General features: G+C 34.3%; 3 protein-coding genes across 3 annotated transcripts in view; 2 read left to right on the forward strand and 1 right to left on the reverse strand.

Moving 5' to 3' along the window:
• The window catches only part of LOC123528141 (uncharacterized), a 5391-nt gene extending 4782 nt beyond the window's left edge, over positions 1-609 (forward strand). The window contains exon 2 of the mRNA XM_045307886.2: positions 1-609. This exon is cut by the window's left edge and continues 1667 nt beyond it. The gene's annotated coding sequence lies outside the window, so the exon portion shown is untranslated.
• Positions 610-22620: 22011 nt separating this feature from the next.
• On the reverse strand, positions 22621-35170 carry LOC123527166 (lipoma-preferred partner homolog). The gene is made up of 8 exons (XM_053522570.1): positions 34987-35170; positions 32876-33442; positions 31249-31350; positions 27367-27434; positions 26200-26247; positions 24474-24604; positions 23584-23704; positions 22621-22647 (listed from the first exon to the last, which is right to left on the reverse strand). The coding sequence occupies exons 1-8, from the start codon at positions 35153-35155 to the stop codon at positions 22621-22623; spliced, it is 1233 nt and encodes a 410-aa protein (XP_053378545.1). The 5' UTR covers positions 35156-35170.
• A 16514-nt stretch (positions 35171-51684) lies between these two features.
• Positions 51685-58370, forward strand: LOC128548426 (uncharacterized). The gene is made up of 2 exons (XM_053523166.1): positions 51685-52422; positions 54126-58370. The coding sequence occupies exons 1-2, from the start codon at positions 52036-52038 to the stop codon at positions 55044-55046; spliced, it is 1308 nt and encodes a 435-aa protein (XP_053379141.1). The 5' UTR covers positions 51685-52035; the 3' UTR covers positions 55047-58370.
• The last annotated feature ends 2578 nt before the right edge of the window (positions 58371-60948 follow it).

The following is a 60948-nucleotide window of genomic DNA, read 5'->3' on the forward strand; positions in this document are numbered from 1 at the left end:
TTTACATACTGATATTGCTGTTAGATAACATTTCTTCTAAAAGGATTACGCCGGAGGCTGGCGGCTATATAGATATATCTGTAGGTGAAATATTCAAATGATATTTGAAAAGGAAAAACAAGAAGTTGGTAAAACGATAAAGTTACAAGAAAGACATCATTTCTACAGAAACCCATGTAAATGCGTTTATTATAATGTAGACATGGCAGTAAGAATTCTAGGTAAAACGCTACGTGCGTGCTGAAGTAAAGAAATAAGCTTTGTAGGACCACATTCGTAACAGATCGCATTTGTAACACGTGTTACATATGCGATCGCATTTGTAACACCTGTTACAAATGAGATCGCATGTAACAGAAATCAAGCACATTTGTAACAATTTTTGAGACAAATGTGATCGATGCCGATTTTTGATGTAAAATCTGATCACATTTGTCACATGTCATTTTCAATCGGAAAAATGAACAAAAAAGTGCATTTTTACATCTGAAACACATTTGTAACATGTTTTAGCTTACTTGTACGAAGTAACAAAGTAAGCTATTGTGATCATCCTTTGTACGTCGTCCGTCGTCCGACCGTCCGTCCGTTCACATTTTTCTTGTGAATACGATAGAGACAACATTTATTATTTGATTTTGACAAAACTTGCACAGAACTTATATATATCTATGATATCTCGGTTTCTTTCGGAAACCAGCCATATCACGTTATTCGTCTTGAAGTTATGGCCCCAGAGATGGCAATAATTACTGATTTTAGCCTTGTGAACGAGATAGAGACCATATTTTTGTTTATTTTTACTAAACTTGCACACAACTTATATATCTATAAGATCTCGGTTCCTTTCAAAAACAACCGTATTGCACCATTTTACTTGGAGTTACGGCCCTTGAATTGGCTAAAAAAAAACAAGAAAAAAAAACAAAAAAACATGCTGATTTTATCCCTGTCAACACAATGGAGACTACATTTATTATTTGATTTATAACTTATAAAGGATCTCACTTCCTTTAAAAACAGCCATATCGCGCCATTTGTCTCGGAGAAATGGCTGAAATGGCAAAATTTGCTTATTTTAGTCTTGTGAACACAATAGAGACCATATTTATTATTTCATTTTGACCAAACTTGAATAGAAGTTATATATCTATACCATCTCGGTTCCTTGCGAAAACCAGCTATATAACACCATTTGTCCCGGAGTTATGGCCCCTAAAATAACAAAATTTGCTGACTTTAGCATTGTAAACATGACATAGATCACATTTCTTATTTGATTTTGACCAGACTTGCATTGAAATTATATATCATTAATATCTTGCTTTTTTTCCTCGAAGAGTAGCCACGTCACGCTATTTGTCTTAGAGTTATGGCCCCTGAAATGGCAAAAAAACGCAGATTTAATAACATGTTTAGTGTAGTATTAATCATGTTAGCGATAACTGGTCTGTTCATAGTAGCATGGTTATCGGTTTTGGTTTGTAAGATTAAATTTTTACTGAATGCAAGAATAAATGAACATGTATGATTAAAAGGAATGATGCACACCACATGCAATCCCTGTTCAACTTTTATAATCGGCAAATCGCTGGTTGTATCGCTTCAACAACAAATAAAATGCACTAAAAACAAGATCAAGGCAGTCTCAACTTACACAGAAAGTCTTGTAAAAGCTTGTTTCCGTAGAACACCGGGTATATGTACATTTATGTGTACTTTTAAATAGTGACTAGCTTGACTATTCGAAGACTGCTCAATGTTATTGTTCTGATCCTGATGTCGTCGGCGTGCGCGGGTTCGCTGCAAGATAGGTTTTTCGTTTTTGTTTTGTTTATCTATTTCAATTCGCATTGCTTTGAACATCAAAAATTTAAAAAAATATTTTATACTGACGACAATGGATACATCAAATGAAATATATCCTATTCAAAACCCTGACGTGAACTTTATTGGAATATATTTGCTAAGAGAGTTTTCTTACCTGGTCTGGTGTCTGCATTCGTATGGAAATACTCTTATTTTGTATCTCTATAGGAGGGGCAAAAGTAACTCCATCGGTGAGGGTGGTGCAGTGGATAGTTTTGCAGATTACAAAACCGGCGGAGCCTGTAGAATTCCCAGTCAGGGCCGGAATTTTCAGAGCTATTGTGTCTCTCATCCACCCAGTTAAGACTTTACGTGTTTCGGTGTGTTTTACCAGGCCCGTAAACGATTGTATGTGTGTAAACTCGTATATGAGCCAGGGTATAATTTCAGTTAATATTAATGGGAGGAACTAACCATCGACTAGTGTGTCGGGGGATATACGTTCGAGATCGGGTGATAACTACTCATATCTGTTGCGATTTTCGCCTATCGGTGCTGTTTCCAGCTGGGAAGTTGTCTGTTACTAACATAAAGATTCTGTTGTACTGATTTTAATATTTTTGTAATTTTTATCATCATTATCATCATCATCATCATCATCATCATCAAAATCATCATCATCATCTTGAACTGGTCCGTTGTGGGATCAATGGTAAGATTAACTGCCCTAAACTGTATTACCTAAATACTGTTGAAAACAGGCGCTCTGAATCCAACAAACAAACATAATATTCATCAGAACCATTCTACACGGTGCCAAAATTTGAGTCGTTTGCAGTAATATGTGTAATATGATCACTACAGATTGTCAATAAATGGTGGTTATTTGTACCAAAGTATTTGGAAATCTGACTAACGCGAGTTATGATCCGGACACAAACGTAAATATAACAGCAAAATAACAAAACAAATCTAAGTTCAAAGCTGTGACCTTGATCTTGGATATAGCAACATGGATCATGATCGCAACAAACCTTCTATCCATGCTGATCATTTGTACCAAATAATTTAGAAATCTAACAATGCATGGGCAAGTTATACCAAGGACAAGAACCTATATATAACTGCACGAACGCACAATTTCCGCTTTTTCACAGCGAGATTATAATAAACGAAGGCCTATTTCCTTACAAGCGAGCTCAGTGGGGTTAGGGTAATTAAAAACTAAGGTGTATTTTCTTAAAATCTCATAGACATAAATTCGCAGCATGCACAAGGTCGGGCCCTCCTAGACTTAATGCTAACGACTCCGTCCATGACAAGTTGCATATAATTTGTCCCAGGACATAGCAACTTCCTGTTTGTCACCCAGCTTGAGACAGCTCTGGATAACGAAAGATAGCTACAAATGTATGTCGCCACCGGGTTCGAACCAGTGACCTGAGCATGTGGGTCTACCTTTCAGCTAGTCGAGGTAACAGTAGAAGAAGGTGAAGTTGTAATCATATTATAGTGGTAGTGGCAGTGGGTGCAGAAATGATAATTAAAATTGAGCAAAATCACGGGAAAATTGGCATTCGAACATGTTCGTGAATTTCCGGAAACTATATTAAGGCTGACCTGTGCATTTATGCATCTGAATTAGGGTCAGAAAACTTCATATTCAGGTAGAATAAACCTTCTTTGAAATAACAGCGAACGGTGTGGGCTATGATCAGACTGCGCGGATGCACAGGCTGATCTGGGCTTACACTGGCTGCAAAGCCTCGAAAGCTCCCGAAGGCCCATTTTTTCATGATGCGGCTCAAATAATTTTATGACGTTATTGACGTCGACGACGACGACGCTAACTTGTGATGGTGCTTATGGCAGTCGTTTAATGATGTTGCGATGACAACCAACTGATAGAACATTTGCAGTATAAAACTCAACCTGATACATGTGTGCTTCTATTGTCAACCCCCGTGTTGGACAAACACATTCGTAACACATTTTACCTGTTACGAATGCGATCGCATACGTACGAAATCTGTTACAAATGCGATCTGTTACGAATGTGGTCCTACAAAGCTTATCAGACATAAAGAACTTAATAAAACGTAATTATCTAAAAAAGAAAATCATATTATAGTCTGTCCCACCTAATTTTGGACATCCGATAATTTATTTATACTGTACATAAAACTGTCAAAAATGACATCGTTAATACCAGACGGTTAATATCTTTAGGCACCTTTTTCATTTTTTTGTAAAAATGCAAAATGAAGTTAAAATTCAAGATTTTATGTTTTTCCCCATAGACTTGCATTGAACGCGACGTTCATTTCAAGATGGCGGCGTCCATACAAACGTCATTTGGGGGTTTGCTCACAGTTAGCGACGTCAGATATATTTATAGTTGAATAACAGACATGGAAAATTAAAACAAACTTTGTCCAAAACTCGTAGTATTTTCTTGTACGGAAGACCCTGAATTAACATTTTACTTCAAATTAAAGTTATTTCCGTTTCAGGTTGTCAGCTTTTTTTCTGAAAATGTGTTTGTACTTACTCGTTAGCATTGACTTAAGGACGTATGCTAGAATTTGGTGCGAAAATTTTCCCAATAACAGAATTTCTTCAAACTTTGGATATTGAAGGACAATCATCTAAGAAACAAAAAAATGCAATAAAAATCATAGGTCACCGGTATCGAAAAAGAGTTATCTGCCCTTGAAAACGGCATTTCCCCCAAAAATGACGTTTTAAGGGGCAGATAACTCTTTTTCGAATCCGGTGACCTATGATTTTTATTGCATTTTTTTGTTTCTTAGATGATTGTCCTTCAATATCCAAAGTTTAAAGAAATTCTGTTATTGGGAAAATTTTCGCCCATCTCATATACAGGGAATTCTAGCGTACGCCTTTAAAATAAATACATGTCTCAAGTGCGTGTCATTGATCATTGTTTCAGCCGTAGATATCGTAATAGAGTTGGGGACAGCGGAGGTGCGCGCAACCCATTTAACTCATTTTCATTATTGGTTACTGTTGTTTAATCGTATCAAAGGTTCGGATGATTACAGTCTGTTAAAAGGTTGTTTTTAAATAGCATGAATACATGTTTGTGTACTGACTGGTGCTCACTATTTTTAGTGACCGTTCGATCAAGGTAAAACATTATTCCTCAATGCAATTAATGATTTAAAATATACATATTTCAATTTGAGACAACCGCCTATATAAGGGACTACGTTAAACAAATTAATAATTGCCTTTTTTCTTTATAATAACATAATACCAGTTTTTCAATTCCATCCTCGCGTCTTTATTTCTCATGCTCGGCCGTTCAGTGAAATCCAAAGTGGCATGTTAAAACATTTTTGTGCTATTGATAGGCATGCATGGTAGACCTATCATGAGACAATATAATATATATGAGCCGCGCCATGAAAAATCCAACATAGTGCATTTGCGACCAGCATCCACGCAATCTGGTCAACTGCCTACCGCAATTAGAGAAACCGTTAGCGAACAGCATGGATCGTGACCAGATTGCGTGGATGTTGGTCGCAAATGCACCATATTGGTTTTCTTATGGCGCGGCTCATATGACCTTTTGAAGGGGTATTTTGTTCTTCAGCTAGATAAAAGAAGCATGTTCAAACGCGTCAGTTACTTTCATTTTCGATGTTATAAAACATGTGTTTTTGTGGGGTTTTTTCCACCAAGAAGTACGTATACGAAACATTTACTTCTATTACAAACGGGACAGTACATAGCTATATCGAAAATTCAACTAAAACACGTTGAACGCAAAACAACCAAAAAAAAAACACCAAAAACACACACACACACACACACAAAAAACAGTTATTCCTTTAAAAATGATTTGTAGCAATTCAAACTTTATATAGATATTCAGTCGAAAAATTCGTACTTGCAGGAACTTTACCGTACTGTGTATAACTAGCTTATTAAATACATCTACTCATCAAGTTCATAATTTGTTCCTGCAATTATCTTGTAAATGGTAAGGGTAGAAGTTCCTTGCAAGCATAAGGCACGACAAATACTGCCAGAGCCGCACATCGCCAAATAGGCCCGCCTTAAATGGAAACACAGACGCACACACGCATGCACGCACACAAACATACTGCGATGACAAAAGGAACACTGTTGGCACTGCCCAGGAACGGGCAATGGTAACACCTTCGACACTTTTCTTCAATCGAAATCATATATTGTTTACAAAAAAAAAAAAAAAAAAAAAAAAAAAAAAATTATTGATAAAAGCTGGTCCTATTGGCAACATTTCATTGAGTTTTTCCCCAGGTGCTCCTCCTTACATTATTTTATCATCCGGGTAGAACCAACGACATTCCGTAACCACTCGGCCATAGAGGTCCCAGGTAAAACATTTGTATTCAAGCAATTCAATGGAAAACAAAAATACTTGAGTCATCCGTGGTTCCAAGTAAAAAAAGCTTGCGCTTAATATAACATTTAACGTCAATATCGATGTGCAATTCAATAAATCAATCTACATTCAGATCAGGATACCGAAATACCAAAGCAATTTACGCAGTTTGAATTTTCGTTTGCAAAAATTGATGTTGTTTACGTTTTCTAGAAAACGCATTAAATTGTATCAAAAACCTGTCAAAATCGGATGTAGAAGTCATGCATGAAACTAAAGTTTAAACATTACGATGATTTCAAAAACGATAACAACAAAAATAGAATATCCTTACACAATCCAATCGAGACTCTCTCTCTCTCTCTCTCCCTCTCTCTCTCTCTCAACTACCCCATACTGGCAGCATCGCTGTTGGCTCATGGTTGTGCTGCTCGTCTATCTGGCGTACATTTAAAAATCATCCAGGTACGCCCCTGATTTAGGTCATAATGGCGACTTTCCAACAATCGTCTGTACACTTTACAGGTAAGAAGTCAAAATTTCAAATTTATAAATATAACGCACCTTCCGTAACCGGTAACGTCAAGGTTGTTTTTTTTTTTGTCGGTGATAGAAAAATCCCTTCTTACACGTTTTATTTTAAAGTAGCTGTATCGATATGTTAAATAAGGGAAACAAATTAATTTTTTTTTTTCCCTAAGTTTTTAGGCCCGGGGGCCTCAAACTTAAAACCAAAACCTGAACCTTTCCCGCCTTTAAACAAAATTTTTAAATCCACGTAGCCCAGACTGGCACAGTGGGGACGCTAATTTGCTTTACCCTTTTTGAATTGGGGGACTCATAAGCTTCAAAAATTTATTTAAATTTAAATTTTTTGCGGGGGTAGCTAGGGCGTAAGAGAGCCAACATGTCCCTTTTTCATTTTTTCAAATCAGCCCAAAGTTGAGGCCCCAAAATTTGGGTTTGGGCAGACTATATCATAAAATAAACAAAGCAGTCCCCCTTTAAATTAAAAAGTGAAAAAAAACGAACAGTTTTTGGGGCAACCCAAGAAGTGAAAACAAAATTTATACATTCTTGTAAACCCCTTTTTCAAGAAAAAACAAAAAAAACTTTTATTGCAAAATTTTAATTTCTAAATAGTTACGGGTTAAGCAACTGATAAAAAAACCCCAACAGAAAATGGGGTTTTTTTAACCTTTTAATTTTTTTAAATTTCTGCAATTTGTAACCCAATGGGGGTATAAAAAATAAAGCTTAACATCTGTTTGAAAATTTTACATAATTCAAATTTATTTTAAAAGTTAGCAAACTCACACAAGTGGGGCCCCGGGAAAAGGGGTTAGAAAAAGGGGACTTACGCAGGTTGACTGATGAAAAATTCGAAAATTTTTTGTAAATTTAAACAAAATTTTCTTCGTAGTTTTAAATTAAAACCCTTTCCCCCAAAAACTGCAACAGTCTTTTCCTATCAAGAAATAAAAAAGTGACCCAATGTCGGGCCCTTTTCATGTGGCGACAGTGACATGCGCAAAAAACACCCACTTCCCCCCAGAAATTTTTTGGATAAATCCTTTTATACAGAAAAATTGTAATTCTTTTAATTTATACAGAATTTTTAAACCAAATTTTTTTAAATTATTTACACCAGTTGGTTTTGAAAGGGGGAAAACGAAAAGATTGTGTTTTAAATTTTTAATAAATAACCGATTGTAATCGAATTTTTCCCCAAGGGGCCCCGATTTTAAATTCATCTGTCCGGGTTTTTTCATCAGTCCCCCCAGTATTCCTCTAAAACTAAAAAAATTAAATATTTTTGGGGCGACGAAATTCGAATCTGAAGTTTTGGGTACATATCGAAACAGTTAACGGTTTAGATTTAATATACAGTGAACTCGCCTTTTCCGAACCAGTTTGTAAATTGACTCATTTCCAAGCTTTTAAGCAGCAGCCCGCGCATACCCAAAAAAAAACCCGGGAAAACTATTTTTTTATTTTTATATTTTAACCCAAAAAAAAAAAATAACTCGTCCAAGTATTCTTACATAATCCTTATTTTGCAACATTGTCCCAAATGCTATTTTCTTTGTTTGTAAAAAATCTGACGAATGAAAACAAAAAAGTCAGTTTTTCAAGAACTTTTGCTTTAAAAATAATTTTTAACAAAATGAAACAAAAGGGGAAAGGTTAAAAAGAAAAAATTTTTAAACCCTTTTTCCATCATATTATGCCACAAAAAAACCCGAAAACTTGCCCTTTGAGATCCCCTAAAGAGGAAATAAAGATGCCCATATATTTTTTCCAAAATTCCGAAATCACACTTTTTCAGTTCTGTCCTGCGCATATTGTTAAAGATCGCAGAAAAAAGTCGAAAAAATTTGTGTCAAAAATTTTAAATTTTAAATTTATTATTTTTTCCCCAAGGCCAATGTTAAAGAAAAATGGGGAGGAATTTTAATCCCTTTGTTTCCCCTTTTTTTATTCACACAAGGCCCAAACCCCCCACTTTGACTTTTTAAAAAACAGTATATTTCAATAATGCCAAGAAGGATGTAAATGCCAAATCGTTTTAGCCCAAAAAATTTGGGCCCTTTAAAAGCGAAAAATTCAAATTCCTACCATAAAAAAATTTATTTTTCCCAAATTCAAATGGAATTTTATGTTTTTGGGTGGATAGTAAAAAGAAACCCATTTCAGCTCTTTGGGGTGTTTCCCGGAATAGGCGAGAAGGACCCGGATTACGCCCCAGTACCAGCCTGATAAAATTAAAGAAATCTGTTTCCCAAACAGGTTTTATTTCAAATTTTCTTTCACGCATTTTCATCGTAAATTAAAATTTTCCAGCTTTTTAAAATTTAAATTTAAATTTCAAATATAAATTTTGACGAAAAAAAACCCAAAAAAAATTTAAAAAACTGGAAGGGAAAAGGGGCAAGTTCGCTCAATTAAAAAAAATTTCCCAATGCACGCATGGTGATGTATCAATGTCAAAAAGGAATTGTAAGAGTTTATTTTTACCTTTTTTTGTCATTATAAATCAAAACCCGGTCGAACACGACAGAAACCGATAGTATACAATTTTTTTTTTAATAAAATTTATTAAAATTTAACACTTTAAATATTTTTTTTTCCACAAAAACCCCCTTTCCAAAACCACCCCTCCACAAAAATATCGTTTTTTTGTTTAGATTTCACCTGAATATGTTTAAAATTTTTGGGGTAAACGATTTTTGCGCTCTTTTTTTCTGCCTTCAACGCTTTTTATTTTCTTTATCCATAAAAACAGGGCCCAATCACGTGATCTTTCCCTACGTCTTTTTGGGAGCTGGGAAAGGGGAAAAGGGTAAAAAACAAATTAAAAACCCAAAGGGCTTTAAGTTTTTTAAATTCAATTTTTTGTGTTAATATCTTTCACATGTTTTCAAAACATTTTGAAAGTCCCAACCACGGAACAAATAAATTTCCCCACCGCCCCTTTCCCTCGTTTTAACGCTCATTGAGAAAGGGTCGATTGAACATGAATAGCTTTTAATGAGAATTTTTGGGGAAATCTGGAAAAATGTCACATAAACGTACGATCCCCCGGGTTTTTTTCCGGGGGTTTGGGCCGCCGTAAAAACAAACCCAAACAGGTGCCCGCAATCTTGGGCCCATAGGGGGTGCGCCCCCCTAAAAAAAAAAAAAATTAAAAAAACACTTTTAAAAAACCCTAAAACGAAAAAAAAATTTTTTGTTTTTCCCCCCCCTTAATAATTTCCCTTACATGAAAAAGGTGCAGTTTTTGTGTTTTTTCGTAACGCCGGGAGGTTTCCCAGAAAAAAGCTGTGGAACAACCAAAAGGGTCCATTTCAGTCCCAAATGCAAGCTACCCGCGAAAATTTTACATATCGGACATTTAGAAAACAGTAAAAAAAATTCTTTTCCCCAACCTATTTACAACTTAATATCTTACAAAAAAATTTAAAAAGACGCCAAGAAGGGAAAAAGGTTTTCTTCTTCGTTTTGAAACAAAATGGCCGAACGTCATTGTTTTTTTGCAAGTGACAAAAAAATTTGGTTTGGTTTTAAATTTTAAAAAGAAAGTTTTTTAAAGGCTTTTAACTAGGCAGAACAAAAATTTTTTCTTTTTTTATAAATGCATGATTTTAAATTTGCAAGAAACCTTTTACGTTATTTGAACTGAACATTTTGGGGTTCCCCCGCTTTTCCCTATTAAAACCCCTCCATATTTTTTCTTTTAAATTTTTTTTTTACGTTTTAGGAAAAAACATTTTTTTTTTAAACTTTTTTGAGGGGGGGGGGAGGGGGTTTCCCATAGGGGCCCCCAAGACGGGACGGGCCCCCGGGAACGAAACTACCGGGTTTTCATTTTAAAATTTGGAATTTTAAAAACTGGTAAAATTAATTCCCTCCTGAAAGATAATAGAAATTTGTATTCAGGTTTGACTGTATCATGCAAATGTCATTTCTCTAATTCAATAAAAACTAAAAACCCAAAGTAAAAAAGGGTAATCCCTTTAGAAAAAACGGTATTTCAAAAAAAAATTTGGGTATTCTGGAACAAGGTCAAAAATTTCCCGGTCGAAATTGGTTTCCCGGGGCAAAAGAAGCCAAAGTAAATAATCCTTTTTTTCCTTTTTTTGCGCAAAATCGGTAGAACGAGTGTTAAAATGCACTTTTCCCCTGCTAAAAATACATTATGAAGGAAAAGAGGGGGTTTTTCCCAGGGGTGGAAATTTTTGGGCCAGATGGGAACCGAAAGTAAAAGGAAAAATTGTGGGGACAAAACAAATTTTTTTTAGTGACTGGTAAAAAAAAAGTGACTGGAAATTTTACTGGGAACTATTCACCCCCCAAATATTCTTTTTCATTTTTCTCGAAAATAAAGAATATTTATAAAAGGGAAAGGGGGGCGAGGAAAAAGGGGGATGGATTCAAAAAAAGGTAGGGGGAAAGGAGGGGTTCCCCCTTTTCCTGAAAAGTTTTTTTCGGGTGTTTTAAATATGGGGAAACCGGGAAAGGGGGAAAGGGATTTAATTTCGGGAACCTTTTCAACCAAAAACTTTTAGATTTTTTTTTGGTTTTTCTTTTAGTGGGGGGGGGGTTTTTTTTTTTTTCACCCGCCAAACCCACCAAATTTTTTTTTTTTTAAAACATTTTGGTTTTAACCCCCCTTTTTTTTTTTTTTTTCCTTTTTTATAAGACCTTTTTTTACTTTTTACCCCGGGGTTTTCCCAAATTATTTGAAAATTTTAAAAATTTTTTTTTATTTGGGGGACATCCCCTTTTGATCGGAATTAAAAAAAAAAAAAGATTTTAAAAGAAAAATTAATTTTTGGGTAATTATTGATTTTTTGTTAAAAAAGAAATTAATAAAATTTTTTATTTTAAAAAACTAATTTGATATTTTTCATCGTCATCATCATCACCCAATCTTCCCATATCATCAAAAATTTTTTTATCATCAACATTTTTAATCTTTTATTAAATTATTGTTATTTTTTTTTGTTATCATTTTTTATTATTACATCATTATCTTTATCTTTATTTTTAAATTACTATTATTTTATAAATTTTAATTTTTTTTTTAAACATCATTTTTTTTTTATCTTTATTATTTTTATTTTTGTCATTTTATTATAAATGTTTGTGCCTGATAATGAAGGCAATTGAAATGTTAGTACGTATGATATTTGCAGTTTAGAAATATAAAACCTATTGTTTAGGGGTCCGCTTGAAAGAAAAAACAAAAAATGTTTAAAAAAAAATCCCAAAAAATCTTTAATCGGTAAAACAAAAGCTTTTTTAAACCCTATCTTTTGGGAACGACAACAAAACGAAAAAAAGGTATTTGTTTTTTTAATTAAAGCTTTCTTTTTTTGAAAACAAAAAAAAAATATGTGCGAAATCGAATAATTTTTTTTTTAAAATTGTATACGTAATCCGCCTCGAATTTTTTTTAATAACTTTAAAAAAGAAACATTTTATCAAGTATGTTATTTCTTTTGTATTCTACAACGGGCATCTGCAGTAAGGGTCAGTCCCGAAAAGCTCCTTGTCAGGTGCAGGTGCGAATACTCCGGAACCCTCTAAATCGAACGGCCTCGGGATCAGTAGAACAGTTCAACTTTCAGGAATTTCCGGTTAAGAGGATTCTTGACTAAAACAAGTGTTTTTCTTTGATATGTTTCGGTTTAGGGGGTTTCAACTGCACTACGTCAAACACTATATTAAGATCTAATGTGGAAAATATAATCATAATCCCGTGCGGTGCTAAACCCATGATCCAGGAGATTTCCAACGTTCAGTGCCCAAAAGAATTTTAAATTTAATTTTCCCAAACCCATTTTCTTCAAACAGCATGACTTTTAAGGGAAAGCTTGTGTTTTGGTTCAAATACACTTCACCGGAGAAATCATTTTTGGGTTTTTTGTATGAGTTTGTGTAACCAACGCCATCGTGGTTCAAAATCTGCTTTTTTATCGAACCCGGAGTCGAAATTAACTGATTTTTAAAAAGCCCTTTAAGGTAAAGGTCCATTTTTCAGAGAAAAAATTTTTGAACCCCATCACACCCAGGGAAAGAAAAAATTGGTTTTATTTGAAAATTTGACACAAAAAAAACCCTTTATTTTTATTCTAAAAAACCTTTATCAATTTACTGATACATGAAATTGAATTCGGGAAAAGGGACTGCATGAAGGGGCCACACTTCTGGACTTTTCGGGCCCCTTTTTAAAAACTCACCTTTTTTTTAAAAGCTTTTTTCAAAATTTTCTTTTTGATGCATTTCAGCATCGTGCAGTTTTTTAAACCCTTTAACAAAACTGGGAAAAAACCATCGTTTTTTGACAATTGTTTACATTTTTTTTTTACAAATGGCATTCTTTTTTAAAGGGGGGGAAACAACTCACTAAAAATTTTTTAAAGGGGAATTATACGCATTTTTCAAGAAAAAAAATCCAGCTGAAATAGATAGTTTGAAAAAAAGGGGAGGAAAATTATAGTTTTTTAACCCGATATACCAAACTCCCCTTTTTAACCAGAACGAATAATAACATTCCATATATGACTTTTTCTTTTTTTGACGGGGGCAGCCCCTTTAAAGAAAAGTCAAACGCACGCAGGATTTTTGTTTTCCCTTAAAACTTCCGAAATCTCCTACCTATAGGAAAGGGAAAACATTGCGTAAAAATTGAAGAAAAGACAAATTATTTTATTAGTCCGTTTTCCCTTTTTTTCAAAAACCCATAAACTTCAAAACTTAGCAACATTGCCCTTTAAATTTTTAACAATTTTTAAAAATTTCCCACAGAAAAACAAAAATTTGCTTTTATAAAACATTCCCAAAAACACACTATGTACAGTAAGGGGCGCATAATTTTTCATTTTTAAGTACCCAACTCTGGGGGGACAGAACAGAAAAACATTACGGGAAAGATAAATTGTGGGGTCAAGTTTCTTTTCATTCTTTTAAAAAAATCTGTTTTTTTTGTGATAACTGCAAAACCCTTTAAAATTTTGTATTTACTAATTTCTTTCTTATTTAAAATTTACGCTCTAAAAAAATTGGGCGGGTTTAAACGGGTTTTGTCATGGCGAATTTCGTAAGAATTGGGAACCAAATATGAAAAACGGGGCTCCACTAAAAGCGCTTGTTTGGAGAGAAACCGGAAAGCCCACCGGACGAAAACAAAACCCGTTCTTACTCCGAGTTTTCCGTTATTTCCCAACGGGCGAGTTCCTACTTCTCGAAAAGCAAAAAAAGCAAAAAAAGCGGGAATACAAATTTTTAAAAATTTTTTTTTAGCTGTGATGAAATTGGGATTTAACCTTTGAAAATTTGTGCTTCGAATAAAAGGCGAACTGAATATTACGTCACGGAACCGGAAGCGCAAACGGTATACTTAATAATGGCGGGAAATGGCCGAATGACAAAATTCAAAAGCTGGGCGGTTGGGGTTTTAAGACTGTAGGGGAATCACGTCTGGGAAAAAAGGAATTGCGCCCGTCCGCATGAGAGATTGGGGTTTTTTAGAACGCTCGGGTTCTAAAATGAATTAAAAATGAAAAAAAAAAGTTTGGGAAAACGGAAACTGCAAAAAAAACCCTTTTTCAAACCCCCCGTTTCCTGGGAAATTTACGCGGAGGGAACCAGGTGGTGGTCTCAGACCAAGGTAACCATTCACACAAGCATAGAGGGAAAAACGCAAAATGTTATTTTTTTATTTTTAAAGCGGAAAAACCCATTGGACCCACGGACTTAAAAGGGTTTATCCCCAAGACAATATTTACGTTTCGGCAGTAGCCCAAACATGTCACAATGTCGTGAAGATTTAAATCCACTGGAAAAAGGAAGGGGATTCTATCTCCAGGGGAAAACAAGCTGAAAAAATTTCCCTCGGGCATTTCAATTTTTGGTTTAAGGGGTTGGGGCTGGGGTTCTCCAAAAAAACCGAGAAACCAACAGTGTCTCTGTTTTGTTTGTAAAGCCAACAGTGTCTCTTTTAGTGTTGGGGAATTTACCATTTTTACATTTTGGGGGAAAATTGCATTTTTTTTTTAAACAAAATTTTAAAGCGAGTTTTGGCCTTTTCATTCAAATTGCCCAAAAGTAATAAGAGTAAAAAATAAAACGTATAGGGAAAAGGAAGTTTTTCCCTTATAAAACCTACCGAAGGGAAAAAAGTGTGAAAAGTCCCATTTAAAAAAAGAATCAAGAAAACAATTTTGATTTTTGTCAGAAAATCTTAAAAGAAATAACTATTATTACGATATAAAAATGAACAAGGGGGCCCTTTTTCCCGATGAACTTTTTGGCCCGACCCCTTTTACTTTTTTCTTGGCTATACATTACGTTTTTATATTTATTATAAATGTAAAAAGAAAAAAGCAATAAAAATGATTAAACCCAAACACATATAAATCTTTTCGGGAAAATCAAACGTTTTTTGCGCCTCGTTTTTTGGGCAAAGACAAAACCTCTGAAAAAAAACAGGGAAAAGGGAAAGGGGCTATTGTGGGGGCCCTCTGGTTACAAGGGTACAATCAATGAAAGTGGGGTGATTAAACCACCACGTGACTGTTCCCATCATAAAAAAAACATATTTTTAAAAAGTCCCCACATATTTTCAATCATTTTAGAAAAGTTGTTCCTACAAAAATGAAAGCTCAAAAACTTAAAAATGTCTTTTTCACTCTGCCCAGTTTTTAGCCCCATATTTTTTTTGCGTTTTTTCGCTGAGGCGGGAGTGCAACAGATTTTTTTGAGGCCCAGCATTAAACGACCCGAAACCCAAAATAGGAAAACTTACGGCCCTGACCTCCACAATTTTTTGGGTTTAAAAAAGACTTTCTTAAAAATTTAGGGGGTCATATTAGTTTTATTAGAACAGGGGTTTTTTTTTTTCTCAAACCCTCTTTAAAAAGGGGCCATGAACGCTCACCCCGTTATCATTTCACTTGAGGGCAAGAAGGGCCCCAGAAAAAATAATCCCAATCCAAAGGGCAGGAACAACAAAAAGGAAAAAAAATTTAACCTAAAAGAAAAACAAAATTCTTTCAAAACTACAGATATGTCAAAAAACACCTAAAAATTTGGGGGTTAAACCCTCCTGTTGTACCACAAAAAAATGGTCTTGGGTTTTTTTTATCGGCCCAAAAATTAAAAAAATTTTTAAAAAAAGGATATTTAAAAGTAAGGGAAAAGGGAAGTAATTCCCCAAAAAAAAATTTTTTGAAATTAACAAAAGAAGGATCTGCCAAAAAAATCTGTTGGGGGAAAAAAAGGGAAATTTCAGATCAGACTTCCATTAAATTACGGAATAAACCTTTTTTAATTTTTAAAAAAAGGGAGTAATTTTACATAAAATCAGTCCCTATTTTTCTACCCTGATTGGGGGCCCGGGCCAATTAATGACAATAATGAAATTAATCCCCAAAAAAGTCCTGTTAAAATACTTTCAGTATAAATCCCATTTTGACTACAACCCCGGGGAGGTTTAAAAAGATTAATAAAAAAAACTCTGGAAACTATGGGGTTGGATCTTTGATTTGTCATGGAAAACCCAAGATTTATTGTTGTTGAAAAATTTTTGAAAGTTTTTTTAAACAAAAAAACCATAAATGAAGTCTCTATAAAGGCTGCAAAAACAAAAAAGGGCCCAAATTTTTTACATTTTTAAAGGGAATAAATCTGGGAAACCCCTGAAGGAATCCCGGGCCCTTTAAAAACGAACCAAAATCTTGTGGTGTACAAGTTTTTAAAAGCAAGCTTGGTTAAAATCAAAACCCAAAAAAATTGGGGTAATTTTCCGACAAGGCAAAATTTGCTAAAATTTGGGCCCCTTTTAGGGGCCATAAAATCTGGAACCCATTAGGGGTCTTTGGGCCCGGTTTTAACAAAGGAACTGAGATCTTTTGGGAACACAAGTTTTGGGGCAAGTTTGATTAAATTCAAATCATAAATGAAAACTGCAATGTGCAGACAAGGGCAAAATAGGGTAATTTTTTTCCTTTTAGGGGGCCCTAACTCTGGAAAACCCCAAATTGGGTCTGGCCATTCAAAAAAAAAAAGGGCCAAGATCTTAAAGGTTTTACAAGTTGTTTCCAGTTTTGGAAAAAAAACAAAAACCCTAAATAAAGCTCTATTGTGCAGAAAAAGGGCAAAATAGCCGATTTTGGGCCCTTTTAGGGCCATCCTGGAACCCATAATGGGATCTGGCCAGTTTTTAAAACAGGAAACCCAGATCTTATAAGATACAAGTTTTTGTGCAAGTTTTTGGTTTTAAAAAAAAATCATAAATTATGTCCCCAAGTGACAGGTGACTAAAAATGCCAAATCGAACCCCGACCCGCCGCGGGAAAAAAATTTTCCTGGGTTTTCCACGGGGATTCCCTACCTAACTACAAAGTATTGTAAAAGCTTTATAAAAAAAGGCAGTTAATAAATTTTTGACATACCCCCATTTCAAAAGGTTTTTTCGATTTTTTAGTGAAAAAAACAGTAAAAAAACTAAAACGAATGTTTTTTGAATCATAACCCTAAAAAAACTGTAGTAAAAAAGTTTCAAAGCCTTCTTAAGAAAAAAGGGAAAAATTTTTTTGCATCTAAAAAATTTTCTCTTTTTTTTTGTTGAAAAAAACAATCTTGAGGTCAAAGCTTTAACTACCTAGGGGATTTCTCAGAAATTTAAATGTCTTTTTTTTAAAGAAAAAGCTGTTGCAAACAAAAGAAAGCTTTTAAATGATTTTTTACAATTTTTTTTCATTTTCAAAAATTCAATTTTATTAAGGGGCCCAAATCATTTCATTCCTATGCTTTAAGTCTTACAACTCCGAATTTGCACTGAACCCCAAAAAAAATTTTCCCTTTTGGCAAAATCACTGGCAAAAAGGGTTTATTACAGCAAATTTTTCTGACACACTGTAAAAAAATTTAGAAGTTTTCTCTCGTCTTTTAAACACATTTTGGGCACATAAAACATAGAAAGAAGGGTTTTGGCCCCAAAGGGTTTTGGAAAATATTTATTCCCCGAAGCAATATATATTATATATCGATTTACACATAAATGTATAGAGTTATAAACTCCTTTACAATCAAACAGCAGCAATACAAGACTAAACTGTAATAATTCTTACATATTCCTAAAATTCAATAACAAAATCAGAAATTGTTGGCAGAAACAACCAAAATGTTTCCTTAACATCAAAAAACTTCTGTGCCAAAAAGAAAATTAAACTTTTAACCATGTTTTTAAATTTTTTGACTTAACTATTTTATATTAAGGGGTCAGTTCCCTTTCTTTTTACAAAAAATAAAAAACTTAAATCTTTGACCTTACTACAAAAAAAGAAATTCCCTTTACTTATTGAATCCCAAACAATTTTGACAACAGAAATTTTTTTTCTTTTAAATTAATTACCAAAGCCTTTTAGAACCAAAATTCTTTTTTTCATTTTTGGGGCATACTTAATAACAAAACAACTTCCCCCTTAAATACTACCGTTTTGAATGTAGAAAACCCCGCTAATTTAATCACAATTTTTAAAGGAAAAATCCTGACCCCTGCCTCCCCAAAATTTACTTTATCTTAAAACATCTGCAAACTCAAAATTTTAAAAAATTCCCAAATCAGCAAAAAAAATTTAAAAGAGCTTTGCCAAGAGAAAAACCCAAAATAAATGGCTTTTCGACCACAAAGGGTCCAGAACCCCCCGCGCATTTTGCGCAGTCTGGGCAGGATCCAGCTGTTCACTAACAGTTTTTTTCTAAAAGGGAATAAGGGTTTTAAAGCGAACAGCAGGGTCCTGAACCCCGACTGAGCGGATGCGCAGGCTGGGCTGGTCCATGCTGGGCGCAAAGCCCCTGTGTGATTTTCTCATGCACCCGGGCCCTATTATGTTCCCCCAACACTTCAATATAATAATGTATTCTAAAAAATAACAAGGGGTAAACATAGTTGGCCTAACTATTGCTTGTTTCCAATGAACCGTAATTTTCCCCTGAAAAAATTTTACCAAGGAAAAAGTTTCGATCTTTAAATAAACTTTCCAAAATTTTGGGGTTGGCTACCCAAAAACCCAAATTCATAAATTTGGAAAAAAAACTGTTTCTTAAGACATGTTTGCATGAAGATACATGATAAAGTTAAAAGTAGTAAGCAGTGATTTGTATTATATAGCCATGAGTGAAAGTAAAATGACAGCTGAAGCGTTATCAATAAACCTGCTTTGGTGTATTATGATAATATATGAGCTGTGCCATGAGAAAACCAACAAAGTGCTTTTGCGAGCAGCATGGAAACCCGACCAGCCTGCACATCCACGCAGTCTTGGGCAGGATCCAGTGTTCCGCTTTCAAAACCACTGTAATTAGAGAAACCGTTAGCGAACAGCATGGAAACCTGACCAGACGCATGGAAAGCGCAGGGTGGTCTGCATCCCCTGCTAGTCGCAAAAGCACTAGTTTGGGTTTTTCCAAGGAAAGGCCAAATTAATTTAAAAAGTAAAAATTCTAGAAAAAAACAAAAAACAAGTAGGCAATAAAAAAAAATGTTTTTAAAAATACCCCAAAAGCAATCAAAACTGAATATCAATGAAAAAATATAAAAAAAAAAAAAAAAAGCACACCAAAAGTATATATTAACAAAAATTGAATTCGAAAATGAACACATTTTCCCAAACCCAAAACACTTTTATGGTATTGCCATTTTGTTTCTGCCCAAATACATAGAAAAGAAACAAAATGGTATCACAATTTTTAGGTTTTTTTTCTGTTTTGCTAGAATACAGCAAAATATAATAATTGTGAAGAGCAACCTTTAACAGTCTGTATTTATCAACCTTTACCCTTTTATATTCTTTATAATATGGACTGGTCTTAGTATCGTTCAATTTGAGCAGTACCACTTATTATTCAAAGGGAAGTTCACTGAAAATCTATTGACTGAAAAACGAACACGCAGACCCCTGAACAGACTGCATTGGGCGTGCAGGTTTTAACTTGGCATCACTTTTTGCAAAGGCAAAAACATTTCCGCCAGCAGGGTAAAAGGTTTTAAAAAGAGCACCCGCTTGTTGGGGGGCTTGTCTTTAAAATGCCACACAAAAGACAATAGCCCAAAAAAACAAATTTCAGTTTTTTACCTCTCCTGAAATTTTGTAATAAAAAATGATTTCAAAAAGCAAAACAGAAAAAGTACATGTTAAACGCCATGAAATTTAAAAAAGTAAAAAAAATTTTTTTAAAAAATTTAATATATAATAAAAATAAAATGATGGACACTAATTTTCAAACCAATAAAAGCCAAAATTGAACCCAAATATCAAATAAAGAAGAGAAAAATGGGTAAAAATAATGTTTAAAGAAAACAAAAAAAAAAAAACCCCCCCAAAAATTCCATGAAAACTTTTCTTAAAAAATCCCGTCAAACAATGAAAGCAACAACTAAATTTTCAAAATAAAAAAAATTACAACAATACCAAAAATTAGCACTGAAATTTCAGATACCTTTTACCCACAAAACTTCCAAACTTTTTTCTACAGTTTCAAAAAGACAAGCGAAGCTTTGGAAAAATGTCTTTCCAAACTGAAGAGCCTATGAAATTTTAGTTTTAATGAGCAGTGCAACACATGCTGAGCAATGCCCTAGCCAAGAATGTAATAAGTTTGTTTTAAAGAGAAAACCGATTTACCAAAAAATTGTTCTAGTCAAAAAAATATTTTCTGCGTTTGTTGGGACTTTGTGTTTTGAGATGTCCATTAAACCCTGAGACTTTCCCGCAGAGAAACCCAAACCCGGAAGATTTAAATCTTTTATAAAAACAGAGGTCAATTTTTTATTGGGGAAAGGGCCATTTACCCAAAAAAAATTTTCTAGCCATAATGAAAACACTGCCCCTGAAATGTTTTTATTTTGGTGTTAAATTTTTAATTTTTTCCCAAAATAAAACAACGGGGTTTTTCTCGCAAATACCTCATATAGAAAAAAATAAAAAACCCTTTTTGGGGATAATTTCCTCTCCCTAGTGGGTTAACACTTTAAAAGTTATACTGACAACTAAAAATAAGGGTTTTAAAATTTTATTTTTAAAAATTTGGGCTCGCCAGAACAAAAAAATATTCCAAAATAAAAAAATTTTCTATATAAGAATACAGACTGAATGCTTACATAGCACAAAAAAATTCAATTTTTAAAATTCATAAATATTAAAAAACTCTAAAATTTAAAACAAAAAACTTAATGACGGGTTACAAAAAAAACCGGGGCATACCCATTAAAAAGTTTTTTGTTAGTCTTAAACTAAAGATTCAGTTTTAGGCCAAAAATATTTATACATATACATGTAAGGAAGAAGCTTCTATCTTTCATTAAGCATACAAATAGTGTAACAAAAATTGAAGAAATTTACTGCTCAATCTTCAAGTAATACAAATATTACGTTTCACATCTTACTGTACATGATCAACATATATCACAGCATCACCTTTTCACAGCCATGTTTTCTAAACTTTAAAAAAAAAAAATATTAGTTCAATGCCCCAAAATCACTTTTCATATTCAAGACTCAATGAGGAATACTTTGTTTTGTTTCTTTTTTTTTGTGGAGGGGGGGCAGGGATTAGTGCTGTTTTTCAACAACATTTCAGTTACTTAATGATGGGCAAATAACCTAACCAGTGTTACTTTGATGAACTCTGTTTCAGTACTTAACTTGTTTTCCGAAAGTAATTGTCAACTTCTCCACATGGTTCACGGGTGGGGGATGAATGATTTAAAACATAATATCTTCTACCAAATCACCATGGAGAGCATATATTACATCCCTAGGGAATCGAACTCATAACACCACAATCCATAGACCTTTTTCTCTCCTTAAAAGCAAAAAAAAGGCCCCAACCCAACCTGATTTAACATTAACAGAACTTAAGTTTCAAGAAAATTTTAAAATAAAAATGAAAGTTTTTCCCCCTTAAAAAATAAATCTACATTATTTTAGTCAGACTTCATTCAACAAAACCAACTTCAATCAAATAAGATATCTGGATCAAGAAAACCTTTGTAGTGTTAATGATTTGTGTAAAATAAATAACATTATAAGTGTCATTAAATTCCATTACACAAAAGTTTTGCCCAAGAATTTTCATTAGGGTATAAACTTTTTAAATTTTTTAATCATTAAACAAATTTTTAAAAATGTATATCTTAAATATAAATTAATTCTGATATGCACTTTAAGAACTATAAACATCAAATACTTTTAGTATCACCTATACAAGATTTAAGATTTATCAGTAACAGTGTTCTAAGCACCGGTGGGGTTTTTTTAAAAAAGGGGTTTTAATTAAAAAAAAAAATTTTTTTTTTGTCCCCACTCAAAAAACCATTCCGGCAAAGGTTAAACACATGTAAGAAAGGGGATTTTTCAAAAAAAAAAAAAACAAACTTAAAACAGCGGGTTTTTTTTTTATCCTATTTTTTCGTCTCTGCGCCAAACAATTAAACCCCAATTTTTTTCCCGTAATTTCGCAAATTTAGTTTAATAAAGCCCAAAACAAGGGCGAGTCTAAAACTTCCCTTTAAATTTCCCTTTTTCATTTAATAGGGGTTACGGCAGTACGGCGTTTAAATCCTTGATATTTAACTTTTTTCTGAAAAAAGGGTTTTTTTGAATAAACTATTAAACTGAAAAGCAGCATAAAAAATCCAAACAATACCCAAAACATTTTACAAAAAAAGCATTCAACTAATATAAAAAATTTCAGATCTATTTCCCAAACAAATGTTTTTGGGAAACTCAGAGCTCCGTTTAGAGTTTAGGTTTAGAGCGTTAAAAAACGTTTTGGCAATTTCAACTTTACATAAAAATATGAACGTTCCCCAAAGGGGTAGCAACCACCCCCTTCTTTCCTCAGATACCAAAAGATCTCCACAGGGCCTGAAAACATAAAAAAAATTTGATATTTTGAGGGATAAAAGCAAGTTTTTTCCTTTTAAAAAAAAAAAAAAAAGAAATAAAACATATCAACAAATCAAACAAAAAACAGTTTTTCGAAAATCGAAGACAATGTCAAATAATGATTTTAAAGGGGTACCTAGAAAACCCCGTATATTTAGATGGGCAAAAAAATTTCCCAAAAAACAGAATTTTTTTTAAATTTTTGGGGAAATTTAAGGACAAACATCTAAAAAACAAAAAGTGCAATAAAAATCATAAATTTACCGGGTTCGAAAAAAAGTTAAACTGCCCTTTAAAACGTCATTTTTGGGGGGAAAGACTTTTTAAGGGGAGATAAAATCTTTTTCCCATACCCGGGGACCTTAATTTATTTTTTCATTTTTTTGTTTCTTAGATGATTGCCTTCAAAAAACCAAAATTTTAAGAAAATTTTGTTTTTGGGGGAAAATTTTTTGGGAAACCCAAAAACTAGCTACTCCTTAATGTTTAACCCGGAAATTCAAATTATTGTAGAAACATCATCCTTCATTTTTTTTAAATATGTAATAAAAATTAAAAAATTTTTCTAAATTTTTAATTTTTTTTCATAAAAAAATTCACCCAATCCCAAAACAGGAACCCCACTTTTAGGGAAAATTTATATAGAAAAAAAAAAACTATGTTTTTGCTTCAAGTCAAACCCGTTCCCCCCTAAAGATTTCCGCCCTTTTTTCAAGATTAAACGGGAAAAAAAAACCGGCATCTAGAACCCGTAACCCATTTCTTCCGCAAGCTGGGGCAGATGAAACGACACCGGCAATTAAGGTGTGAGAAACAAGTGTTAAAGTTTGCAGCCTCAACAAATACAACAGGAAGGCTTTAATATCGCTGATCCATGAAAGAATATTGACACTTAAAACATTTACATGAACATACCTCACACCTATAGCAGTTAACATGGAAGCTTCTGTCCATAGCAACCACCCTCACAGTCTCTTCCTGGCCTTTCTCTGGCATGATTGGCTTCATACATACACAACATCTCGGTGCAAACTTCCTGTTATATATTCAAAACTTTAAGTAACAATTTGTATGAAAGATGTATCATGTATTTTGAGTTCATATGATTTTTATACAGGACAACCTCCAGTAAAGACACTTCTTAAAAGAAAATGCATTTCTCAAAGAACAACAAGAGCTGTCTAATGACAGCAAGCTTTACTATTTTAAGCCCTTCCACTTAATACAAGCTTATAATAACAAGTTTTAGCAAAATTTTGTAAGCTGAAATTTGGGCGTAATTTTGATAAAAATGTAAGCTAGAATTAATATGAAAACTTATGCGGAAGGTCATCAATGATCACATGATGTAAAAGATGTGTGGAAAATCTGAAAATTGATAAAGTAATTAGAAACATGCTCAAATGCAGAGCTGTAAAAAAAACTTGTTAAAAATGAGGAATATTATGAGCACTATCCTCTTAATGCTGAGCGCCAAGCGAGGAAGCTACTAGTACCATTTTTTACGTCTTTGGTATGACGCTGCCGGGGATCGAACCCACGACCTCCCGCACTCGAATATGTGGTGCTGTCCAAACTGAATGATGGACAAATCCACTTTAGAAATTTAGCAGGGTAAAGCCTAAAAATTAAGTATCATATTACAGATTACATGTTTACAGTGGTGAATGCCTTAAATCAAAGATGCTTAACAAATATGAAAGACTTAGAACAGAGTAATACCTGCAAATGGAATATGTTCAACTCAAAAAAATCTTTAATCTTTCATGTTTCCTAAGACAGTTTGAAATAAGAAGTATATTTACCGGTGAAAATCCTCTATACAGTGTATTTGGTTGGTAGCATCCACAGTGAAAGGTACACCATCTAGAGATTTACCACACACTACGCAGGTAAAACAAGCAGGGTGGTACGGCTTTCCTGTAGCTCGTAACAACTGTAACAATAAAATGCAGTTAAAATATATCAGCTATAGTCAAGCTAAAAACTAAAAGATTCATTTTCGTGTAAATTTTTAGTTTACTGGCACTTAAATATTTTGTCAACACCAAAATGAAGTTAATTATATATCTTTTTCTCAAGCCCTTTATTCTTCTGAGCCTAATGGAACTGCTATATAGTTAGGATACATACATGTTTTTGAAAATCTTTAGTTCTAAGAAATTTTTGTAAATTACTCCAAAATTGTTGGATTAACTGACATTCCGAACACAGGTGACTCTGGGTTTCCGGAACCACTGAAAACAGTCACAGGACTGCTTAAATATGTTGTATCTGTTTACGCCATTGTCGTACCTCCAAAATATCATTTCATATAATATATTCTTGCTTAAGGTAGTTCTGCACATCTGGGTAAAACCCTGATTTAATGGAATTTCAAAATATGCTAAGAATTAACTTACTTTCAATCATATGGCCAAATAAGATGTATAGGTCTGTGTGCTTAACTACAATTCGCCAAATATCAATTGGATTCCATACAGTACTGCTGATCTTATTTATTATTTTGATTTATTTTAATGAAAACCTACATATTTTGTCATAATTAACCTTAAGAAAAACAGCAGTGCTGACTGTAACTCTCGATATACGAGACATAATAGATTCCTGGCAACATTCATTCTACCCTTTAAATGATTAGCAGGCATTATTCTGTGTTTTCTGGACAAATAACGTTACACCGTCACTTCCAATTAACCAAATGTGCAGAACTACCTTAAGGTATTGGACCCGTAATAGAGTATCTCTTTTTTGAAGAGTATTCAATTCCTACCTACTTTGATGCAATTTTCAGGGGGGCGTAGGTTCAAACCCCACTGGGACCAATTTTTTTTTTCCATGTTTTCCTTTTTTTCTAGTAAGTTTTTACTTCTTTCAAGACTAATTACAGATGAATTGTACAAAAGTGTAAAATTTTCATTTTATAAGCGATTTTTTGCTGTTCAATGTGAATTTACCTCTGAATCAAGAGGGGTAGAGTTAGACATCTTAAAAAATACTGAGTTACGTGCGGTAAAAGGTCTCTATTTTGCCTTCATTCTTTAGATTACAAATTATGGAAGAAATGCAGGTAGGTTTTACTATTGCCCCAAGGTTATTTTTGAATGAAGTGAGCAAAATTCAAAACAGACCCACAGGATTCGACCTTAATTTTTCAATGTTGGAGTTAGTATTCTGTCTCATTAAATCTGTTTACTTGAGGCACCCTAGACAAAAATTATTTTTACAGTTTTGTTTTGTGTTTTATAATTGTTTAACAATAGTTTGATGTTTCTTTTATCAAAATTAATGCCGTAATGAATTCTCTGCAAACGTTTTAGATAGTGGCCATCACATCGAATTTTGTCTCTTCTTCAGCGTGAGGAAATACCATAAATTATACAAAATTTACAAAAAATGGCACGGTAAAAGTTGTTTAAAATTTGCAACACAGTGTGAAACATGGTCAACTTTAAGAATATACCAAGCAAATGCCATTTTTTAAACATTACTATTAGGGGTCCAATACCTTAAAATGACTGGAAAACTTACTCTATCTGTGATAGGCTTTGAACAGATTGAACATCTTTCCAGGGTATTCTGAAAGCAAATATAAGATAGTTCTAGTCATATGAGCCGCGCCATGAGAAAACCAACATAGTGGCTTTGTGACCAGCATGGATCCAGACCAGTCTGGTCAGGATCCATGCTGTTCACTAACAGTTTCTCTAATTGCAATAGACTTTGAAAGCGAACAGCATGGATCCTGACCAGACTGCACGGATGTGCAGGCTGGTCTGGACCATGCTGGTCGCAAGCCCACTATGTTGATATTCTCATGGCATGGCTCATTTATAAATTTAAAATAATACAGACAAAATCCCACCAGCTGAATTTGACAGAAGCAGACAAAAATGACCCCTTTTGATTATTCTTCAAGTATGTCCTAAATTTCAACCTATTCTATCTAAAAAAAAATTATATTATAACCCTCAAAATAGTTACTTCTCCAGTTATGTTGATATTTTTATTTCAAAATAATTCTTTTATATTTAACAAAATGAAAATGGGTCATTTTGGCCACACTTGTCAAATTAAACAGGTGGGGATTCTGTCTGTGGGGTTTTTTTTTTCGTCCTGTAACGTTGTGGCTATGTCTTAAGCTTACCTCCTAGACAAATTGTATTATTGTTGTATTTATGTCATACTGCCCTTTTTTTTATACTGCTTTTCTCTTAACCCATAGCCTGCTGGTGGCAAGTGAATCTGGCCCAAAGTGAGACACAAACCCATATCGGTGAGGAGAAGGGATTTTAAGTCAGCGACCTTCACCACTCAGTCCCATAAATATGTTACAAGTGTGCAGAACATGTATGTGTTACAAGAGTAGAGACATTTTCTCTTCAGCCCGACCGCTTTGCTGAGGAGAAAGAAAGCAGATCTAAGTATTGTGTGATCACAAAATTAATACCCGGGCAAGACGTTATGTTCTCCATAACAATCTGATAAAAGACATGGTGTCTTAAATTATTTCTTCCTCCTGACCATCTCTAATTCATGCGGAGAAGGAAGTTGCAACCTACTTGCAGAAAACAGGTCAGTACTAGAATAGAATCTGGAATTACCGATTATATTAACTGCTTGCCTTTAGATAACAGAAATGCTGTTGAAACACGGTGCTAAAGACAAAATTAAGAAAATATTCTCTTTTCAGCTTACCATGTAACACGGTTCACAGTGTGGTTTCCTCTCCATAGCATAGAATGATTTACCTCTCAGTAAAGTACCTAAAATACAGACAAAAAACATTACTAATAATAACATTTCAAAGGACACAAAACCTATACTTTAATTTCGTGGTTTTGGTCAAAACGGCAATTTCTTGGGGATATGAATTTGTGCATTTCAACATTTGAACATAAAATGAATGGGAATTTCACTTGTTTGTTGGGATTAAATTTCGTGGATTGACTCAACCACAAACGAAATCCACGAAAAGTAGTCCCCCACGAATATGAATGATTTCACAGTATTTCCACACGGAAGCAAGAATTATTCTAGAACAGTTGTCAAGGGCATATGCACCCCCTTTTTGCAGCACACTGCCATTATTTTAATGCCTAGGAAAACAAGAGCGCCACCAAGCGGGGCAATATACACCCGAAGGGTTACATCAAAGGATGGGAGCAAAATTTAAAGAACTTGACTGTTGAAGCCCAAAGGACAGGAACAACAAAAAAGAAGAAATTCCAAAAACAAAAAATTCCGCAAAAAAAATTCTTACCAGGTAAAGTTATGTCAAAATACATCTAAAAATTGGATGTACCATCCATATTGTACCACAGAAAAGTGGTCTCGGTTTTTTCCTACGCCCAATAATAAAAAAGTTCTAAAATAAGCTATTTATAGTAACAAAAAAGGAAGTAATTAAAAAAACAAGAGGACCATGATGGTCCTGAATCGCTCACCTATCCCCACATGACCCAGTGTTGAACTGAGCATGACGTCTTTATTTCTATTATTTGACAAAGTGACCTAGTTTTTCAGCACATGTGTCATAGATATCATCAAGATAAAAAATTCTGACCAATTTTCATGAAGATCCATTGAAAAATATGGCCTCTAGAGAAGTCACAAGGTTTTTCTATTATTTGACCTAATGACCTAGTTTTTGAAGGCACGTGACCCACTTTTAAACTTGACCTAGATATCATCAAGGTGAACATTCTCACCAATTTTCATGAAGATCCATAGAGAAATATGGCCTCTAGAGAGGTCACAAGGTTTTTCTATTTTTAGACCTACTGACCTAGTTTTTGACCCCACGTGACCCAGTTTCAAACCTGACCTAGATATCATCAAGATGAACCTTCTGACCAATATTCATGAAGATCTCATGAAAAATATGGCCTCTAGAGAGGTCACAAGGTTTTTCTATTTTTAGATCTACTGACCTAGTTTTTAACCCCACGTGACCCAGTTTCAAACTTGATCTAGATATCATCAAGGTTAACATTCTGACCAATTTTCATGAAGATCCATTGAAAAATATGGCCTCTAGAGAGGTCACAAGGTTTTTCTATTTTTAGACCTACTGACCTAGTTTTTGACCGCACGTGACCCAGTTTCGAACTTGACCTAGATATCATCAAGGTGAACATTCTGACCAATTTTCATGAAGATCCATTGAGAAATATGGCCTCTAGAGAGGTCACAAGGTTTTTCTATTTTTAGACCTACTGACCTAGTTTTTGAATCCACATGACCCAGTATCGAACTTGACCTAGATATCATCAAGGTGAACATTCTGACCAATATTCATGAAGATCTCATGAAAAATATGGCCTCTAGACAGGTCACAAGGTTTTTCTATTTTTAGATCTACTGACCTAGTTTTTACCCCCACGTGACCCAGTTTCGAACTTGACCTAGATATCATCAAGCTGAACATTCTGACTAATTTTCATGAAGATCCATTGAGAAATATGGCCTCTAGAGAGGTCACAAGGTTTTTCTATTTTTAGACCTAATGACCTAGTTTTTGACCCCACGTGACCCAGTTTCAAACTTGACCTAGATATCATCAAGGTGAACATTCTGACCAATATTCATGAAGATCTCATGAAAAATATGGCCTCTAGAGAGGTCACAAGGTTTTTCTATTTTTAGACCTACTGACCTAGTTTTTGACCCCACGTGACCCAGTTTCGAACTTGACCTAGATATCATCAAGGTGAACATTCTGACCAATATTCATGAAGATCTCATGAAAAATATGGCCTCTAGAGAGGTCACAAGGTTTTTCTATTTTTAGACCTACTGACCTAGTTTTTGACCCCACGTGACCCAGTTTCGAACTTGACCTAGATATCATCAAGGTGAACATTCTGACCAATTTTCATGAAGATCTTGTGAAATATATGGCCTCTAGAGATGTCACAAGGTTTTTCTATTTTTAGACCTACTGACCTAGTTTTTGATGGCACGTGACCCAGTTTCGAACTTGACCTAGATATCATCAAGGTGAACATTCTGACCAATTTTCATAAAGATCCCATGAAAAATGTGACCTCTAGAGTGGTCACAAGCAAAAGTTTACGGACGCACGCACGGACGCACGGACGGACGACGGACGACGGACGCCGCGCGATCACAAAAGCTCACCTTGTCACTTTGTGACAGGTGAGCTAAAAAAAGAAATTATTGTAAGAGAACAAAAAGGGATCTGCCAAATAAAAACAAGAGCACTGTAACGCGGAGCAATATACACAAAGCAAAGTCATATATGACCTTTGACCACTAAGTGTGACCTTGACCTTGAAGCGAGTCATCCAAAACATGCGCTCTGCATGTCGCCTCAGTGTGGTGAACATTTGTGCCAAGTTTCTTTGAAATCATTCAAGCAGTTCAAGAGTTACAGAGCGGACACGAAACACACTCATATGACCTTTCACTCCCAAGTGTGACCTTGACCATGAAGCTAGTCATCCGAAACAAGTGCTCTGCACGTCATCTCATTGTGGTGAACATTTGTGCCAAGTTTCTTTGAAATCCTTCAAGCAGTTCAAGAGTTACAGAGCGGACACGAAACACACTCATATGACCTTTGACCCCTAAGTGTGACACTGACCTTGAAATGACACATCCAAAACATGCGCTCTGCATGTCGTCTTGGTGTAATGAACATTTGTGTCAAGTTTCTTTGAAATCCTTCAAGGGGTTCAAGAGTTACAGAGCGGACACGAAATTGCTAACAGACGGACGGACACCGGGACCATAACATAATACGTCCCTTCGGGCGTATAAAAATCCTGTAGTATGTGACCTACATTTAAGGTCATAATATGGTCTATACCTACTGCCCTTAAACCAAAATGCTCTTGACAAAGGACACTGGTCAGTATTGAATGTTTTCATGAAGACATAGATCCTTATATTGGATGTTTTCATGACGACACAGATCCTTATATTGAATGTTTTCATGAAGACACAGATCCTTATATTGGATGTTTCATGACGACACAGATCCTTATATTGGATGTTTCATGACGACATAGATCCTGATATTGAATGTTTTCATGAAGACACAGATCCTTATACTGAATGTTTTCATGAAGACACAGATCCTTATATTGAATGTTTTCATGAAGACACAGATCCTTATTTTGAACGTTTTCATGAAGACACAGATCCTTATATTGAATGTTTTTTCATGAAGACACAGATCCTTATGTTGAATGTTTTCATGAAGACACAGATCCTTATATTGAATGTTTTCATAAAGACATAGATCCTTATATTGAATGTTTTCATGAAGACACAGATCCTTATATTAAGATCCGTGTATTGAATGTTTTCATGAAGACACAGATCCTTATACACATAATTATCAAACAAACTGAGAAGGAAATAACACAGAAATCCCCATTTTCACAATTTCACAATCTGTAGCATAAAAATCTCACAGAAATATCAATCATCGCTGTAATATTCTCATTGAAATCTTATTTTCTGAAATTGTAAATGGTTTGTATCTTTGAGGAAGTATACCAACTGATATATTTTATGCCTCTCTAAAACGATATACATATATAGACTTACCACAACTAACACAGACAAAGCATGCTATATGGAAGACTTGATCCATTGCTGTACATCCATTAGATTCCCCAACCACTTTCTTCCCACATTTGGCACATATTCCTGAAAAATGTTATTAGGTTTTAACTTTTTTTCAGATGTTAGTGGCATTATGCGCATCGTACTGCACATAGTGTGTTTTTTGTGAATGTTTTATGAAAGCAATTTTCCGTGGATGTGCATTTAAATGTGTTAAATTAATGATAATGCCCCATATTAAGTATTAAAAAATTTTGAAGTTGATGCTTTAGAAATACAGAAATCAGTCTGATAAAATAATGGTCTTTTTCTTCAATATTCTACGCAGTGATCTCCCTTACTGATAGGTAGAGATTTCTGAAGTTGAAGGGAAGCAACTTTTGCATGCAGTTTGACTTTTCTTAAAAAGACTGCCCCAGTCAAAGTAAGAAAAGTCATATTTGGAAAGTTATAATTTCTTACTGGTAACAGGAAGATTTTGGTTTATTGGGTTAATTATTAACCCAATAAACCAAAATCTTCCTGTTACCAGTAACTTAATAGCTATAATTTCCTTCACCCTTTTTACACACACGTCTATTTCAGCTGGATTTTTACTTGAAAATTGTGCAAAATTCCACTTTAAACATATCAGTTAACATTTCATTCTATATCATACAGTGTCGATCTATGTTTAGGCACACCGAGGCAGCTGCCTGATTGTTTTTGACAGCAAACTGCATTTTTTATATATTTGATATATATATCTATAAACAAGGGACTACTTTTGAAAGAGTATATGCCCCCATACTGCTTAATCTGAATCAAAGTGGTAACTGATATTTAATAACTGGGTAAATGTTTGGTCATATCCATCCATGATGGACAAAGCTACAGACAGGACATGAATATCAATAAAGGGAGATAATTCAAAAATGCAGATAGGATGATTATGGTCCAAGTATGCTGCTCTTACTCTTTATGTCCTCTATCATTGTGTGTAATTTGCATAGATTCCCTTCAGTAGGTTTGGAGATATGCCATGGACAAGAACATTCAATAAAGGGAGCTAATTCAAAAAAGGACAAAGGGTAGAGTTATAGTTCTTGCACATGAAATATCATTATGTCATGCTGATTACTGGTGCCAAGTTCTTTTTAAATCAGGTCTGGTTATGACACTGGCATATTAAGTAAATTAAACAAAACTTTGGTGCAATGCTTACTTTTTTCTCACCTATGGGACTGAGTATTCCAAGTGAAATACCAGAGTGGGAATACCTTAGCTCACATTGTTTGTTCTAACTGGTAACAGCCAACTTTATTCAAATTGGCTATTATTTATTGAATACATGACTTTTATGGTAAAAGTTTTACCACAAAAACAGGTTAAAAATCTGACAGCTGTCACTTCTGTTAGTAATAGTAAAAATAAATCTACCACATCAAGTTGTGGACAAGGAAATCCAAACATTGGTTCAAATTTTGGACAAACCTTAACCTCGAGTGAGATTTCCTAATCCACAAGTCATAGGAGTGGCAGATACACAACTATTTAATGCTATCAACAAAGACGACTTCACTCAAATTTTTCTGTTTTCTGTTTTAAAAATGAATTCAACAGTAATTACCAAAGAAATCAGGATCTTTTGTCCCTTCTAACCCCTGCATCAACATCTGAGTCAATGCATCTACTTCCTGTTCCTTAGAACTCCCTCCCCTTGGGTCCCCACCTCTAGGGGACATTGAAGAGGAATATCCTGGTGACGTCTGCTGTTGCCCTTGTAATGATCTAGAATACTGCGACTGACTTGGTGACGGGTATGACTGTTGCTGCGAATCTGCTACTTTGATCTGAATGGGCATTTGGGGTCCAGGAACTGGTCGGTCTGACCTTGGTGCAATCTGGGCGTATGTTACGCCAGATTCTGACCTCGGTGCAATCTGTGCATATGTGACGCCAGATTCTTCAGTCTGTCGTGGAGAGCTTGGAGAGTATCTTACAGGGCTGTTACTTCTGATGTTAGACGATGAATATTGGCCATACGATGGTGAAGTGTTATACGTCTGTGAACTGCCGTAGTTAGATGTACTATATGTCTGGGGAGCAGGACTTGTACTGTACGTGTTCTGTAGAGTCGATAGATTAGCATATTGACTGGTGTATGGTGAGGAACGAGGGGATGATCTACCACTGCCTGTAAAATGTTTGGTAAGAATTATTCATAAATAAATATTCATAGAACAGTAAGAAGAGGTAAAGATTCTTACTTTTTAAAATTTTAACCTTTACCCTGTTAACTTTCTAAAAATGGAATGGTCTTTCATTCAACTTGGGCAGTAAAACCATTTATCATTTGAGGGGGTGTTTACTGAATAGCAAACAGTGCAGACCAAGAAAGACTGCATGAATGTGCAGGCTGGTCTTTGTCTGCACTAGTCGCAAAAGCAGAATCACCTGCTGCCAGCAGGCTAAAGGTTAAACAAAATAAAATTGAAAATCATTTAAAGAAAGTACTGACATTATGTACATGCAAGTTTCTCTTGTTTCATAAATTGCATGTGCTTGTCTCCTAATTCTAGACTTGCATCTAACTTTGCATACTCACAAAATGCAAGCGAAAATTTTAAACTGCAACTTTAGATTTCATGAACTTGTATTTTTTGTGAGTGAAAATTTTCAGCAAAATGACCCACATGTTTTACTTAACCATTTCTACCACTATTCTTTCTTTGACAAATCATCATTTTACTGTATTTTCTTTTTCAGAAGCTTGTGGTAATGAACAGAAGTTTACATTTGATACATGCCTTGAGCACATATATTAACCTTTAGCCTGCTGCAGGCGAATTTAACAGCCTTTGCAAACAGCTTGGAACCAGATCAGACGCCGATTAAATCGGCGTCTGATCAGGTTCCAAGCTGTTTGCTACTCTGACAATATTTCTTCCAATTTTGGAGCAAATTGAATGAACTTAACAATTTTAGCAGACGACATTTCCAGCAGACGACAATTTACCTAGCATGCTAAAGGTTAAACACCTGAGAAGTACCCACAGAAATACTTTTGACTTTAACTGCATGCCTTTTCAGTTTTTTTGGCAGTCTATATTTAAGACTATCTAAAATCACCAAAATTTTCTAGTTTTTACTTCCCTAAACTCTGCAAGATCAATTATGCATTTTTTTTTTCATTTAGCCTGTAGAAAAAAATTTCACTTGCAACAAGAGACTACTTTTGAAGAAATGCATGCCCTCATACCGCTTCATTTGAATGGTAGTGGTAACTGATGTGATATCTAGGTAAAAATGTTTGGTCATGTTTTTTATAACCTATACGTTATGAACCGTGACCGGACTTGGAAAAAAACCTACTAAACACTGACCTCAAAGTGTGCTTGACCTTTGAGTTAGGAATCTGGATGTTGTGCACGACAAATTGCCTGATTATGGATAGCATTTGTGCAAAAAATTATTAAAATCCCTTAATGGATGACATAGATATGGGCATTAAAGAAACGCAAGTAGAAAATCTGATTACATTCAAACCCAGCGTACTGTAACTGCTTCAAAACATGGGCAAAGTAAATGTCATACCATGACAGTCTATTGTGTCCAATATCTTGATATCACAATGTGCAATAAAATGGAAGATCCCATCAGGATCATCCCACGATTTCCTGCTTGCAATAAATTGAAAATTACCAAGACACTTCAAGTGTACTTTGATGTACTACTTACTATCAGAGCTCTGAATACTGTATGTTGCTTGTTTCACCTCACGCTCGTACCTTCCAGATGGCTGCACCAATGTCTGTGACTCGTGACGACTTTCATATGAGGCCAAAGGGGTTCCATACTGTGTGTAACCTGTTAATTTCACAACAAAAAGAATAGAGAAAAGTGTCATATGATCTAGTTTTCATACTCCAGAGTTTCCAATTTCATAGAACAAAGTAGCGTTTTCTCTCTGTTGCATGGCAATGGTGGCAGTGCCCGTTAAGAGGGGAAAATGTGTCATGTTGATTAAAACAGGGAAGAAATTATGTCATAATGAAAATTTATTTTGTCACAAAGTTACTCCCTTTAGAAGAAAATGACTTAAAAGCTCGCTGTCTTGTGTTTTCAACAATACAATTTAAATATACACACACTTTAGTTGAAAATGTTTTAAGAAAACAATTTAACTGTTTTTTTGCCAAAAAATAGTCATTACTAATATTAGCCTTATGCAATGATGCTTCTCACAGGTGACATATTGTTCAATGATTTACCACAAAATATTGCAGCGTTAAATTTTATTTATTGAAAACTGACTGCAAAGACCTTGGTTTTGTGTTATTGTCTTTCTTCTTATAAACCACTGGTACATGTATATGTATGACATTATTGATTTGACTTAGTTTGTATTATTGTTATTGTTAATTCTAGCTATATATAGCTATATTCAGCTATATTCCCGGTGCTAATTTGTGACTTTTCTGGGACCTGTTTAATATCTATCTATGGCCTGTTGATTTAACGTCTTAATAATCAAATAAAATAATCTTTAAACTGCCATAAAGTGACGATACACTATTTGTCTAATATAAAAAAAGCTATCAAATCGCCTGTCATGCAGATAGGGATACTGCCTGACATGACTGTTGTGTGAAGTTATAAGAAAGGCAGTGGCAAGGGGTCTGGTAACTGGACCTCCAGACCTTGCGGCTAGAGGTACCGGACCTCTAGACATTCCGTAAATGGCTGTCTAGAGGTATGGTAATCAATATGAATACTGAAAATGGCATTTACAGGCAGGAGACTAAAATCTATCTATAAAAAACAGGAGATGATATCAAAAATTGCTCTCATTTTTCACACAATCGCATGTATTCGATATATTATTTTACAACAGTAATTAATTACGGGTGAAACACAATATAGGGAGCATTTAGAATATCACATTGTTATACACAGTTTTCATAAATTTCCTAACCCTTTATTGCAATTTAACATTTACACTTCATAACACTAAATATGAAGAAGTTCTGTGCCAAATTTTATTGATCTAGCTCAAATAGTTTTCAAGCAGTGGCAAAAAACGCATCTAGAAAAAGTCATTTTTGAAGCGTTATGTTGTTGCACTTAGAATTTTCCATATTTTTCAAATAAAGTAATGGTATGATGTTATATATTTCCATGTAAATTGGTGTTATCAGCATAAAGACAATTTTTTAAGGATTATTTTGGTGTTTGGTTTGTCATGATCGGATGAAAATTGTTGAAGCTGTCAAGAAAAATGTGAAATGGGTAAGATGTTATGCAGTTTTTCACTGAAATTCCTTCCTTTTGTTATAATGAATAATTGCAATGTTAACATTATTTTTTCTTTCATATTTTGGTCCAGAATCATTTCTCTGGTGTGATAGAACTTACAGAAAAAAAAATCAAAGTCATGTATTTCTGAAAATTAATTGTATGAATTTTTAAAATTGAAAATCAGGTTTTTATGAAAAGATGTAGAGTCCGTAACCAATTGTATTTTGTAGATTTGTAAGATATTATGAGAGTCTTTATTGATTTTTTCTTATCAAATTTAACTGTTGACATTAATTTTTTCTGCTATTTCCTTTATCATTAACTACATTTTTGCTGTAGCACCACTAATATGGTTACGGACACTACAAAAACCCTGTAGTGTCCGTAACCTGTCTTTCAATGGTGTAAATAAACATTTTTTCAAATTTTATTTATAGGTATTCTTATGAAAGGAATAACTGATTTCACAAGTTAATTAATCAACTTTATTTTTCATCAACTTGTTGATGTTGCAACCGCATTGGAAAACCCTTATTGCGGCATCTTTATATACAGCATCATTTTCTGTTGCTGCAGCATGAAATTGAAAGATGTCATAGCAAACATGGAAGCGACGAGAGACAAAGAATCACTATTTTTTTCAATATGGAAGGTTCACTGATGACAAATTTAATTAAGTCTATTAATAATTTCACTACAAAAGGTAAATTTTGTCTATTTAATAATGCTACTTGAAACTGTAGTGTCCGTAACCAGAGCTGAAAAAATCAAAACTTGCATCTTTTTACAGAAAAATGAAAAATTATTATTTCAAAGTTTATTATTATTGAGAAAAAACAAATATATTTATTTGTTGACAAATATTTTCAGATATAAAAATATAGATACAGTTCAAAAGTGCTAAAAATCATGTTTATCATCTAAATTGCACAGATTTATATCAAAAATGTAAAGATGTGATAATGAAAATTAACAGTTATTCAGTAAGACAAATTTCTTCAGGAGCATCATTGTTAAGATAATTCAAATTCATTTAGCTTACAATAATGTTTCTTTTCAAAATGTTTCAGAGGGGCAGTGTTATCTGGTTACGGACACTACAGAAATTAAACAATGTAAAAAAACAACCAGTATTACTGAAATTTCTGTTTAAATTATTATACATCTTACAGTTCAAGTGAATAAATCTTTACGAGTATTAATGATTAAAAGTTATATCTAAAAACTTGCAAATGAAAGAAAAATCTCTTCAAGAAATACAAAGTGCAAACCATGTGATGACAGGTACATGTATACTCATTTAGATGAGATTTTATATTTATGTGATGGGCATATAGTGTTGCTGCTCTATGTATGTACATCCATCAGTTAATTCAAAATCTTGTGTGTCCAACTCCTCCCACCATTAGATTGCTCTGCTTCAGACTTTCATAGATGATCAACCTTGATGTGTAGATAACCATAAAAGAAGGAATTTCTCAGTGACTATTTTAACCACAGTTATGATATTTTTATGTAGAAATATAGAATACATCTAGAAAAATCTTGTGTGTCGGACTCCTCCAACACTATCAGCCTGATTTGATTCAAACTTTTCACAGATGAACAAGCTCAAAATGTGTGTATTACAATAAAGCAAGGAATTTTTTCTGTGACTATTTTACTACAGTTATGGCCCTTTGATAGTTTCTGTTTTAATCATAAGGAATATACAGCAATGTAGAGAAACATTTTTATGTGTCCATCTCCTCCAACACTAGTAGCCTGATTTGTTTCAGACCTTCACAGATGAACAAACTTGATGTGCAGATGACCATAAAGGGAGAAATTCTTTCTGTGACTGTTTTTACTTTAGTTATGGCTGTTTGATATTTTTTGCTATATGGAATATAGTATGATAGGGGAAAATCCTGTGTGTCCAACGATTCCCAAACTTTTAGCCTGATTTGCTTCAAACCTTAACAGATGAACAAGCTTTATGTGCAGATGACCATAGGGGAAGGAATCTTCTCTGAGTATATTTTTACTGGCGGCAGTTATGATCATTTTTGCTTAATAGAGAATGGCACAGTATGTGTGCGCATCTGTGTCGTATGGTTATAATCTAGTTTTATATTGCAATTGAATTGCTTGATACGTAGAAGTATGTCTGATTTCATTGTGCATTTGTGATTCAGATATAGAGTTTTGATCTGATGAGGCAGCTGCAGTGCTGAAACTTAAAAGGCATAAAAATGGCAAGAAAGGCAGAAAGTCAATCCTGGCCAATGTGAAAATTAAAAGAAAAATGAGAGAGAAAGAAAGGATTGTAGAATGAGACAGCAACAAGAAGTAGAGAAGAGTAACTCAAAACTAGATTTGTTAAGAAAGCAGAACTAATATCAAAATCACAGGATGAAGTAAAAAGAGTGGAAAGAAATGTATGTGTCTGCACAAACAGGATCTGTCATAGGAGATAAGAGACAATGTTGTTGCATTTATAGATGAATCTACTATGACTGATAATAGGGCTACATTTTTAACACCAAAACATCTGAAAATTTGAAAAAGAAGTTACAAAAAGATTATAGATATGTGTACTTCCGTTAGATAATTCATAGTGTAGTGTCCATAACCATGAAGTTAATTTCTTTTTTCTGGTTAGTGACATTCTTGAGTAAAAAAGTGTAAGTGTTAATTGTGTGATATGAAAACAAAGTATTGATAATAATGTATCACTTAGAGAACTTAACATTGCTTATTAAGTTACAAGATTTCATGAAAACAGGAAGTTTTCAGATTTTGTTGTTCTGTTTTCTTTTTCATTGGTTTTAATTTGGCAAGTTGTATATTTTTGTTTGAAGAATATCAAATTTAAATACACTTTCCATTCAGATATCATTTTAACATTATACCAAATAATTCATGAGTGGGTTTAATGTTTTAACATCATCTAATGCAAAACCATTCTTGAGACTTTTTCGTAGTGTCCGTAACCAATTACTGGTTTCTATCAATATTTAGGATTTTTTTGAAAATCAATCACTTTTCCTTTAATCTAAGTCATTTTGTTTCAACAAAGACAGAATGTGTGTTGATTTTTCATTAAGTTCTCATCATTAACACTGAAATTGAAGATGTCAGATGATTTGAAATATACATGTTTTTTAGCAACAAATTAATATCCAACAATATGTTTCTTTTTTCAGTATCTACACCTTTCCCAGTCCTATTTTTGCCTTGCATTATGTATTTCCATGTGTTTGTCCTACAAAACAGTAAAAATAGTTCAAGTTTATCATAAATTTGAAGCTTTATTTTACAAAATGTACCACTTGTAGTGTCCGTAACCAGCAAAAATATGCATTTTATCAGCCTTTAAAAATTACATTTCCGATGCAAGAACCAGCAAACCACTTAAGTTGTTTATACTTGAAGCACTCTACTATGTAGAAAAATACTTTTTTTGCCAAAATTAAGAACTTATTTTTTCACCTCCAAGTGCAACACTACTGTTCCCTATATTGTGTTTCACCCGTTAGCAAATTGTGTGACATAATGGAAGCCTGTATTCTCGTGATTGAAGGTAAAGGTAAGTTTTGTTTATCGTTGCTTTAATTTATGAAACAATGGAACATAATTAAGGATTGAGAGATGAAATAATAAATTTATGCTTTTCTTTAAATAGTATTTCAAATTTGTTATGCTCATATCTTATTGAATTATTAGACATGTTAGAATAATGGTGACTTACGGAAATTGCTGTGAATGTGTCTCCAACCCAAGTGAGAGCAAATCAGCTATTTATAAAAAGGCCCTTATAAAAAATTATTTTAATACAAAAACCGATTCCGGTTCTCTAGCCGCTGCCAGAAAAAATAATCAGCAACAAGACATAATTTCCTATTTTATGGATTTTGGAATGAAAATTTAGTACAACATATTTGTAAATTCTTTCAGGATGTATAAGGTTGATATCATTACTTAGCAGACAATACAATATGGATAACTAAAAATGTTTCCTCCTTTGACAGCTAGGTGCTCGTACTCCACCCACTATTTTCACACAGTCTTTGATTATCCGACTTCGCAAATTCTGTGTCCTGACTAAATATGAACCAATCTTAAGATGGTTAAATCATGGGCATTTAATTTATGTTTAACTTACGATATATTTCACTTCAAATATCGTCCAGCAAAGGAAGTATTTAAGATTAATTTCTTCTATGAATTAATTTTGGCCGTTTGTCGACTCCATAAATGGTTGTGTGACGTCGCTTCCGTTATAGTTAGACAGATATTGAACTTTGACCTTCATTTTCCCAGACAGGTAAAATATTTTGTGAATGAGTTTCACAGCGCTTGACGTGAAATTGATTGTTTATTAAATTACGAAAGCTGAATAACAAATCATTTAAAACCACAGCACACGCACGCGTATCGGCGGTGTAGGATTCATGAAAAAAAAAATGGATAGATTTATATTGAAAGGGGCTCATAATTCACCTATTTTTCAAACTTTTCCCTGACCCCCCTAAAATGAGAGGAGTAGGCCTACCACTCCCAGGATCTCAAAATTTACACACAAAAAATGCACAACAGCCCAGCATTTCCTACCTGTTTTTCAAAATTTTCTTTGGGGAGAACCGCCTGAACCCACTAAAGTGAGGGGAATACCCCTCCAGTACTTAAATATTTATACCCCCAAAATGCACCAGAGGCCATCGTTTCATACCTGTATATCAAAAACTTTCTGGGAGAGACCCCTCCCAACAAGGACACAGAGGCCCACCTGTCGTACCTATACCCCCTCTCGGCGCTATGCACCTCGCCGGTGACGCTTTTGTTCTAAACTGCATGGTGCCCCCAGTCAAACATTTCTTGAACCGGGCCTGTACTAACCTGGCATTTTGAAATATTTTTTTATTATGCCAAGAACGAGGATAGTGAAATACGTTTTATTGGAAAAAACAAAACACGTCATTAACCTTACTTTCTTCAAGCCCGTCACAAATGAGAACATACTTTGCAGTTAGGTAGGCCCTACCGTGCCGCATGTACGGATCTATTTAACTGTTCCGATAATCACGTCTGGAACCTAATTTTTCGAAGAACGAAAGGTTCCTTTCTCCGAAGGGATTATTGACACGTCCTGCAACATTGCATATCATTTGCATCTTTATATTGCCAAATTTAAAATGTTACTTTACAAGCAAACAAAAATGGTGAACACTAGTTAACCATGCAGCGCTATCCGTTTGCTTTCACCTCCGCTTGTCGCTATATACACAACGCGATGCGGTGAAGTGCTGATCAATTTTTAGTTGTTTTTTTTTGTTGTTGTTGTTTTTTAAACACACACATTGAGCAGTGAGCATATTAGGCATATGTTTTTGTTACAAATTCAGCATATTTTAAAAATTACCATTTACTATCAATGCAATAAAAAGAATAGACTTACAAAGTCTGTTGAGATCAAATAGTCTGTAATAATATTAATTTCTTCACACTGACACTAAATTATTTTCTCAGAAAAACATTTTCTCTCTAGGCTCATCTCTAGTTAGAGACAGAGGCAAGAGATATTGTAAATTTTTTTAGAAAGTGGTATCAGAGAGGATTGATTTTATGGCCAGGTGCTTTACATTCAATGACTCTAACGACTGATGCCAGTCTATAAAAAGAACTTACCTTGGGCCATCTGAGCTTTTAGCAGTGCTCACTAATGCCCCAATTAATTCCCATTATTAACATTGGAATACGAGTCCATGTATGGATGTTTAACACCTGGCTAGCTAAAGAACCAGGAACGCTGCTGGAGCATCTTCTGTATCTACTATCTACTAACATGACTAACTGCCTGCTGGAGGGTCCCGTTTCTCAAACATTAGGATAGGAGTCCCGTGTATTTGTGCATTACGTAAAGCACGATCGAGAACCAGGGAAGTTTGGAATTGGAGAGCACTATCCTTCTACTACATTTCTTCAGTCTTCTGGAGGTATCGCCGGCATGTTCTTGTCTCTGGCCTGGCACAGCCTTACACTGGGCATAGCTTTCAGTTATATACATGATGGATGCTCCTGGACCGCAAATATTCTCGTTTCTTAACTTACATGTCTTCATTTAGCTGAGGGATGAAATAATTATTAAGAAATTATGGCAGCCAACACCACCAAAAAGAACAGTAATCATTATCATTAATATTATTACTATTATTGAATAAGTGCTTATTTTTTTTTAATACGTAATCAGCGGATATTTATAGCGCGCACAACACATGTTAACATGAATTAATTAATTATATATAAGATATATTGGGAAAATAAAATTATTTTATACAAATCGATAACTTTCCATCAAGATATTGGACATTTCGAGAAATGTGAGTAGACTTTTACCTGTTATAATTCTGTTAATTTCAAATGTAAGCAACGTCGTTGACTCCACCCAACCTTAGACAGGAGACAGAAAAGTTATTGCTTCATTATGCCTCAAGGTGAGTGAAATATACAGCAGGACTGGAACTCGGACCGTCTGCTGAGTAAACAAAATATTCGTTCCAACAGAGAAGGCCCTGCAAAAGTCCAACGAACGTACATTTTTGGGCGCCCATTATTGATAGCCTTAACTTAAGACGTCATTGTGGTATATCCAATTTCATCGTATTTACAATTGCCGATCGAAGTCCTTTGAGCGTACAACAGTTAAACTTTAAAGCAAAAAACCCTAGAACAGTTCCTGGTAACACCTTACAGATACATCAGTCAGGGTATAGATTTTATTGTAACTTTTTTATTACTGGTGGTAGAGAAAAAAATCGAGACCACTTTTCTGTGGTACAACATGCAGGTTACATCCAATGTTTAGGTGTATTTTGACCTACTAGACATTTACGAATAAAGTCTACGTGGACTGTGAACACCTAAGACGATCAATTTTTCAAGGGGACCGTCTCAACATGATACTTTTAATTTATGTATGGTAGGAAAACATTCCAATAATGATTGTAAGGTCTGGCTTATTATGCTACCGCACAGGATAAGATTTGGATTTGTCTGTCCGTCTGTCTGTCCGCCAGAGAGGTGTTTTGTTATGCATATCGCAAAAAGTATTTGATCTAGCGTCATAACACTTTCCAGAAAGGTTCTTCAATATTATAAGTTGCGCATCTGCAACAAAGTTGAAAAGGTGAGCTAATCTGTTCGCAATGTATCCGTATTCCATCGTCGTCGTCGTTCGAGATGAAAATAAATCTTAACAGGGTTAGCTGGGATCAAAATGTAGGTCAGCAGGTAAAACATTGTGAAAACTGTAGAAAACGTAATATCTTGGGTCTCCATTCCTTTGTTGTTATTATACGCCCAAAGAAACGTATTTTGGTGTTCGTCTGACCGTCTGTCTGTCTGTGTGTCCGTCTTAGGTGTCAAAGGTCATATAACTTTGTTTCGAGTGCGATGTGTAACTCTTAAACTGCTTGAAGGATTAAAAAAAACTTGGCACAAATGTTCACCACATTGAGACGACGAGCTTAGTTAATTAAATCACTTGCACAAGTGATTTGTCTAAATCTGGTAAATGAGCCCAGTTGAGAATATTTCAACATCCGAAAGTAACGACTTATATGGTATACAACGGCTATTCATGATAAATACATGTATACTCACTGTTAAAAGTGTTCAAAAGTGTTTGGTGATACATTCAAAATCATCATTATTAAATCTGCTAAATTTTGTTTGTCTGTTTTGGGTTTAACGGCGTTTTTCAACAGTATTGCAGTTATATTAGGCACGGCGGACAGTTAACCTAACCGGTGTTCCTGGATTATGTACCAGTACAAACCTGTTCTCCGCAAGTAACTGCCAACTTCTCCACATGAATTAGAGGTGGAGGACGAATGATTTTAAACACAATGTCATTGAAAACATACGCCTCGCACAAGGCTCGAACTCACGACCCCGAGATCTGTTGATCTGTGCTCTCCCTATTGAGCTAAGCGGGCAGGCTAAATCAGCTAAATAAATGATCAGCTTATTAAATCACTTGCACAAGTGATTTCTCCAAATCTGGTAAATAAGCCAAGTTGAGAATATATCAACATCCGAAAGTAACGGCTTATATGGTATACAAGGGCTATTCATTATAAATACATGTATACAAACTGTTAAAAGTGTTCAAGTGTTTGGTAATACATTCAAAATCATCATTATTTAATAAATCAGCTAAATAAATGATCAGCTTAGTTGATTACATCACTTGCACAAGTGATTTGTCCACATCAGATAAATGAGCCGAGTTGAGAATATTTCAACATCCGGAAATAACGACTTATATGTCATACAAGGGCATTCATGATAAAACACGAATTTGTGTAGTAAGTGTTCAGTTAATACGCTGGAATAAGCATCAACTGCAATCACATAAATTGGTGATACATTTAAATTCATCACTATTAAATCAGCTAAATAAATGATCAGCTTAGTTGATTTAATCTCTTAAACAAGTGACTTGTTCAAATCAGGTAAATGAGCCAAGTTCAGAATATCTCAACATCTCAAAGAAACGGTCATTATTAAATCAGCTAAATAAATGATCAGCTTATGACAAGTGATTTGTTCAAATCAGATAAATGAGACGAGTTCAGAATATTTCAACATCAGAAAGTAACTACTAAAAAATACTATTATGGTAAAATTGGTATGTACAAAGGGTTGTTCATTATCAATACATGTATACTCACTTTAAAAAATGTTCAGTTTATATGAAGGAATAAGTATCAACTGCAATCACTTAAATAGGTGATACATTCAAAATCATTATATTAAATCAGCTAAATAAATGATCAGCTTAGTTGATTTAATCACTTACACAAGTGATTTGTCCAAATCTGGTAAATGGGCCAAGTTGAGAATATTTCAATATCCTCAAGTAACTTCTTATATATAGTATACAACCTTTATTTATTATAAATATGTGTATCCTTATTAAAAGTGCTCAGTTAATATGTAAGAATAAGTATGAACTGTAATCACTTAAACAGATGATTTACGGTATTCGTTATCATCAAAATTAAATCAGCTGAATAGATGATCAACTTAGTTGACTTAATCAGTTAAATGAGTGATATAATGAGTGGGTGGCAATATGCAGAAAAGCTTTATATGAAATCTATATTTTTTTGAAAAAAAAAAAACAACAGCAGTTATCATGGTTTTGGTTATCTGTCCAACCTTATTTTTTCTTGCCGAATACAAAATGCAAGAAAGAATTCTTACAACCTCTGCATTTGCACATAATGAATCTTTGTAGAGCAACATAACTTGCAGCATAACTAGTCACATATTTCATCAAGCTTAAATTACTAGTCAACTATTGCATCAAACTTATATAATTTACTTTATACATTTAACTGAAACACATTTCAATTCCATTCACATTTAATTTTTAGATGGCCGATTCTTTTTTTTTACTAACCAGTACCTACCAGCCATTACTTGCATTTTCTGCTTATGGTTTGAGAAAATCCTCTTTGGTTTCACCCCGACTGGGGCTTAAACTAATTATCAGGAGGCGATGTCCACTCAACAAGGATTACAGATTATCGCAAACAAGTTGCAGATGAACTCGAAACCTCAGCTTAAAATGAAATCTTTCACAAATTGTATACATAGATAATTCGATCACTTTAATCTTTTCATATTTTCAAATAATTCAAAGTCATCCGTATTCCATACTGGCTGAAAATCACAAATCAACTTCATTTGAGCGTGCAATACTGTTATAGCACATAATTTTTTATGCAGCAGTTTTAATTTAAATTGAAATGTCAACAGATTTAATTCATATACTGAAAATCTTTCAATTCATGATTTTGTCTGTCTATTTACTGAATGCCCTGAAAATTAATTTTCTATTATGTTCCACAACCATACTAGCTCTAATACTGATCAAAGAGCTATAAAATTATTTATAGCTCTTTGTACTGAATAACTGATTGCATATTCGATAATGAAAACTTAATATTACACAAAATTTCTACTAAGTTTCAATGAGCAACAAAAGCTGAAGCCAACATCTCTATTGTAACAGTCTCAGGAAAAATGTGCAGCCTCGACCGGGATTCGAACCTCGGACCTTCGGCTTACCATGCCAACGCTCTACCAATTCAGCTACCGTGGCCACCCGATACGAGAACCGCTACACACCTTCCCTCTTATTGCGAGACATTGGCACTCCTGGCCAATGTCTGCCGCAGACTGTTAACCGAATTCAGATGCACACCCCAGCCAAACTGCTTCGCCCTGCATGCAAGGGTGAGCATCCCGGACGAGCCCCCAAATGTAACAGTCTCAGGAAAAATGTGCAGCCTCAACCGGGATTCGAACCTCGGACCTTCGGCTTACCGTGCCAACGCTATACCAATTGAGCTACCGTGGCCACCCGATACGAGAACCGCTACACAATATTGAACTATATCACAATTTCATATTTAAAAAAATAATAATAATCAGTTAACTTATGCTTATGGACAAAGTTCGATCATCCGAACCCTTCAACGGGGATGACAGCAAGCTATCTGTAGTAATCTCCCTTATATCTTTTTTATTTTAAAATAAATCACTCACATGCGTCATCGAGATCAATTTTGATGATAAAATCACTCAAACAAGTATTTTTTTCAAACTGACCCTAAGATTTTCAAGCCACTGCGCGTAAGGGTTTTTACCCCGCGCGCAGTGAATTTTCTTTCCATTTTTGCAAAGTTAAAACATTGAACTCACTGGGAAAACCTCTACCAGTTGGCTCAAAACTTCAGAAGCATTTGAAAAATGTCAATGAAAATCGCTAAAAATACCGAAAAATACTCACTTTTTGCTATGTTTTCCTTCGATTTCTCCGAAGTGCCACTTTTCTCCGCCATGTTTCTTTCTCTACGATAACTATCGTTAATTCTCACGATACTTTGATGACGCAAAATAGCGCGGAATTCAAAAATAGTCACGTTTGAAGAGCGAATTTGGGATGACTTGAGATTTAGTTATCAGTCGCAAATAATCACTTGGTTAAGTGATTTTTGTGATCACTTGTTTAAGTAACTCCCCTGACTGATGGAGATGATAAGGTCTGCGTATTGGCGATAAGGGCCAATACACAAGTCAGGACCATTGGTAGACTTGCTTCTGTTTATCATAATAAGCTACTGTATAGCTACTGTGCAGTAAATAAATTGCAGGTGATATTTCTCACCTTTATAGCAAATCAGTTCTCACCTTTATAACGAGTTTAGAAAGCTTGATTGAATTAGGGCTAAATAAACAAAGTGATAAGATACAACAGTGTTTTATCATATTTTTAATAAAGTAAGTTTTTAACAATTACATCTCATTATTGCTGTTTTTTATTATCAAAAATATAAAAAATGCATTCAGGCACATAGCTTTTAGAAGTAATAAATTATTGTGTATTTTGAACAATGATATATCTTTATTGCTGGATTTTATTATACATAAAGAAAGTTAACATTATTTAGACAACACAAGAGGAATTAAGCATTTTTAATATATAACATCCTTCTGTCTATATACCTTCTTTATCTGTTAAAAATGCAACTGAACGCTTCTTTAATTTCTAATAAAATCCAGCAATTATCTTTTTTTTTTTTTTTTTTTTTTTTTTCATTTTTTATTTTGTTACTTTTGTTAAAAAGATCATAATCATTGAATAAACAAACTTGTAATTTCTCTTATTAAATTTTGAATAATTATTTTATAGTGAGAAATGCTTTGCTATAAGAGTTATAATTTAATTGGCCAGGACATTACTCAACATGACTGAGCAATCAAAATTAGTATCTTATCAATTAAAATAATTTTGTGTACATGCTGAAAAAAGACTAAAAAAACAACAGCATTTCAATTAATAAAATGCAAAACACAGGAAATAACCAATTTACCTGTAGGCAATAAAATTTATGATTCTCTGACAATAATTAGGCTACATGTCAAGTCTACAGGGGTTTTATGGACCCTTATCAGACTGGACCAGACAGGATCTTGTATATTGGGGATTAAAAAGTCTGGTATTTGGGGGGGGTCACTTATATAGGAGATTTTCTTTGCACGTACGAAAATTCAATAAAATTGGATGTTTTATTTCAACGTAAAATAGTTTTGTTGGTTACTTCTAAATAACAGACAATACCATCTAGCTCTCTATATATACACAAATCAAGGGCTGAAAATAGGAGCTTCTGAATTTTGAAGACATAATTTTGTTGTCGATTTTCATTTTCAGCCCTTTTGAGATACAAATATACAACTCCACTTGTTTCCAAATTCTTAAAAGCGATCAAGATGTTTTTGTCTGTTCCCTGAACAAAGTGTGTAAGCCTTTGAATATTATTCCGCGAAAGATCGAATGGATATTTCCCGTTGCATATCTAATAATTTGTTTATTACATACGCATCGACACTTATAATCATAACATCAATGATATAAATTTGTTCTTTAGCCTATGTAAAATTGAAAATATTTATTGTAATGCAACGATACAAATGAAACTGGCGTCATAAAATGGCGTCACATACCATGCAGATATGAAATTTGAACGTCAATATGAAAAAAATATTAACGTTTCTGGTTCACTTGTAACTTAACCGAGTTTAGAAACGAGTATGTAATAAAATAGGGTTATTTTGATAGTACATATATTCCCTTGATCTGAAATGTATATGACTCGCGTAAATTTTGTTAGGCCTGGACTCCATTAGGCGCTTGCGCCGGTGCGATCCGACCTGGCAAAATCCATGAGGGTCAAATGCATCATTACAGATCAAGGTATTGTTTTAATAAACATTGGATTATATTGGAGAGATCGTGTTTGTATACAAATTCTATTTTTAGAACTGATAAGACAGTGATCGGGTGGGCAGAAGCCGACCGTCCATGTTTTTTGTAAACAGTGATGTTTTTCTAACGGTCTAAACTTTCTTAAAACACAAATTACATAAATAATTTTTTGATCAATGGAAAGGTTATAAAACAAGCAATTTATTGATTACTTTTAATTGTTATTTCGAAATAAAATGGATTAATTATGAACGCTTAACTTACACTGTTTTTCTAAAGGTTGTGAAAATCACTACGCCGCTTTTAAAATTATATGCCATTTAAAACGGTTATTCATTGAAAAAAGATATTTGGATACAAAAATATGAAGATTGTTAGTATTTCAAATCTTTTTGAATTTTGAAAATCCATAAATGAGCAAAAAAGTTATTAAATATTAAAAATTCTGATTCAATACGCAAACGGTGTTAAAATCATTTGTTTTGCCAACCACCAGATAAACAGATGTTAACGCGTGACGTCACGGCGATCTCTCCTATACAAATAGTTATTTCTAGTGTTATATCTGCAACAATTGACTAAAAAACAATTTTAATAAATAAGACTGGAATCTCATTTGAAACGGTGAGCTTTTTGAGCATTGAACGTCGGGACGCCGTCCTTACGTCATTTCTGACGTCATATTTGACGAAACAACTAAAGCACGCAGTCCCATCATTGTATCCGCTGGGAGTTCAATACGGGATTTTAGACAGAAAAGTCGTAGGTATATGAGCCGTGCCATGGGAAAACCAACATAGTGGCTTTGCGACCAGCATGGATCCAGACCAGGATCCATGCTGTTCGCTTACAGTTTCTCTGATTGCAATAGGCTTTGAAAGCAATAGCATGGATCCTTACCAGACTGCGCGGATGCGCTGGCTTGTCTGGATCCATGCTGGTCGCAAAACCACTATGTTGGTTTTCTGATGGCACGGCTCATATAATGAATGCAAACGCCTTGCTGGATCCAGGCCTGGCAAAATCCAGTCGAGCCGAGTACAACATTGCAAATCAGGGTCTTGTTATAATGATCCAATTTGTGATGTCCTTTTTCTTAAAGAGGAATTATATGCATTTTTCAAGTAAAAATCCAACTGAAATAGATGTGTGTGTAAAAAGGATGGAGGGAATTATAGCTTTTAACCCAACATACCAAATCTTCCTGTTACCAGCACGAAATAATAAGTTTCCAAATATGACTTTTCTTATTTTGACTGGGGCAGTCTTTTCAAGAAAAGACAAACTGCACGCAGGAGTTGCTTCCCTTCTACTTCAGAAATCTCTATCTTTAGGTATGGGAGATCATTGCGGAGAAGATTAAAGAAGAAAAGATCTATTATTTTATTAGTCCGATTTCTTTATTTCTAAAGCATCAACTTCAAATACTTATGCGGCATTATCGTTAATTTAACACATTTAAAGCCATTGCTTTTATAAAACATTTACCAAAAACACACTATGTGCAGTAAGATAAATTTATTTATCACTGAACATTCAAATTAATGAGCCTGATGTAACGTATGCACGTTAAATAAACTATGCATACGCACTTTAAACCGTGTCATTGTCCGCCGGACTTTTATACTTGTTCTTTCATCCTACTGATGGCTGTCCACCTGCCGTATACATCGTACAAAATGAGACCGGAGACTGAAGGAGGGCCAAGAATCTGCGTGAGTGTCACTGTATGTGTATTACTTAGCACTTCTTCGTTATTCTACTTGTCAGCTCAGCAAGTGTGTGATAATTTGGTAAGAGAGCTACATCCTTATATAATATTTTCGTCGCAGACATGTCACAAGACTGCGTTATCTTTCTCGATTTCTTTGAATTTTAATTTTAGCGTCCGCAAAAGGACTGGGCAGATTGCAGTTTAGGTAGAATAGGGCTTAACTTGCACAAGCGGTGTAGTTAAATACAATGTAATCATGAAAGTAAAACGTTCAAATACAGTACGACGCATGAATGTGTCCCCAAAAGTGTTACGTATCCTTACAGACCATCCACGAAAGTTCGTCATATTTTCATATTTTGGGACTTTTTTAAGAAATCACGGGAGCAAGTCCGACATAGGACTGAGTTCTTGTTAAAGGAAAGAAATAAAATACTTGTTTCCAGTAATTCAAAAGTCAGGGGAAGTATATCACAGCATTTAAGCGTTCTAAAACACCGTTAAAGTGTGTTAATATCGTCATCAACGTGCCTTAGCTATTGAACCATGAACATGAATTAAACAGGAAAAACATTACAGTATTCATAGATGCGGTGATCATACATAATGAAATGACAGAATTTTAACCTTTAATACAATGCATTAAAGCGCAAAAACACTTGATACAGTGTGAATATTAAAAGTGACAACCGCACAAAACATTAATGTAACTTGTGATACTTTTAAGACGTTGTTTTTGAACAAACAAGTAATCAATTTATCTGTTGGATAGTAATAGGTAATTCTGATGAAACAGGTCACTCACATGAAATCCGGTCACATTTAATACGTAATTTGAGAGATACAAATTGCATTAATTTGTTTAATTGCAATAACGATAAGGATTAACAAATCAAGGTCAAGATAGTTATATATTTAAGCGGTACAAGTAAAGATACACACGGTTAATATGGCAGGACCGTTAGGATTTTTCATTGTCGACGTCAAAACTCGGAAAATTTTGGCAATTTGTTTAGGTGTTACCTTGTTGTTGTTTGCTATCGGGATACTTATTGGATATTTTTCCGGACATGGATCTCAGTCAACCAGCAAAAGTCCTTCACAAGAGAGTGTTGCTGATGCGATTCGATCCTCGTGTCACGTGATGACGAAGCAGACACCTACCGGAAGTACTTATTTTGATCGCTATCTGGAACGGCATAGCGGGAAGACCGCATGCGTGAACAAACCGGAAGGATGCTGGGACTTCGGACTTCCTAGAAACTATATCGCCTATCATTTACAAGGCAAAGTAATCAATATTGATGGAAAACTTGATGACGACGCTTGGAATGAGGTATAAATTTAATATTTAATTGTGGGTGCCCTATTCTGTACAGAAACACAGGCACGGGTCCAGTGTATATTTTTTGTTTAATATCAAAAAATCCCTTTTTTTCACACAAATATACTTTTCATATGTTAGTCAAATGAAAAACAAACCGAAGACCAAAAATCTGGTACCAGTATCATATACATTGAATGATACTGTGACCGGATTTTTGGTCGTCATTTTTTTTTTCATTTGACTAACATATAAAAAGTATATTTGTGTGGGAAAAAAAGGGATTTTTCATATTAAACAAAAAATATACACTGGACCCGTGCCTGTGTACAGAAAGTGTTACTTTTCGTTCTTTCTGCGGAAAAAACTGCACTGTATACTTCTCGGTACTTTTCTCGGAAAGAATGTTCGCTGTGGTATTTTCATTCTGCGTAACCGGAAGTGGCAAATATATGAAGACTAATTGATTATTTTTGACATATGCACATACATTAACTTCAGTTCTGTATGATAACACACAAAATAACGTCATGGGAGCGGTTGTGGAGAGAATAAGGTTTGGTCGAAGCGGTTTAAACTTCTCTCGCACTTTTCCGTAGCACATATTAAACTTAAATACTTAATACTATACTGGTGTAACTTCTTTCAAATTTAATAAGTTATCAACAAGGCCACCTATATATATAATTCAATAAGTTATCAACAAAGCCACCTATACATATATAATATAGGTGGCTTTGTTGATAACTTATTAAATTTGAAAGAATTTACACCAGTATAGTATTAAGCTCGTTATTACTGGTCCGCGGACTGACGCACAAGGTTTTTTCGCCAATTTTTAAATGTTTAAATCATTTTTAAACTTAACTGCTGTCATGGCATTGTAATGATACATACGCTTGAGCCGTCACTGTTATATAGGTCATTCTGGAAAACTACGTTACGTTGAAAAAAAATATATTTAAATAGTTTATAATATTTATCCATGTACATAGTTATTATCTACATATGTTTTCATTATTACATACTCATTTCTGTTCTCCGTTACGTTACAATGATACCGGAAACGTCAATATTTTTCCATGCACTGACACCTGGATTTCATGTTTGGTTCGTGACGTAATTTAATGTGTGTCGTTGCATTAATTCTTTTATTTAGTTCAGTATTGTCAATCTTAATAGACCTTTCTAACGTTAACGTAAATCGGAAACGGAATACTGAATTCGTAAATATTATTTTCAAATAATGGTCTAAGGGAGATACTATTGCATTACTATTGGATGAAATTGTCTCCCCTAGACCACAAATTAGCCTAAAATTTTACGAATTCAGTATTCCGTTTCGTAATTACGTTTACGTTAGAAAAATCTATTAATGCTATTGAACAAATACATAATATTTATATTACATTTACGTGTAGATACATATGTAATAAAATAGGTTATTATCTTTGCATCTCGTTTTTTAGTGGAATAATCATTGAGTGTCAGATGCGTTCAAACATGTACATTCGCGCAATATTTAGGCTAAAAGCTCGTGCATATCTCTCCATACAAAGCTAATAACCTTTGATTACTTTACCAGATGGATCCTCTTGACTTGACCAATCACATATGATAACGCGGACGTGGTTGGGAGTTTATACATAATATGTACATAAATAGAAGTTGGCCGTAGTCTTCTTCACGGGTTTATTTGGTTTGTCTACCTTCAGGTACCATGGAGTGAAACATTTGTGGACATGCGCAGTAAGGTCTTCCCGAAACCTTACTTTGACACGAAGTTCAAGATACGTTGGGACGACGCCAGGATGTATATAGGTGCTTATATCCAGGAGAAAGACCTCTGGGCGACACAACAAGAACACGATTCGAGCATTTATAGAGAAAATGGGTTCGAAGTATTAATAGATGCTGACGGTTCTATGTTTAATTATAAACAGGCGCAAATCAACGTCCTGGGTACAATGTTAGATTTGATCCTTGCGAAATCCCCATACGACGCTCCATGGGGAGAGGTCGCCAATGTTCAGTGGCATGCAAACGCTGAAAAAGCTGTGTACCCGGAGGGAACTGTCAACACACCCGGTGATACCGATAAATACTGGTCGGTTGAAATATCTCTACCTTTCCACAGCCTTGCTGAACAGTCAGTTCGGCCGCAGCCAAAACCATCAGACAATCAAGTCTGGTTTATACAGTTCGGCAGATCCGAACAAAAACTTATTGTTAGCAATGGACACTACGAAATTGCACCGAACTCTACAACAGACTGGTGGTCATGGCAACCATGCGACACCATCAATTTACACTTACAGGATCGATGGGGTTTGGTGCAATTTAAACATAGCATACAAGACAAGAAATTTAGATTTGACAAATGGCATATTTACAAATCTCTCTTCGATATGATGAATGCGATGAAGAAGTTTAAAGCAATCAACGGATTTTACACCAAAACAATAGAAGAGCTCGATGTTCCGCCATATTTGCTTTCCCGCACATGCGTAGAAATACCGGAAATCAAACTGATTAAAAGTGAAAACGGAACAGATTTCGACGTCACGGTCAAATCAATGTTTCTCTCTCATGCACCAGCACATATTCGTTCGGACAGATATGTTACGTTTAAATAGCCATACAAGTAACTGTTTTTAATATTCCCATAGCTTCATCTTTGATTCGAAAACTGACCACATCATTGAATTTCGAGCTGGAATCGATTTTCGGTCTTCGATGTCAGTGCAAACTTCTCGACATTTTACATGTTTTGGTTTCGTTTGCGTCAGATTTGCTCTGTCATTACCAACTTTTAGTAACATCGATCTATTGGAAAATCGATAAATTTGCCTATATAAACAAAGAAGGAAAAAAATACTTAAACTTAAATAGAAAAAGTTCTGTTTGTAAAACAAAAATTCGATACCCCACAATTTAAAGTTTAATTTATTCCGGATATTAAGAATATTTTTTTTAAAAAATATTTTAATATTTGGTTGGTCCTTTTTGACTTTAAATAGACCCACCTCAGTTCATATAGACTCTGTAGGAAACTGGTAAAAAGAAACTGACTTTTTCAAATATAACAGATAAAATGAGATATTTTCCGCAAAAAATCAAAAATTCGATACCCCTAAAAATGTAGAAAAATTATTCAATTTTCGTTATGTGTAATTTGTTTCAAATTTTATAATGGTTTGTTTGGTCCTTTTTGCATTTTAGTGTGTACAGTGAACATTTCTTAAAATATTCCGGCTTTTTCCGCCGTCATTCGTAAGTACTCGGAAGCTGTTACGGAAAATATTGTCATCTGCTAGTCTGACTTTGTCGGTATAAATTGTTATAGCTCAAAGCCTATAAATTGTAGGCAACTTCACATTGACAAAAAAAAAGAAATTGTAATTAGACAATTTAAAACAAATTGATTGTTGAACTCAGAAACGCCGAAACCTAGATCCGCTGTCGTTTAAAAAAACGCTAGGGAGGACTTAGTGTTCAATTCGCATTAAATATACAAATGCTTTTAATTTTCATCGCAAAATATACTTAAAGCAACTAATTCTCATGTCTTTCCGTAAAATATAGTCTGTCAGTAATTGAGTTTCAAAGTATTCTTAAGAAATATAACGACGATTAATTTATTAATTTCCAGTTACCTTTATTATTTTTTGCCGAAGGATCTGGAGACGTTTTTATTGCCGTGGCGGTCCGGGTCCGATCTCCGACGCGGTCTTCATTTTTTCTTCATATAGGATTATTTAATAAGTTTTTAAAAAAAAATCATTTTCTATTATTCATAATATGACCAAACGTTAATTTGAAAGATAGCCTTGATGAACTGATAATTCTGCTTCTTTCTGAACCTCCTTTGTATATATTATTCTGTATTCTTAAATTAATGTATGTTTTTGGTTTATTCTTTAATCATTCGTTTTAAAAAAAATGCAATATCTATTATTTGATTTAATTGTAACAAATAACTTAAAATTACCCTTCGACTTTTATTGCGTATTACAATATTGCCTAGGGGTAAACAATATCCGGTCAGTGTTGTTTCAAGGCGGGTCATAAAAGATATGTTACCCCACTTACTATAAGTGATAGTTTTTTTTATGGTTTTATGGTTTTGGCGTTGTAATATATGTCTTTCACTTTCTTCTGTCTTTATATAGTCTTTTCCCTTTATTTCATGAAATTTGTTTTTACGATTTTTACCCTTATAATTTTCGACTTGTTCCGATTTTCACTTTAATAATTATCAAAACTTCATTCAGTTCAAATATATCGTTTAGCAAACCGCCCGCCTGTAAATGCATCAGATAATGACCAAAGATGTTAATTATCGATTTTTCCCCCGTGTTACTACAACAACAACAATTAGTACGGAAATCAACGAATCCGTCCGGTAGCGATGATATTGGATTATTGGTTTTATTGATTTTTATGATAGGTAGATCTGTCCCGCTTTATCGGTTTCGAGATGTTACTAAAAGTTGGTAATGGTATTGCAGAACTTGATATCGATGGAATATCAACATGAAAACCGTGTCAGTTCATGCATAATGTGTTCATGTAGTGAAAAAGTGTGATTAAAACACTGATCCTGCACGAAATTGGGCTAAAATATGAAAAAAAATAATATCCATTAACTTTGGACTTCCTTCGACTACACAATGGAAGCCTTTTTTTATTACCTACACCATGGAAGCATATTTTTGACCGAATTACTGACCTTCGACTTTTCATTTCTTTGTACGAGTCTTGAAATTCATATGAATGCAAAACAGAAAACGTAATGGAACGAACTTATATGGTTAAAATCTACATTGAGCTGTAGTAAATGAAGTTAACCCAAACTCACATGGATCTGGTTATCATGGTCACAGAAATGCACTGATGTTTTCTATTTTCTATAGTTATCATCGACAAACTTGTGTTTTTGGCAATAATTTGGTTTCCAAATTAATTTTTTACCACATACAAACAATTACGCCATTTAAAATGCTTAAATCAGTAATACCAGGTCGACACAACTAGTCATCTTTGTACTCCGAGCTCCGCACACGGTATAAGCCACAGTGTTCTAGGATCCTGATTCGAAGCATCACGTACAATGCAATTATTATAAGTTACAATAAGTACAACAATCAATAGGTTAATTATTGTGAATGTATATGCTAAAAATAGTAATTCGAGAACGTATGCATTTAAGATATACTTTAATTATCTTATTTTAATTAACAATTTTTTTAGAATTTTCAACATAAAACATTCCTTCGCTGCCGCCCCCCACACCCTCCGACTTCGTGATATTAATAATGTTTCCCACAATGAAGCAGATGTAAAAAAAATGTCTTTGATGGTTCATTCATGTGTGACAATGCATGATAATCATACTGTATGGTAACTACAATGATTGCCGTATGTTTGAATCTGTCCAATATGGCCTAATCCCGAGCAAAATAAAAAGACACAAATATCACGTTATTTTTGCTGATTTGTATCATTTTACTCACATTTTTTACATAAAAAGGCGTACTCTCTCCACTCATCATCCTAAGGTCCAAGCTATTATAGTCTGTCCCACCTAATTTTGGACCTCCGATAATTTATTTATACTGTAAATAAAACTGTCAAAAATGACATCGTTAATACCAGACGGTTAATATCTCTAGGCACCTTTTTCATTTTTTTCAAAAAATGTAAAATGAAGTTAAAATTCAAGATTTTATGTTTTTCCCCATAAACTTGCATTGTAAAATGACGCGACGTTCATTTCAAGATGGCGGCGCCCATACAAACGTAATTTGGGTGTTTGCTTACAGTTAGCGACGTCAGATATATTTATTGTTGAATAACAGACATGGAAAATTAAACAAACTTTGTCCAAAACTTGTAGTATTTTCTTGTACGGAAGACCCTGAATTAACATTTTACTTCAAATTAAAGTTATTTCCGTTTCAGGTTTTCAGCTTTTTTTCTGAAAATGTGTTTGTACTTACTCGTTAGCATTGACGTAAAATAAATACATGTCTCAAGTCAAGTGCGTATCATTGTTTCAGCTGTAGATATCATAATAGACTTGGGGACAGCGGAGATGCGCGCAACCCATTTAACTCATTTTCATTATTGGTTACTGTTGTATCGTAATCGTATCAAAGGTTCGGATGATAACAGTCTGTTAAAAGGTTGTTTTTAAATAGCATGAATACATGTTTGTGTACTGACTGGTGCTCACTATTTTTAGTGACCGTTCGATCAAGGTAAAACATTATTCCTCAATGCAATTAATGATTTAAAATATACATATTTCAATTTGAGACAACCGCCTATATAAGGGACTACGTTAAACAAATTAATAATTGCCTTTTTTCTTTATAATAACATAATACCAGTTTTTCAATTCCATCCTCGCGTCTTTATTTCTCATGCTCGGCCGTTCAGTGAAATCCAAAGTGGCATGTTAAAACATTTTTGTGCTATTGATAGGCATGCATGGTAGACCTATCATGAGACAAAATAATATATATGAGCCGCGCCATGAGAAATCCAACAAAGTGCATTTGCGACCAGCATCCACGCAATCTGGTCAACTGCCTACCGCAATTAGAGAAACCGTTAGCGAACAGCATGGATCGTGACCAGATTGCGTGGATGCTGGTCGCAAATGCACCATATTGGTTTTCTCATGGCGCGGCTCATATGACCTTTTGAAGGGGTATTTTGTTACGCCGATACGCCTGTACGTACAATTAAATTCGACACCGGGAAAAGGAAAAAACTTAAGTGTGAAAAAAATGCAATAAAATGTAAAGCCTAAAGGTAGTTAGGCGGCTTTTTCAAGTTCTTCATTCAACAATATCATCCGCACGAGATTTAACAAATTCGTTTTTGAAATAGATTTATTTGTTCCTGCAATTATCTTGTAAATGGTAAGGATAGATTCCTTGCAAGCATAAGGCACGGCAAATACTGCCAGAGTCGCACATCGCCAAATAGGCCCGCCTTAAATAGAAACACAGACGCACACATGCATGCACGCACATAAACATACTGCGATGACAAAAGGAACACTGTTGACACTGCCAAGGAACGGGCAATGGTACACCTTCGATATTTTTCTTCAATCGAAATCATATATTATATATATACTAAAAAAAAAATTATTTATTGATAAAAGCTGGTCCTATTGGCAACATTTCATTGAGTTTTTCCCCAGGTGCTCCTCCTTGCATTATTTTATCACCCGAGTAGAACCAACGACATTCCGTAAGCCAGCTGGATGGTTTCTTCGTATGAAGAATTCAACGCCCCGAGTAAGGCTCGAACCCACATCGTTGAGGTGCAACTATTTCAAAGTTAGCGACCTTAACCACTCGGCCATAGAGGTCCCAGGTAAAACATTTGTATTCAAGCATGCAAATGGAAAACAAAAATACTTGAGTCATCCGAGGTTTCAAGTAAAAAAAAGCTTGCGCTTAATATAACATAGACTGGCATCAGTCGTTAGAGTCATTAAATATATAGCACTTGGCCATAAAATCAATCCTCTTTGATAGCACTTTCGAAAAAAATTTTCAATATCTCTAACCTCTGACTCTAACGACTGGACAAATGTAGACTGGCATCAGTCGTTAGAGTCATTAAATGTAAAGCACTTGGCCATAAAATCCTCTCTGATACCACTTTCTGATAAAATTTACAATATCTTTAGCCTCTGTCTCTAACTGTTGAGATAAGCCACAGTAAAAGGGAGCCACAGAAAAGTTGATATATATTTAAAACAAATAATAAAATAAAATGGCAAATGTTTAATTTCAACAGACTGTGTAAGTCTAGGACAAATGCTATCTGAGCTAGGCACTTTTAATCCCAGCTATAATAATCACCAGAGATCATTGCAAATATGTTCATGATGTAACATAACCCTTGAATGACTCCAGTGCCCTGGATCATAGTTCTCCTTAATGACCTTCACAGTATGTATAGAAGTGCTTGCCAACGTTTTATTTCACGTGTTAATCAACTTAATACTTTCATAAATGTATCATCTTTAAATTGCAAATTAAGTAGAAATGAGTGTTTAGTACCAAAAAAAAAAAAAGAGTATTAATAGTTTATTATCATGTTAAATCATGCTTTAGATGTAGTTACAGTAGTTTCCTGTAACTAGTTAATACTTGAACTGTATGTAGAAAAAAATGATTATAACACCAAACAGATATTTTATTATCAAAGCTCTGTCCTCGAGATCATAGGACAACAGAAAAAAGAGAAAATGTTAGGTAACAAGAAATTAATGCTATAAATCTTAAGAAAGCTTTGAATTAATTACTGACAGACTATATGTTATTGAAACACATGAGAATTGGTTGTTTTTACTAATTTTTACACTGGAAATTCAAAAGCGTTTATAACATTTTACTCGAGGTAAACTGCCTAATTATAAATAGTGTTGTATACATATTCAGGTCCTTAGCAGCAAGAAAATTTTCATTGCCGTGGCTGCCCGGGTTCAATTCCCGACTCTGGCATCTT

The sequence above is a fragment of the Mercenaria mercenaria genome, chromosome 14 (assembly GCF_021730395.1).
Source record: "Mercenaria mercenaria strain notata chromosome 14, MADL_Memer_1, whole genome shotgun sequence".
In the NCBI taxonomy this organism is placed as follows: Eukaryota; Metazoa; Mollusca; class Bivalvia; order Venerida; family Veneridae; genus Mercenaria; species Mercenaria mercenaria.

Coding starts and splice junctions, on each gene's coding strand:
- LOC123527166 (XM_053522570.1), bottom strand. CDS start 35,155: ATGACACTTTTCTCTATTCTTTTTGTTGTGAAATTAACAGGTTACACA. Junction 33,443..34,986: donor CAGTATTCAGAGCTCTGATA/GTAAGTAGTACA, acceptor AACATTTTACAG/GCAGTGGTAGATCATCCCCT. Junction 22,648..23,583: donor TTAACTGCTATAGGTGTGAG/GTATGTTCATGT, acceptor TTATGTTTTCAG/GCCCTGTGGAGATCTTTTGG.
- LOC128548426 (XM_053523166.1), top strand. CDS start 52,036: ATGGCAGGACCGTTAGGATTTTTCATTGTCGACGTCAAAACTCGGAAA. Junction 52,423..54,125: donor ATGACGACGCTTGGAATGAG/GTATAAATTTAA, acceptor GTCTACCTTCAG/GTACCATGGAGTGAAACATT.